The sequence below is a fragment of the Etheostoma cragini genome, chromosome 7 (assembly GCF_013103735.1).
Source record: "Etheostoma cragini isolate CJK2018 chromosome 7, CSU_Ecrag_1.0, whole genome shotgun sequence".
Taxonomy (NCBI): domain Eukaryota; kingdom Metazoa; phylum Chordata; class Actinopteri; order Perciformes; family Percidae; genus Etheostoma; species Etheostoma cragini.
The window spans coordinates 7,932,072-7,995,231 of NC_048413.1; the positions used below are offsets into that span (position 1 = coordinate 7,932,072).

General features: G+C 40.2%; 7 protein-coding genes across 12 annotated transcripts in view; 3 read left to right on the plus strand and 4 right to left on the minus strand.

The window, feature by feature from the left end:
• The window catches only part of LOC117948148 (chemokine-like protein TAFA-1), a 31,700-nt gene extending 31,241 nt beyond the window's left edge, over positions 1-459 (plus strand). The window contains exon 7 of the mRNA XM_034877654.1: positions 450-459. The gene's annotated coding sequence lies outside the window, so the exon portion shown is untranslated. The remainder of the gene's footprint in view (positions 1-449) is intronic.
• A 4,633-nt stretch (positions 460-5,092) lies between these two features.
• On the minus strand, positions 5,093-11,492 carry LOC117947057 (chemokine-like protein TAFA-4). Its single transcript, XM_034875626.1, has 5 exons — positions 10,957-11,492; positions 9,849-9,968; positions 8,366-8,521; positions 8,014-8,138; positions 5,093-6,623 (listed from the first exon to the last, which is right to left on the minus strand). The coding sequence occupies exons 1-5, from the start codon at positions 10,979-10,981 to the stop codon at positions 6,612-6,614; spliced, it is 438 nt and encodes a 145-aa protein (XP_034731517.1). The 5' UTR covers positions 10,982-11,492; the 3' UTR covers positions 5,093-6,611.
• Positions 11,493-12,185: 693 nt separating this feature from the next.
• Positions 12,186-20,765, minus strand: LOC117947055 (NEDD8-activating enzyme E1 catalytic subunit-like). Of its 2 annotated transcripts, none has more exons than XM_034875623.1 (18): positions 20,506-20,765; positions 20,365-20,403; positions 19,570-19,693; positions 19,322-19,402; positions 19,114-19,196; positions 16,610-16,690; positions 16,459-16,502; positions 16,303-16,367; positions 16,042-16,197; positions 15,352-15,454; positions 15,124-15,234; positions 14,949-15,002; positions 14,459-14,495; positions 14,285-14,366; positions 14,053-14,153; positions 13,897-13,960; positions 12,689-12,743; positions 12,186-12,569 (listed from the first exon to the last, which is right to left on the minus strand). In XM_034875623.1, the coding sequence occupies exons 1-18, from the start codon at positions 20,523-20,525 to the stop codon at positions 12,481-12,483; spliced, it is 1,389 nt and encodes a 462-aa protein (XP_034731514.1). In that variant the 5' UTR covers positions 20,526-20,765; the 3' UTR covers positions 12,186-12,480. The 2 variants fall into 2 exon arrangements, with proteins under 2 accessions (XP_034731514.1, XP_034731515.1); XM_034875624.1 differs by having other exon boundaries at positions 20,341-20,403; positions 20,506-20,615.
• A 112-nt stretch (positions 20,766-20,877) lies between these two features.
• On the plus strand, positions 20,878-24,558 carry LOC117947056 (PRA1 family protein 3-like). The gene is made up of 3 exons (XM_034875625.1): positions 20,878-21,141; positions 21,696-21,913; positions 23,231-24,558. The coding sequence occupies exons 1-3, from the start codon at positions 20,960-20,962 to the stop codon at positions 23,404-23,406; spliced, it is 576 nt and encodes a 191-aa protein (XP_034731516.1). The 5' UTR covers positions 20,878-20,959; the 3' UTR covers positions 23,407-24,558.
• A 506-nt stretch (positions 24,559-25,064) lies between these two features.
• lmod3 (leiomodin 3 (fetal)) lies at positions 25,065-27,897 on the minus strand. The gene is made up of 3 exons (XM_034875622.1): positions 27,330-27,897; positions 25,612-27,216; positions 25,065-25,349 (listed from the first exon to the last, which is right to left on the minus strand). Exons 1-3 carry the CDS (start codon positions 27,618-27,620, stop codon positions 25,302-25,304), a joined length of 1,944 nt encoding a protein of 647 aa, XP_034731513.1. The 5' UTR covers positions 27,621-27,897; the 3' UTR covers positions 25,065-25,301.
• A 555-nt stretch (positions 27,898-28,452) lies between these two features.
• Positions 28,453-50,851, minus strand: frmd4bb (FERM domain containing 4Bb). 3 transcript variants are annotated; one of them, XM_034875618.1, is made up of 24 exons: positions 50,637-50,850; positions 43,362-43,427; positions 42,498-42,592; positions 42,275-42,367; positions 41,846-41,930; positions 41,482-41,538; positions 41,363-41,385; positions 40,177-40,260; positions 39,565-39,630; positions 39,188-39,245; positions 39,017-39,103; positions 37,365-37,441; positions 37,010-37,148; positions 36,778-36,919; positions 36,409-36,542; positions 36,102-36,218; positions 35,058-35,286; positions 34,924-34,977; positions 34,678-34,828; positions 34,294-34,461; positions 33,298-34,082; positions 31,662-31,800; positions 31,130-31,249; positions 28,453-29,361 (listed from the first exon to the last, which is right to left on the minus strand). In XM_034875618.1, exons 2-23 carry the CDS (start codon positions 43,425-43,427, stop codon positions 31,132-31,134), a joined length of 2,967 nt encoding a protein of 988 aa, XP_034731509.1. In that variant the 5' UTR covers positions 50,637-50,850; the 3' UTR covers positions 28,453-29,361; positions 31,130-31,131. The 3 variants fall into 3 exon arrangements, with proteins under 3 accessions (XP_034731509.1, XP_034731512.1, XP_034731511.1); XM_034875621.1 differs by lacking the exon at positions 34,294-34,461 and having other exon boundaries at positions 50,637-50,851; XM_034875620.1 differs by lacking the exon at positions 31,130-31,249.
• A 4,743-nt stretch (positions 50,852-55,594) lies between these two features.
• LOC117947844 (microphthalmia-associated transcription factor-like) overlaps positions 55,595-63,160 on the plus strand; it is a 32,847-nt gene continuing 25,281 nt past the window's right edge. For 2 of the 3 annotated variants that reach the window (XM_034877164.1, XM_034877165.1), the window contains exon 1: positions 56,434-56,724. In XM_034877164.1, the coding sequence (XP_034733055.1) occupies positions 56,621-56,724 (104 nt within the window). In that variant the 5' untranslated portion in view covers positions 56,434-56,620. Of the gene's footprint in view, positions 55,644-56,433; positions 56,725-63,160 lie in introns of those variants that run through there. The other variant, XM_034877167.1, reaches the window with a different exon arrangement.

The following is a 63,160-nucleotide window of genomic DNA, read 5'->3' on the forward strand; positions in this document are numbered from 1 at the left end:
TAAATGGAGTGGAGGTGGACATTTTAAAGGCAGACTAACAGGTCTTTGAGGGTCAGAATTGTAGCTGATAGACAGGTGGTCATATACTTGTTTGCAGCTGTATCTTACAAATAAATAGTTAAAAAAATTAAACATTGTGATTTCTGGATTTGTTTTTAGATTATGTCTCTCACAGTGGACATGATAACAATTTCAGACCCCTCCATGATTTCTAAGTGAGAGAACTTGCAAATAAAAGGATAGACAGCAAGTTTTTCACATCACAATAAACTAAGACAACTGGTGTAATGGTTAAATATACATTTGAGAGACTCTAGAAGAAAATCTTTTAGTCCGTACCGCTACAGCTGTGCCAGCATTGTAAACCTGATTTACATGTTACACACTGATAGTTTCTTTTTTTGCTATTTTAGGAGGTGTCGCTTTTACAAATTCCCGTTCACTTTAAGACACTGTACAATATAGATGAAAATCCCCACAAACAGTACATTGCACACACTAATACTGAAACTGTTATATCATGTGAATATGAATAGAAATGTAATACTATTTATACTGAAAGAGTATGGAAAGGGTACTAGAATATCTTACTCGAGTAAACGTGTGAAAAAAAAGGTATGCAAGTGAGTTCAAATGTATTTAAGGCAAACCAAACACATTTTATGATAGAGAAGCACACACACATACACACACACACACACACACACAAACTGTTAAATTAAAGAACTTCTTTAGGCTCCAAGATAATATCGCATTTAATGCAAATAGATTTAAGGACATTTTGCTGCCTGTGCATGCAGCTGATTATCTATTCTAATTAAGACAATGGTCTTTGTCAGTACAGCCTAGCTAGACAACTCAGACAATTGAAAACTGACAGACAATTCATTAAAAGCCCAATGGACACCACGGTGAGTGCAACAAGTCTTACTGAGCCTCACAAGTTAAATAACCTGACGCTCCTTACAGAAACAACAGCAGAATAAAACATCACCAAGGCAGACAAAACACAGAGATGTGTCATCAATATATACTGCAGCCCACAGTTTTCACACACACACAAACACACACACACACACACTCAGCTTTTCATCTCTTCAGTGCTTGGGCAGGCCACCACCTGCAAGGCTGTGATGGCAAGCACACAAGCATGAAGTTCTGATGCAAAACAAGGACTGTTTGAAATGCTAATCATGGAAACACAGTTACCAGGCAAAGCTCTAATCTGTATAATGAGTAACAGTGAATGAGTGTGTTATTGTATTCACCTGTCTGAACAGCGTTTTGTGTGCAAACCCCAACATGTCTTCCACAAAGTGCTCCAGCCAGGTTCAACTTCTCTGCTCGTTCATCCTCAAAGCATCATATAACCAGTCCCCAAAAACCACTGTGTCCCCGTGTAAGCAGTCCGCTCAGACTCTGTCCCCCTGCACACCTTAAAGTTTCAAACATTTGGCGCCGCGTGGGTAAATGCTAAAATGTCCACAACCTGTTGGTGAAGCAAAATCATGGGTGTGTTTGATTTGCATCAATTATCATGCTGGCTGGGCGGTGCATGGAATGACTTCTTAAGTAAGTTAGACAAAACCTTTTTAGCAACAACAAGATGCAATATTGTCAACCATAACTTACAAGGTACAATACTTGAATTAGAAGTACTGAACAAAGACTCAACAAAGTACAAGTAGGCCTACACATGTTTTTTACACTGAGAGTAGATATAATTTGTTACTTCCACCACTGATGAATGTAGCTAATAGTGTTGTGAAGGCCAAGTCCTAAAACAGTAAAGGGTACATTCATCTGAATATTTCTTTATAATCACATGTAATTTTAATGATGCTTCCTTGTCCTAACATTTTGCCATTTTTACACACATAGGCTATTTTCTTTCTTGCTGAGAGCATGATAAGAAGAACGAAACCATATGGAAGGAGGAAGCTACAGTTAGTTGATGGCTACGTTAGCTTAGCGTAAAAACTGGAAACAGGCAGAAACAGCCAGCCTGGCTCTGTCAATCTGCCCATCAGCATCCCTAAAGCTCACTTACTAATATGTTATATGTTAATTGTTAAATTCCCTTAATCCCCTGTTCTGATCCACATTTGCAAAAACCTTGTTCTTCACAAGCCTATAATAAGCCACAAGTTTAATTTACACAGGAACCAGAGAAACCTTTTCATCACTTGGGTGAGGAAAGTAATTACACTTTTGTCACCCTATTTCAGAAATAAAAAAAACGTTTACACAATGCATGTATAAAATCAACATATATAAAATGATTCTAAATGCAGTTTTACCAATGTCTCTCTCCTCCCTGCAGGGTTGCATAACACTGTCTGTTTTATTAGTGGAACATGCAACCATGAGGTATGAATGCACATGAATCCATCCCACGCAGCTGCTGACATTAATATTGTCCAAATCATGTTTGTTCATTAATGTGTAATTGTTCAGCTCTCGGTTTTAATTGAGCACAAAATGTATACCCTGTTCCAGATAGTATGTATGCATAATGACAAACCAAATAGATTAAACCTCTCAGCCATGACCGGTCTACTTCCAGTCTATTGCTCTGAGTCGCCTATAGTTGCCTGCAGTAAAAGCAGGCAAATTACACACACACACACACACACACACACACACACACACACACACACACACACACACAGAGAAAGACCAGGAGAATTGTGTTTACATTTTTATTACAAGTGTCAACTCCATTTGAGGAAAAAGTTGTTAAAAGGGAAAAGAACAGCGTTTCCATTATGTTTTTCATGTGCCCCAGGACAGTTTATTTTCTATTAGTGAACGTGAACTACTGTCCCCAACAGACAGTCACAAGAGAAGGAAGGTTCTCTGCCACATATCACCTGCAAACTGATATTTTTATAAAAAGCTGGATGTTATTTGTGACTCGGGTTTGAAGTAGCAGACTCAAATCCATAGAATTGTTCAGACCTTTGCAAATAGCATCTCTAAATTGAGGTTATTCTGTCTCATTTTGTGGATGAAATGGAATAAGTTGATATTAACTGTATTTTCTTTTCTTCTGTTGTTGCCTCATCTGTAAAGCATTTTTCCTGTGTGCAGCGTGCTGGTCCACACTAAGAGTATCCCATGTAATTCCTGCCTTTATTACCTTATTTTGGCTTTAATTTAGAATTTTGGAAATGCTTATTGTTTTTAAAGCCATGTATTATGACAGGTTCTTAGAGGGTATTGACTCAATTTCTCCAGATTAACAGAGATACAGCTTTCTGACTGGCTTTAAGGTTGTTTTAAAGATAAAAAGTAAGCACGTAGCATTTATCTAAGACACATCTGAAAGTCACCTAATGAATGTCACACCAGCGCCTTTGAAAGGGAATCAGAAAGAGAAAGATGTGGATGCTGCTGGTATTTTAGGAATATGGGCACAAATTTAAGGATGCGTACTGTCATTGTTGACATAAACCCCAGTGGGGTTTAAAGATTTTTACCTTATTTCCAACTTTGATTCCGAAAAGGATTGTTGATCTTGTTGAGAGTTTGAAAAACAAAATATATCTATTCTTTAAAAAGAAATATAGCCATAAAGGTTACAGACAATATACAAAGATCCCAGTACAATTTATACGGTGTACAACACACAGGAATGAAAAATGAAAATCTTTGAAAAAAATTTGTTTGTGAAAAAGTAAAACACTGAAAAGAGTGTGTGTATGGTGATAAAGTCACACGTCAACTTATTCAGTTCAATCCCCAGTGGGTTCGTCTTTTCTTCAGCTTCTGAACCGGTGAGGAAATGTAGCTCCATGAGTTCCTGATCTTTCCAAAGCTTTCTTGTCCAGATCTGCTTAGATTTTAGAACAGTCAGGGAATCTTGGGACATTTAACTTCAATGAGCTTTGCATTTCTGTAAAATATAACTACATAAATACAAGGTGGGGAATGGTTTTAATGAACAGAAATAAGGGATAGGACTACTGTTAGACTTCTACAAAATCCCAACCAACTTGCAGTAATAATAGAATACAATTCTAATTCCTCTGTGTAAACTTCGTTTTCAAGCCTGAAAAATTAAAGCATTCGCCAAAAAGCAACAAAAAATTGACCAAGCTCAATCTATTTCACATAGAGGAATACTGTGTATTATGTTTATATTCATTGGTTTATTCTCAGAGTTGCTGTTTTGCCTGCATTTAATTGAAGCTTCAGTTGCCAAAACGGAACAAAATCAAAAGTGACAAATTATTAAAACAACAAACGATTATTCTTATCATCAATTTACCTGTCGTGATTCTTTGTGATCAATCGTTCAGACTTATTATTGTCAGAAAAGGAAATTGCCTGTCACGATTTCCTAAAGCCCGGGCTGATGTCTTGACTGTGCCTACTTTGCCTGGTTTACGTTCCAAAAGTTCCAAAGAAATTGATTCGATGTTAAATTAACAATCAATTGAGACAAAGAAAAGCAGCAAAGCATGACTGAGATGCTGCAACCATGATGACCAAATTAATATTAGTCAGTATTATTTCACAATATCTGGACCAGATAAATTACTCAACAAATAACTCCCCCTATGTGTTGAGCAATTTATCTGGTACAGATGTTCTGAAATAACACTCATTAATTGCAATTTAAAGCACAGGTCATTGTAGCACTTCTAAAGAAAGGGTGCAATACAATACACCAGCTATATCTTGAGCCAGAGAGGTGTTCATTGAAATATATGGTCATTGTTATGCCATACAGTCATTTATGGCATGGATGGAGAGGTGTGTATTATGTTGTAAGGATTATTGCGTAACCCTATTTTGTAGTCAGCTCTCAAATCAAATACACCCAAGGTCTTTTGTAAACAATATGTTGAACCACCATTGTACTGCTTTATGTGGCTGATCTTGTCAGACCGAGATCATAATACTGTTGTCAGCTGCATCGCAATCTTCTAATGGGTTTGTAAGAGTAGATGCAGTATGACACACTGATATGTTGGAGATATTGCTGTTGTTTATAATGCCCATGAACAGAATCCAAATGTGTTATATGATAAGCATCCAGTGAATCTACAAACTCATTGCCATTCGGTACCAAAGGCATATTAGTGTATCCCCGACAAGTGGATATCATCATTGATTTAGAGGAGGGGGTTTTCCAGAATATTTGACGCATTCAATATCATTACTCTAATTATAGGAATCACAAAATGATGAGGTTTTGAATATTCTGCAGCACTTCTAACATGAACTAATAAACAGAAGTTGACTGATTACATAGCAAGGCCATGCATAAAGTGCATTGGACTTCATGACAGCTCATTGAAGAATCGTGTCAGTACCATGACAACCATTCAGCGTGATTGCATTAAGTAAATGTTGAGCAAAGTGCTCAGAAACATTTGCCTTGAATAGACAGACAAATGGCTCGGACAGGATGATTTTCAGTCGCTCTATTAATAGTTTTATAAAATCTCTCTTTATTGGAAAGGTAAAATGCAAAAAGTGTGTGACTGAACTCAACAGATAAAAGATGGGTAATCAGGGTGGGTTCACGAGGAATATTATTCATGTGAAGAGGACAACTGATATAATGCAATAACGGTACATATTCTTTTCTGGTGGGAGCTACAAATTGCTTCAAGGCAAAGACTCTCCAATGTTGTGCCATCATTACTATTATCGGAGTTCCCTCCACAGGAGTATTCAGTTTAGAGAAACAAACAAAAGCATAATATAAATACTCTCAGCAGTGAAGAAGCTTCTCTTCTCTTCTCTTCTCTTCTCTCTCTCTCTCTCTCTCTCTCTCTCTCTCCCCTTTCTGCCCATGATTAGCATTTCAAACAGTCCTTGTTTTGCATCAGAACTTCATGCTTGTGTGCTTGCCATCACAGCCTTGCAGGTGGTGGCCTGTCCAAGCACTGAAGAGATGAAAAGCAGCGTGTGTGTGTGTGTGTGTGTGTGTGTGTGTGTGTGTGTGTGTGTGTGTGTGTGTGTGTGCGTGCATGCAGCCGTGTTTGGGAGGGTGCCTCTTTGTTGTTAAGAGTTATCCGAAGGGATCGGTCCTCTTTACAAAGCTCGGAGGAAGTCTACAGGACAGCATTGCTTACAAATGCTACACAACCATGAATTTCTCAGTATTTGTGGTCCTCTGCTTTGATCGGCGGAGAGAGTCCTAAGCAACTGACTGGATTCACATTCTGCTGCCTGAAAATCCACAAAATCTCTTTTTAAGTGTCTGCCAGCAGGTCCCGTCCAATCTTTGATTTGATTGAGTGCATCACATTGTGCCCAGCATATCAAGCACGGACATAGTGATACAGTCTTTTGCGGTTGCTGCCTGTTCGGACTGTGTAAGGGTGCTGCTTCCTTTTATCTTAGGTGAGTTACTATTAATTGTCCACGCCATGGGATAAACCTTAACCAAAATTGTGTTCAAGCAAAAGGTGAATTAAAATAATGTGTTCCTGCAGTTCAAAGCTTAGCCGGGAGATATCTAATTAAATCTATATTGTTCTTTGTTCTATCTGATGGGGCGTTCACTGTCTTCAGTCAGAGTCCTGTGTTACTTAAGGTGACTGCACCAGGCCGGAACAGGCTTGAACTGATTATATGGAGCTCCAGTCTTGCTACCGCGCCACCTAAAAACATTGAAAGAACAAAATGTCACATAACTCTGGTTTTGTTCATTTCCATCACACTTATTTCAATATATTGTAAACAAGATAAAGCTAATTGATGTGATGTTATTTTATTGTATCAAGTGTACAGGGGTGTGGTGCGGCCAGAGCAACCCGGAAAGATGCTCCACCACTTTATTTCTCAGGTGAGAAAATAGAAGATTATTCTCAGTTCTTATAATCTAAATAAAATTCATTTTTTTTAAGCGCTTCAAGATCCAATAATCACTAAAGGGTATGTCATGCATGAGAGACAATAAAAAACAAATCATGTAGTGAAAGTCAATATTCAGATTTAAGGTGTGTTGATTGATTCTTGACAACAACTCATGCATTGAGTGACATGGAAGAAAAAATTCCACCTTAAAGGTTGCCAAATGTTACAAGCGGAGATGACAAGGCAGCGAAACATCCTTACATTTTATAGTTATGGTTGACTTTGCATAAAAAGTACTTTTTCTCTTGGTATTTTAAGTATATTTTGATGCTCATATATTTGCTTGTATGCTTTATATTTGCTAGTATGCTAGTATATTTTGATGCACTATTACTTAGGTGAAGTTTTGATTGGGGTACTTTTACTAGTTCTTTTTTACATTGTGGTTTTATTACTTTTACTTATGTAACAACTATGACTACTTCTACTACTGCTCTCTTCTCTAGTCAAGTTGTTTTTTTAGCTCTATTTCCCAGATCTCAATTTTGGGTGTGTTACAATCCGTACAACACAGAACACCCTCTGTTCTTTTTGACCCTCTTCTGTTTTATTCTACAGTTTAATAGTATAATCTGATGGACCACATGACTACTGGGTATCTTTTCATCACTTGCTGCATGCTGCCAGTGCTTACATGCCCCTGTGCCACTTTAAAATGTTTCCCCTGGGAATCGTACACACAGAACAGTTCAACAAAAAAATTGAACACATTGGGGTTTCCTTTGGACGTCAGATTTAATTACATGGGTTTTACTGTTCAGTATTAGTTTTCATCTTATTTTATGTTTGTCCTCTTGGCCCCATCATTCACCAGATTATGGAATTAGGTTTTCTGAGCCAACTGTGCCTGGCAGAGAGCAAGAGGGTTGATATAGCCAATGGGAGTAGTGATTAGGCCTGATTGTGGAATCTCTCAGCATCAGAAGAGAGCTTACTAAAATAAATCTTTACGATGAGTATTCACAAGTCTGTCGGACCCTGTTAGCATAAGAGTAATGCCATAAAAAAGATAAGAAGATTTAACGTACGACAGCATTTAATCGTCTATAAATATCATGCCTACTAAAGCCATTTTGTGTAATGTCTACAGTACAGTATTGGTGCCACTGTGACTCAAACTAATGCAGGCCTTACCTTTGTGGTCTTTACTTTATTTCCAGAGATGCATGACCAACCAGTGAGGTCAGGGAGAACTCGGCACTCTTCCCCCTCCAGACACGGCTCCATTTTACACCACCACTTGTGACGAACAATAGAGGCTGGAGAAAAACACCCCACATCCGAAGGTTACTTGTTAGACAGAAGGACGTCATGAAAGGTTGTTCGGAAAAAATCAGATGCCACATTCTGTGGTCCTTGACTGCCTCGGTATCAGTGGATTCTGGTGAAACTGACTAACCTGACTCCACTTTTATAAATAATATAGTCATGTCATGTCAGAGTATCTCTGGTTAAGAGAGGTAGAAGAGGGTCCCAGTAATAATACCTTCCACACAAGAGGGCAGAGCCCTTGTTGTCCCCGCCACCTGTCCTGGGAAGCAGGAGCACTTGACAGTTTGAGAGCGTTCCTCAATCTTGTTCTTGTTGCAGCAACGATGAGCAGCAACCACTTCACAAGTCCCTGTCCTCTCCTGCGATGACCCTGAGGAAGAGAATGTAGAGGAAAAATTACCATTTTTATATACTTTGTTTTGCATGTAAGTAGAGGCAGTTTGAATGACTTCAGCATTTACAGATGCTAGTATTATGATCAAATCGCAATGCTTTGTTGGCTGTATTAGATGTTAGGTTTAAATAAATGTTGTAGTAATATTTGCAACATTTATTCAGATGACCAAATGAGCACCACATACAATTTAATACCTCATTTTGATGTTTCTAAAGCTACAGCACCACCAAGTGGAGAAAGCGCATCAGCAGTCCTGCCACAGTCAAGTGAAAACCCATTAAAATGTCCAAACATATTAGCAGCAATCTATACTTTAGAAGCACACAGATACCTAATTTTCCGGTTGCGTGGATTCAGAGAAATGAGCTGCATAAACAGCATGAGGAGAAATATCTGACCCACAACTGCTTTTGCATCATTCCACCAAAAAACAAATAAAAGGAACTGAACGTTGCTTTTGGTGATTATCACACGGCTGATGATTCATGCTTATACACTTAAACTGAGTTTTTCAGTTGAAGGGGTGCAACAAGGCAGAAGTAAAAACATGGAGAGAAAAAGCTCATGCATGCATATGGCTAATTTAGAACTGAGGTGTCTGTGCAGCTGCTGCATGACCAACGGCACCTGAACTGGAAGGTTAATTTACAATCAAAGCAGGGTGTAAAAGCAGACTACAATCAAAGCAGAGATCAAAAAATGAAACGTGTAGGCTATTTATACAAATTGAAGACTAATCTCAGGTTTCGTTTTAGGAGTAATCCATCAGTGGCACGGGTAGAAAGTAGGTACTCAAGTGTTGAAGTACAATTTAGAGATGGAAACATTGTGAATATAAATGCATTGATTCATATTTATAATAACACTCTTATGTAATATATATTAAGGTATCCATCACAGGGGACTTTTTTTTTTTTTTTTCAACCACTACTTTTACTTTTTCAATTTCCATGATGCTACTTGGGTACTTTTTAAATGAATGGCTTCGACTCATAATAGAGTACTTTTACATTATTCTATTGGTGCTTTTATTTAAATAGAGGATATTAATACTTCTTCTCTCATCTCTCAGGTGATATAAAGGTCAAATGGCGACTCATATTCCCTTTTGCACCATATGTGGATTTCCTACCAGGTTCTAAGTAAACATAAAAAAAACTATATTTAGATGACAGTTAGAAGCAAAGTGAGTTTCATGTTCATGGTGCTTGAACTGAACTCCAGGCGAACGGACTGGTGACCAGGAGCCATAATGAGTTCCTCGGGGGGGGTGACTGGTCTGGTTGGGTCTGAAGCCTACCTGTCTGTCCTCGGGAGCTTTGGTTGCCAGTGGACACAAGCTGGCTGCAGAAGCCTAGTATACAAAGAAGCAGGAGGCTCCAGTGTAATGGTCGGGCCAACATGTTCAGCATCATCTTGCCTGCAGAGACACAGAGATGATGCAACCTTAGGAATTATACAGGCCAGTACTTCTCCCTTAAGTGTATGACCATAAACTTCATTGTTTTGAGTTCTGATATCTCCTGACTCCTGATTTGAGGTTCATAAAATCATTGCATCAATTTGCTCAATACTGACTCTCACATCTCTGAGCTAAGCCAAGAAAAATCCAAGAAACGCCAATAAAAAGGCCGATCAGACGGCCGACTTTGGAGCCAGATCTGAGTGGGTCCCTGCACTCATTTCTGACTCACATTATCCCTTCAGCTGTAAACATCACTGCAGTTAAAGCTAAATTCTCCCTCCAAAAAAAGTCGTTTTCCACATGAGTCACAAAAAAAACTGGGACGTGAACTTTTATGTCAAATCATACAGCAGTATTTAATACAGGACAAAGATGACATCAAATGAAAAATCACTGCTTACTGTTTGCTTGAGGCGTTTTCATTCACCACTTACCCCTCATACATAAAGTATAGGACTGCAACTAATGATTCTTTTAATTATTGATTAAACATTTAGTCTATAAAACATGTTCTTTTACAATTTCGCAGAGCCCCAGCTTCAAATCTGCTTGTTTCCACACCAACACTTGATGTTCCAGTGAAGATGTTCAATTTAAAGCTCATGATAAAAAGAAAATTAAGAGATACAGAGAGAGAGAGAGAGAAGGGAGAAAATACTTAAATCTGGCAGCAAGTTTGCCATTTTTGCATGAAGAATTACAATTAATCATCAATGTTTGTAATGTATTCATTATCATGAATCTAATGTTGAATAATGTAGTTTACAGAATATATATATAAATATATATATATCAATATTATCATCATAAAAGTGAGTCTGACTGCCTTTCACCATTACAGAATAAACTTAATAGCCTAGATGTAAATAAAAGACATGTTGAATATTGCCAGACTTTGAACTGATTGCAATGGCAACTTGAAATAGGAACCACTTTAGCCTACCTCTGCTCAGGTTATTAACATGCATGGTAAGCCGCTGCAGAAGCCTCCAGTGTCTTGGTGAACATCATGCATACTGATGATTGTTTCAGCCAGGATGCAAAAGTTTGCAGTTGATATGATCCACCAGTTTCAGAAGTGTTCTGCCTCAATTCAGAGCAGCATAGTGAGAGAGAGAGAGAGAGAGAGAGAGAGAGAGAGAGAGAGAGAGAGAGAGAAAAAGAGAGAGAGAGAGAGAGAGAGAGAGAGACGCCTGTCTGCTGCTAAATAACTCCCAGCTGAGAGAGCAATCAGCTCGGTGAAAACCTGCACTTTCACACTTGAGCTCCTCTACCTGGGACTACCTTTTTATGGAGAATGGGATGCGAGAGAATCGTTGGTCTGTCTGTGAACACAGCAGGGTCCCTCTGACGAGCAAAGCCTGCCAGCTTTGGATCCCGTCAGGAAAATTAAAACTTAATCAAGACAGAAACCATCTGTCCCCCGAACAATATGTGGCCACTTTCATTAGCGCCCTATAAGAAGCTTAAAGTGAGTATCGACATCCTGTCACACAGACAGACAGAGGATATATAAACCGCATCTGAAGGCCAAGTCCGCTTCTCACAAGAGTTCCTCTTTTCTAGCCTTTTTATTCACGCTTTAGGCCTCAACCTAAAAGTACTATAAGTCCCCATAATAAATATTTATTGCTCAGTGATTTGATATTAAAGAAATAGACATTTTAGGAAATTTGCTCACTAACCCTAGTAGATAACATTAATACCCCTTCTTTAATCTGTCCCATAAAACATTTAAATAAAACATCCATGTCATTTTAATCTTTATTTTATTTTTATATTCAGAAATTATCAACAGATATAAACAATTACAAGCAATACACTGAGAATGTATCCCAGAGCCAAAAAAATCAGAGGAAAGCTGGGAGGAAGGGAGACAAAAACAACACATGCAGAATCACACAAACGCACACAGAGACACAAGACAAGGGACCAATCACATGGACAGGTTGAGGTACAGAATGTAGAACAAGGCTACAGCCCTGACCCACGTCACTTTAATCTTAATAACAGACTTACAACCAAGTCGACTATGTCTTAAATAACATGTATGTGTTGCGGGTGTAACCCAGTTGCTGTGAACACACTTACAGTTCTTAAAAAGATAAAACGGTAAAGCTGCCCAGCGTCATCTAAGCGAAGAAAGATGAAAGAACATCTGATGAAAGAAGCTTCCTCTACAACCATGATAATACAACTTTATTAGGGCATATAGTGCACATCATTATTCTCCTTTGATTTACAGGGAAATAGCTACAATATAGTCAAAACAGGACAAATACATCAAGAAGTAAGCAACGTTCCTTATAGAAAAAAACAATCCTAAATGAGAAATGAGTCCATCGTCATGTGACAACCGAAAAATCCCACAAGTGAGACCTCACTCGTAATATTTACATTATCAAATGTGCTACTGCGTTTGAGATGCAGTCGATCTGTCGCCAGTGCAGAGTGCTGTAAGAATCGTTCAGGTGGTGAAATTGAGCTTGAAGAGAACCGTCTGAGGCGTGGTGACGTCAGCCACAGCCAGCTCCTGCCCATCTGACAAGCCCAGCTCTGCGTCACACATAAAAACATATGCGTATGCTATATAAAAAAAACGTAATGCTATGTGATCACGGAAGTCTGCAGCTACTTTACTTTGGAGGGATGATTGGATTACCGCTTTGTCTTACCTTTTAATGTTTTACAGAGGTTTGGCCTGGTTCGTTCCTCGATGGACTTTACCGACTGGAACAAAAATGTAATCGGACTTTATCATTAAATGTAGGAAGTGTTTTGAGAAAAAAGCAGAGGGGGGGGGGGTTATCATGCACAACATAACTAAACATGCAAGAATTAAATGCCACTTGCAATACCATGATATAGTGGCACTCGACCAGGCATGCCAAAACACTTAGTTATGAACTACAATATTTAATGGATATGGACTCAACATGAAATAGCACAAAGTGTTGTCAACATAAAACACAGCGCCGGCGAGCAGAGTTCACTTTAACTTTGCAGCGAAGACAAAAGACCTTGACCCAGAATATGCTTGTTCCTCGGACGTGTTTAAATTCCAAACTACGATCTTTGTCCTAAACTTAACTAAAAGGTTTTGGTTCCCAAACTTAAGTGTCATTGCCGCATGATGCAAACTTTTCCTGGCGATGCCTGTACCCGCCTCACAGTCACCTACTGGCAGCTCAACCGCTGGTGGCCGGCGTCCCGGAGCTCTGTATCGGCTAACCACTTTAGCCTACAACCAGCAACTGCCGCTTGGATTTTATTGTTCTACCACACTATAGACTGTTCACGTTACAACGCTTTACTTTGTTTGGAAAACTTCTATTTTACACACACACACACAGACACACAAGTTTGGGGTCACTTGTGTGGTCAGAGATTTCCATTGTATTCCATTATGGACAGAATGCCAGTTGCATTGCTTTTTTAATCAGGGCAGCAGTTTTCAGATTACATTGTGTGATTACATAATTGCAAAATGGTTCTCTAATGTTTTCTCAGTTAGTTTTTTAAAATGATATCAGATTAGTAAACACCATGTGCCTTTGGAACACTGGATAAATGGTTGCTGATAATGGGCAATGTAGATATTGCATTAAAGATCAACCCCCCCCACTCAGATCTGCTGGTATTCTGTCTATAATGAAGTGAGATGGAAATTTGTAAATGACCCCAAACTTTGATCCGTAGTGTATATAGATATGTTCTATTGGTGTAGTAGCATTGATCACTGAGGGGGGTTCAAAATAATTTAGCAGAGGTAGGGATATGTAGACCAGAAAGGGGGAAATCCACACACCCCTCCCCGCAAATTGCACCCTTAATGTAGGTAACCAAAACCATCCACATACTCAAATGGAATACTGTATTTTACCTGCAAATACAGTGTCTTATTCTTCCCTTCCAGAGTTGTGGTGATAGCCGGGGATTTCATTTGTCTGGAAAACATTTAGACACCATTTTGACCTAATCCTTGTTATTTTTTTTCAAAAAGAAGAATCACAAAATGGATTTTTTACTGAATACTTACAGTGAGGCATTCTCTGTAAGGTACTCCAAAACCTCCTGTAATTTGGCAGAAGGAGAGAACTGAAGATCCTGAGGCACCAGGCTGCATGCTGAACAATTTTCCTGCCGATCAAAGATGATGCAGAGTCAACTGGTTATCCTCTGTGAGGAGAAATGCATATTTACGCTGCCGACAAGACGGTTCGTGGTGGTTACAGTTACTAACAATCACCTCACCGTGGGGCACAACAAACCTTTCGTTCAGCTTCAAAGGTGTAGGTGTACAGTCCATCCACGTCGTTGAAGACCATGTAATTGTTTAAAGGAATATACGCGCTGCAAAAGAAAATCTGATGTTAAGTAATATTCACGTGACAAATCAGCAGATAATTGGTGTGGGAGATTAAGAACTGTTTGCTGCTCCTGACCTTGTAGCAATCTTAAAAACCTCGGTGGCACAGGCAGCTATGGACAACAGAGACAAAATGAATCTAGTTAAATCCCAATTTAACCCCCCGCGTCAACCTTTGGATCTCTCCACATGCCGGTAGTAGGGCAGTGTTTTTTATTGCCTTTCCAAAGCCAAAATAGCCAACTCGACACATCTCTCCTTTACACGTGTGTGTATTTCAGGCCTCTTTGTGTTTGTGTGAGTGTGTATTGTTATACATAGGTGTATAATAACAAATCACTTTGGCATTAATAATGTATGTCTTCTTCTGGGAAAAAGCTTTTATTCAGCTTTTATGTCTTGGTGAAATCGTAGAGCTTGACAGAAGTAACAGTAACTACAGGGGGCTCAGCCCAACGTCTTTTTCTTTTGACATCTGAGATATAACAAAAACTTTTTGTAACATCGTCTCTCTGTCTAAGCCTCATCTCTCTGTCTACTGCCTCAAAAACATCCAAGAGTCATACCAGCAATAACAGCATTAGTTGATGCCACAGCAGGAATGATCCTCTTCACAACGCCTGTGGCACAAAACCAGGTTTTTATTATATAAAGGATAATGTGATAGAATAATAGTGAGAAAGTTATCAGAAACAACACGTGCTACAATAATGATAAATAGATGATTGTCTTTGACTTCACCTTGAGTGAGTCTGTATGTCACTCCTGTAATGTTAAACTCTGCAGCTCTTTCTTTGGCTCTGTCAAACACCCACTGGATGTGCTCTGGGTTGTCTCCATCTAAGCTGGTATCTAGTTGAAAAAAAGATACTCTAGTTAGCCTTTATTGTATTGATGTACATCGACAGAAGGCCAAGTTATGTGATTAGATGCGGGGGGGTAAAAAATATGTGAATATTTTTAGTTTACCTCCAAACGGCTTTTCTTTGGGCCACTGTAAGATTCTGGCATATTCAATGCAATGTTCTGGGAGCCTAGGCATTGACGCAATGGTGCACATGGGGAAATTAATCTGTGGACAGGAAAATTAAGGTCAAGCATAAATGCAATTAAAGGAGCACTAGACACCGTTTTTTCAGTTTTACACCGTGAAATCAAACAGTTATAATATCAAAACTATAAAACAATTGATTAAAGCTGTCCTTGAAAAAGATGAATCATCACATTCTAACTTAATAGATCTTTTTTGTGTGTTTTGGTCAAATCTGTTATGCAAAATCGCCACTGCTGTGCTGGTTTTACGCTTCACCTGCCCGTCTGCCTGTGAGACGTTTTTCTCAAATTTTCTGGCAGTTATTTTTCTGTTGGGCCTGGGAGCAGCTACTGCTTATGTTTATGACCCAAATAATATTAATAATAATTTTTCTTCTTCAAGCAAACAGCTGTTGAGGCAGATGGAAATGTGAAACATCACCTCCTGTGCACCACAGATGTTTTCTCCAACACAAAAGACAAGCTGAACAACAGATGCGAAAGCTTTTATAAAACAGGTTGAGTAATTATTCTGTCATATCATTCGCCCATTAAGAAGGAAAGAACAGTTCATTCTACTGGATTTACAGGAATCTTTGAAGTGATTAGATCAGAGAGAAAAGTGACCTGTGGCGGGTACAGCTCCAATGTGCAGTCGATGCATGCAGTCATGCCGGGCAGAATGACACGAGCGTTTCCTTTTAAGCCCTCCGTTCCTCCATCGATGAGAGGGATGATGGTGCTGGGGTCCAGGACTCCGTCTTCGTAGCTCAGGAGGGATATCTAGAGAAGGCCACACCCATTATAACTCACCACAAACTACACACTTTGCTCCTTATATGCAAAGGTTTATCGTGCGAACACAACGTTCAGCTCCCTCTCCCGTACCAGCATCCCGTTCATCCAGCGTCGGGCAACGATGGAGTCCAGTCCACAGACGATGATGTGGAACTCTGCAACGAGACAAGCGTTTTTCACCTCTGAGGTGCTTACTTGGTAAGCTCTGCTAAAGCATACTGTAGATTTTGTAAGATAAACACTCACGCCTGTAGAAAGAGTCATCAAAGTCTTGGATCTTCTTAAAGTGACTGCATGTTATTAATAAGGAATCAAAATCACGGGCAAGATATTTTACACACTGTCAACTAAACCAGAGTTGTTTCTCAACTGGAACATCTGTTGCTGCACAGGATACGAGACCACTTTACATCCAGGGACACGAGTGTTGATGAAGTCGGCAGCAACTTCTGCCTTTGGTCGTCCAACATCTTTGGATCTAAATAGATGCATATAACAAATAGGGCTGAATTATTTGTCGCAATTTTATTGAAATTTTAATATGAACTAGTGCAATATCCAAATCGCGGAGGGGCGCAGTGGCAAAATATGTGTTCAACCATTCAGAATGTAGTATTGTGGGGTGCCCGGCCTACAGTTCCTATTCTACAGAATAAAGAAAAACATGTTTGTTTGGTACAGATCCTTGCAAAAAAAAAAAATCTTAAAAATCACACTATAACAAGTTTTTTTAAGATTTAGTATTAGTCAATAAAAATGTGAAAAGTGATACAAACATGATCATTCCCTTCAATATCGTTAATCATATTGCAATCGCAATATCAGTCAAAATTGCATATTAGATGCTTTTCTCATATCGTGCAGCCCTAACTGCAGTAAATAGTCATAGGACATATGGGATGCCGAATGTAATCGTTTTTTTAAATCACACTGGAAATGTCACGGTACTACAGAGAAGTAACTCACTGAGAAGTAACTCAATAGCAGGTAGAGATGGCATGGTATCTAAAGTTTCTTATAACTGAGGGCTATCAAACATAAGTGATGCACAGATTAAACACCAGATTTTGTTGTAAGATCAAAATATTTAAATTCAAGTGTACTGCTAACTTTGAAAAGAAACCGGTTAAAATCAAGCCTTTGTGGGCGCCTGGATAGCTCAGCTGGTAGAGCGGGCGCACATACAGTGCATATACAAAGTCCCCTGTTAAAATGTCAGGTTTTTGTGATGACAAAGATAAATCAAGTCAGAACTTTTTCCACCTTTAATGTGACCTATAACGTAAACAATTCAATTGAAAAACAAACTGAAATCTTTGAGGGGGGGGGAAATAAAAAGTGAAAAAATAATATAGCCTGGTTGCATAAGTGTGCACACATTTAAACTAATACTTTGTTGAAGCACCTTTTGATTTTATGACAGCACTCAGTCTTTTGGGGTGGGAGTCTAATAGCATGGCACATCCTGACGTGAAGATATTTGCCCACTCCTTATTGCAAAAGTGCGCCAAATCTGTGATATTGGGAGGACATCTCCTGGGAACAGCCCTCTTAAGATCACCCCAAAGATGTTCAATTTGATTCAGGTCTGTTCTCTGGCTGGGCCATTCAAAAATGGTAATCTTCTTTTGGTGAAATCAAAAGAACAGCCCCAAATCATGATGCTGCATCCACCATGCTTCACTGTGGGAGGGTGTTCTTTGGGTGATGTGCAGTGTTGTTTTTGCGCTAAACATATCTTTTGGACTTACGGCCAAAAGGTTCAAACTTGGTTTCATCAGACCATAACGCATTTTCCCACATGCTTTTGGAAGACTTTGTTTTTGCAAGCTTCAGCCGGGCTTGGATGTTTTTCTTTGTAAGAAAAAGCTTCCGTCTTGCCCCCTTACCCCAAAGCCCATTCACATGAAGGATACGGGAGATTGTTGTCACATGTCGCACACAGCCAGTACTTTCCAGAAAAGCTCCTTTAACGTTACTCTAGGCTTCTTGGAAGCCTCCCTGAGCTGTTTTCATCTCGTCCTTTCATCAATTTTGGAGGGACATCCAGTTCTGGAGGTAATGTCTCTGTTGTGCCATATTTTCTCCACTTGATGACAACTGTCTTCACTCTGTTCCATGGTATATTTAATGCACTGGAAATTCTTTTGTACCCTTCTCCTGACTGATATCTTTCATCAACGAGATCCTCTGATGGACTGGAAGCTCTCTGCGGACCGTGGCTTTTGCTCTGTGATGCAGCTAAGAAAATGTCAGGAATATCCTACTGGAGCTGAACTTTATTTCTGATTAATCAGAGTCACTTTAAATGATGGCAGGTGTGTAATGACTTCTATTTAACATGGGTTTGAATGTGATTGGTTCATTCTGAACACAGCCACATCCCAAGTTATAAGAGGACACTTATGCAACCAGGTAACCAGGTAAGGTTTTTACTTTTCAACCTTGAAGATTTCAGTTTGTTTTTTAAGTGAATTGTTCACATTATAGGTCACAATAAAAGTGGAAAAGGTTCTGACATGATTTATCTTTATCACAAAAACCTGGCATTTTTACTGGGGTGTGTAGACTTTTTATATCTGTATGTAGAGGTTAACTCCTAAACACAGTGGGTCCAGGTTGGACTCCAACCTGCGGCCCTTTGCTGCATGTCATTCCCCCCCTCTCTCGAAAAAAGGCCAGAAAATGCCAAAAAATTATCTTTAAAAAAATGACTAATAATAAGCAAGCCTTTGTACGAATCCTGACTATTACACCATACTATATTCTGCATTTTTGTAAATAGTTAGAGGAAATAAAAATGTAAGTGAGTATCAATGTTTTTTCCCACATAATGTATCAAATATTAGACTACTGTTAAAACTATGTGTCATGATAATGAAGATCAAAGGTGATGCCTACCGGAAAAGGAATTGCCTGTTGAGGTTGGACACATCAATCGTGTCCATGTCAACCACATGAATAAGGCGAAATCCAGACAGGGCCTTAAACAAAACAAGACTAAGTAAGAACTTCTCTAAAGATGCAAGCGGTGAGGATAGTGTGTGTGTTTGCTCAGCTTACACTTCAGCGGTACATACAATTAACATGGATTAAAGCTAATTCCTACCAGGTTTTTGAGGAGCTCACATCCAAGTCCTCCGGCACCAATGACCAGAATCTTGCATGTCTCCAACAAGAACTGTAGAGACTGGGATAAAAGAAAAAAAAACATAATTTAAAGAATAAGAATGTACTGTGATTTGAAATATCACTACCACTCAACAGTGTGATGCTACAAGCTTTATCGCACTATAACGATTTGGTTAACGGATTAAAAGAATGCTCTCTGTTTACATGGAAGTTTTTCTATGTCACCTCAGTGCTTGGCTCAAAGTCAGGATGGGTGAACGGGCCGGGTCTCTCCAAAAACTTCCTCACATGATTCCACCGGCCGTCCCAGTCGCAACCCCCGTCCCTGTGTCCACCATCTACAGCCATTCTGGACACACCACACAATATACTGAACTGACAGTGCAAGTAACAGAACTTAAATGAGCCCATTTCTCCCTACTCATCCCTTTAATAATGCAATTAGAATCCAAGGACGCAATATATTTTACTATTTCATACAAGTATACAATACCACATCAGACATCAACTGTAAATATGAATTGTCACTGTCAGTTGAACTTTCTGTCCTTCTCTTTTCACCACTGTTGTTTTCACACACCGTTTACCAAGTCTAAGGTTACTACTTTTAATTGTGTGCATTGCATTGAGGGATACAAGTACACATCCCACTCGGATGTCAAGTATTTATAAGAATGCATTTCTGAGTTGTTTGAGTGTACACACTAAATACTCAAAACCTGCCTAGGATTCGTCATAACGTCAGTATGAAATGGTACGCAGCTACTGTTGGTATGTGCTTGTCGTTTGGGATTTGTCGTAAAAGGAGGATGCTGAATTGGTGCAGCAAGGGACTCTGCGATATATTTGATACTGTGAATGGATACATTGTGTTAGCGAATTGTACAGACAGCTAACAAAGTTAATAATGTCCCCTTCTAACATTTCTATTTTCATGTCTCCTGGCCAGGCAGTCGCTGCTCACAGTGCAACGCGAACCTGCTGCCAGTCAGAGACCTTTATTTTGCATTCGTCACTAACTTCTCAGTCAGGTCCTCTATTCGCCTTCTTTTCTTCTCCCTGGAAGAAGAGAGGAAAACGAGTTTAAGCAAGACGGGTTAACGACAAAAAAGCGGGAGTTTATCTACCATAAAATCCTCTTTTTCGTTCATTGAAACTTACGGCTCCTCGGCATCCGCCATACTTTCACGGTCCCATGTCCCCGATTGTGTCTGCTGTGTTCTCGAGTGTCAAAGCTGCACACAGCAGCAGAAACTGCCTTAACGTGTGTCTGAATAAAAAATCTTTTATTGCCTACGTTGTTTGAACAAATGCCATGGAAAAATTGTTTTTATTAGATGTTGTTTCATATTAGGTTACTGTAATGCATTTTGGATTCATTGTATTCTTCCCTTGAGTCTTGGTGCTGCTGCGCAATCTAGAACGCAAGTCTAACACTCTCAACACTTCTTCGACAACCTGACTCTCGCGAGATCTTGAGCGAGAGTACGGTACGTAGTTTGAGTCCCCCTCCTCCACGCTCAGACGGTGATCAGCTGGCCTGTCAAATATTACGCAGCGCGTGCACGGGATTTGTTTGTGTTGTGTGTCGTTTCACTAGCCACACGTTGAAGACATGGCAGCCAAGATGGAGCTTGCGCCTCTCAGACCTTGGGATGATTTCTTCCCCGGAATGGACCGGTTCGCCAAACCTGAGTTTGGAGATTTAACGAAGTGGAACAACAGAGTGATCAGTAATTTACTGTACTACCAGACGAATTACTTCGCCGTGGCGCTGGTGGTTTTCCTCATTGTAGGGTGAGTCCTGGCAGGAACGGAGCAAGCTAGCACCTCTGGTGTTGTGTTTATTCAGCCTGCATACCGAACTATCCACACCCATCATGGCCACACAGGCTATTTCTGTACTTATTGTTGAGCACTTACAGTTCTTTGTAGCCTGTTAGATATGTACCTTTCTTGGCCGACAGCAGTTAATTAAGCTACAGCAGCAACTAAGAGTGTGTGTTTCATATTATCAACGGAAACAGTCAACAGATCCTTACTAAAAATGATGTTCCCAGGGTTGTTTCTGAGTACATTGACTGAGCTACATTGGATCTGGAGATCCTACACACACTTATCACTGCTGCTAGTTGGTCGTGATTATACATATCAAGTTGGTTTGGTAGTTTTCTTTGAATAGAGCATGCTATAGCCATGAGCACAGGCCTTACTGCAGTTATCAGGATGTTAGCTGTTGTTGTAGTTCATGTTGTTGTTGTTGTTTGTACCACCAGGTTGTGCTATTCAAAGTAACCTGCCTACACCCACTGGAGCATATACAAATGTTACTTTCATGTTCCGACATTCAGGTTCGTGAACCCATTTGGCATGTTTCTGGGAGGAGCTGTGGTGACTCTGGTCTTCGTGGGTTCAGTGTGGGCAGGAGAGAACCAGGCCATAGTTAAGAACTTTAAAAGGAAGAATCCCACTCTGTTTGTCATCGTGGTCATGGTCACCAGCTACTTTCTCCTGACGCTGTGTGGTGGCGTGATGGTCTTCATCTTCGGAATCACCTTCCCTTTGCTGTGTAAGTCACAAGGTCTTCAATGACTTTCAGAAAGTGAATGGATAATTTAGTTATATAACTGCATTCAGACTGTGTCCAAAATCTCCCCCTACATGCCAAATAGTGCACTATAGTAACCTTCACGATCTGTATTCTAATATGAGATGAATGCACTGTACGGTCCCCTAAAACAATTCCCACTGTGGAATGAAAAAAACATAGAGTCCATGGCATGTGGAACCTGGAGTTTGTTCAGTTGTCATGGAGAGGGTTTTTAATTGTTTAATTGTTACGACATTAATATATGGTTTGTTGGCCACATGAGAACATCAAACAGCTGTTTCAATTATCAATACAGGTATCCACATCCTCCCTCTTGTAATTCAAGGGCATGGCCTTTGAACAGTTGAAGTTGTATGAGCAATCACCCAAGCATCCCTTTCTCTCTTTCTATCTTATGCAATGCTGTGATTTTTTTTTTTTTTTTGGACACAACAATACAAAATATCTGCTTGTTTTGAGGCATCAAATGAGAAGCCTTGTTAACACCAGTTATTTTACTTGCATTTAGCTTCACGCTTACGTTTCAGATATGCAACAAAGATACTTATTCTCTTAAGAAACAACATTTCACTTTTAACATTTCGAGATTGGCCTTGTCTAATTAGAGTCTTAAGTTACTGCAGCACTCGTTGAGCAATGTTATATGTTAACTGTAAACGGAGATGGTGAGTCACACAGGGATGCAAAAACGGAGGTTTTTCTGCGGGTGAACACGTTTTTTCCAAGCGCTCTCCTTCTGACTCACTGTAGGGATTGAACAGCATGTTCAGTATCCCTGACATGCATTCAGTCATGACACAGATTGCAAAATGAAGTCGGCATTACAGACTGAGCTGTAAACTGTAGTTCAGAGGTATAGTTTGGGATTTGCTACAGCTCTCTAAATAAACGTTGAGTCAGGCAGTCAGCAAAGTGGTTTTAGATAATTGATGGGTTGGATCGTTAGAGCAAATGTAGCAGCTCTAACATAATGGCGGATAGATGAGGCCGTTTGATTGCTTCCCAGGAGGCCCGCCCACTCCCGCCTTTGTTGACGGGTTGCTATGGGTTGTTGATTTGGACAGAACTACATTTACTGACTGATGTCATGCATTCAGTATGTGCCTGCCATGGGAATAAAAGATACGCCGGTTCCTACACCTGCTGTAAAGTCTGAGTTGCAACAGTATCACATTTAGTTTTCTTATTTCCCAAGATTTATTCCAGAGAAAATCCTCTATTAAGACACTGAAATGTATGTTTTTATTAAATAATAATACCTTGTTTTTCCTGTAGTAATTCTGATTCATGCCTCCCTGAGACTGCGCAACATGAAGAACAGACTGGAGAACAAGATTGAGGGAGTTGGGCTAAAGAAAACCCCCATGGGCATCATCATGGACCTCCTGGATCAGCAGGAGGAGAAAATGAACAAGATTCAGGATTTCATTGAAAGCAAACTGAAGGAATAATGCTCTAGTTAAACGTGTCATAATTTCCGCAGTATAGTCCCATTTGTTGAGTTTTTATCACCTCTATACATGTAAAGTTACTAATGTTTGCATTCCCATTCTTTTCCTGATTTTGTTTTACTTTTATTCTTCCTATACTTTTGTTTGACTAAACTCACAGATGGATAGAAACATTTTAGAGCACGATTTGCACAATCAGAGCATGGATTGGATGTTGCGAGGCACCAAAGGTTACCAAAGGGCATCGAAAAGGTTCCAAAAACAAATCCCTTCTCTTGTCGACAACACACTTTATTCCACATGACTGAGTATTTGTTTTAGCAAATGAAGCAGAATGTCTGAACACAATATCGTATTCTGTTAATAGATTAACTGTCAACTGTGTTTGTTCTAAAGAAGAAATCCGATCCTTTCAGTTTGCTACCTCAAAACAAGCATGTTTAAATTACCCAACACCCAGTGAACTGCAATAACTCCCATCTTGTCCCTCCAAGAACTGTATCAATACTGATCTGAGACCAGTTTGCTTCTTGTGTAGACATGGTTATATGGCCTGTCTAATAATCCTGGAGTTGAAATATTCCTACTTTAAAAGAGATGTGCACACAGTTCCTGACCATACAGGCTGGCCTGAGTGTATCTATTCTGATCACAGCTATGCAATGTTGAAAAATGAATGGCAAGTGCTGCTTTATTGTTTGAATATTATGTCATGATATGTACATGTTTGTTGTTATTTTTGATGTGTCTTTATTTTTTTTGATATAGCATGCAGAAATGTATAAAATGGCTATAGGATACAAAGTACATAGTTTTGGGAATGAGACAAAATAAGTGATTAAATTAATTAACTTCCCATGCTATTTTCCCCATTATCTATTGGGATCCAATCCTGTTCCCTGGTCTGTAACGTTAGGAGTTCTTTTTCAATGCTGTTACTCCTGATAGTAAGAGCAGTTGTTTCCTGTTTGCTTTTCCACATGTGCACAGTAACTGCAGTTTGTGCATGCTGCCTTCACAAATGGCAGTTCAGAAAGACTATGGTATATGGATGTTATCTTATATATCCTCTATGTTTTTACGTGACTTTTTCATTTTTGCAAAGTAATGATGAAATCACAGAACTGGAAGTAAAACATGGCTGTTCTCTAATAAATAAAGATAACCAGATTTACGTTGCAGTCTTTTTCATAATGAGTCTCTTTATGAGTAAACAGACATATTCATTTATCACAATATGAAGTTCTTAGTTGGGTTAAATCTTTCTGTGAAACAAAGCAGTGAATTGTTGCCTAATCATGAAATATCTAAAAAAAAAACACTACTGAATTGCGAACTAATGAATATGACATACAAGTGTGTAAATACTTTTGTTCGATTCAGTTTGATTAATTTTCCGCATGGAATCAGATTTTCCGGATTCTGACTCATCTCTCTTTGAGTAATGTGTTTCTTTTAACAATAAGAAGAAACATAACAGGGAGTGACTGCAGTGATTCACTGGGGATCCTTTTAGTTTGGCACCGAATGCTATTCCATTTAAATGAAAAACCCTCCCCAGGCTAAAAGTGGAAGACTTCTTTATGGCAAATGCAAATCTATCATTTAATCTAACACAACTGTTAAGAAATAAATGAGCAATGGCAAAAGCAAATAATGATAAGGTTATCTATTTTGATTTAAATAGGGTACAGTGTAAATAAATAGGGTGTTGTTAATTTGTATACCTTTATTGTTACGACTTCCTAAAGACAGCATTTAGTGTGATACAGCACAAGACTGAAACACCCAGCCAGTATGTTCTATGTGTCTTATTTTGCATCAGTGCATTTGAGAATACATGAAAAATAATGAAAACTATATGGTGAAGAAAACAAATGGCTGTAGTTGCTGCCTCAGAGGAGACTCGTTTCACTTGATTCCAGAACTGTAGGGAGCGGCACCTGCGAGCAACAACAAAGGTAAGAATAAAAGGATGACTTGGATTACTATACTACCAACTAGAACACCTTGCAAGCTGTTAAACAAGTTAGATTATGGGCTACATTCACATGTGAAAAATGATCTTCTGTTTAGAGAGCTTGAACACCATCAACAGTAACCCTTTTAACTTGTTAGAAAACTTAACTTGTCAAATGTTCTAAGTACTCTCAAACCCAGGATCCCATCTTGATGGATCTCACAGTAATAAGCTTGGATACTCACAGCTTTGAGATAGGCCACGTTGCTCTTTTTGATTGCATCTAGAAGCTGGTCTCGGGGTGTGACATCAACCTTAGGTGGCAGTCGTCTGCGAGGGATGGGCTTCAAAGTCTTTATTATGTCAGTCAGGTTTTCTCTTTCATCTGCCATCTCTTCACTGCCTGCATCCTTCACTTTGGGAGTCTTCCTCAGTTTAAAACTTGCATTCTCTGGTCTCCTGTTATCCCTCGGGTCCAGGTCCAGAAAAGGGTCACGTTTTTTGGGAGTCTTCTTCAACTGGACGTCTCTCAGTGGGTTTGCTGGTTCGCCACTGGGTTGTTTGGGAGTGCTTTTGTGTTTGAGCTGCTTCTGAGGCTCCGGCTGTCCCGTCTGGAGGTGGGTTTGAGGTACAGTCCTCAGTTCAAATGAGGGTGGGACAAGCCCATGTTCTTGCAGGACTTCTAGAGGCGGTATGTAGCCGAGCATCTCAAGTAAACCAGGCGGTAGGTTCAGGCTGTTCTCATACATCTGCATCAGCTCCCTCTGCTCCTTCACTTGCTGCTGCTTTTGCTCCTCCTTCCTCAGCTGCCTCTGGCGGTCCAGATTCCTGGTTAGAAGGTTGGTCACCACCATCCTGGGCCCCGGCTGCTCAAAGTGGTAGCCCATCTTCAGAAGGGTGTGGTTGGCCTTGAGCAGGCGTGAGATCTCCATCTCTGCGTGGTGACCCAACATGTGCCTCTGGTTGTGAAAACGCAGCTCTGTGAGAGTCTCGTTGAATTGGAGGCAGCGGATGATGGCGACGATGCCCTTCCCCGTTACAAAGTTGGACTCGATGTTCAAAGTGGTGATGCCGCGATTCTCCCGTAGCATGTTGGCCAGGTTGAAAGCTATGTTTTCATCAACACCAGTGTTGGCAATGCTGAAGGTTTTTACATGTTTGTTCTTCTTCAAAGCGTTGACATAATCCAAGAGCATCTCTTTGGGAATGTTTTCGATGTTGTTGAGGTTTACCTCTGTGATAGACGGGTTGTTGTTGCGGATTTTGTCGAGTGTCGAGTCCAAGTTTGTCTCATTTCCTGAGGGTCTTGATGTCATTTTTATATTGCTAAATGCCAGCTTTGGAAGTTGTAATTTGTTAATTTTTCTCTCTTCTTTCGGCGGGGGCTTATCATTGGTTTCACTGACTTCGGGCTCCTCTGGAGCCTCTTTGGGAAGCGAGGAGTCTGTAATTGTAATTTCCTCTTTGTCTTCAACTTGTGATGTGCTGTGTTTTGGGGTTACGCTCTCACTCCTCTCCTTTGTGTCTGGAAAAGGCGGATTGTCATCTGCATTGTTTTTTGACACTTTTTCGCTGTTGGTGTCTAGATGGTCTGCATGTTTGTCTATATTTTCATGTTTGCCATTGTTAACAGGTGACTTCCCCTCTTCCTCATCTTCCTTATCCACCCCTTTGCCTTTTTCATCATTGTCATCCCTCTCATCAAGCTCTTCATTAATTTCCTCAATGATCTCTACAATTTCCTCTCCACATGTATCATCTACAGCTTCTTCCTCAATGACCTCCTCTATTACTTCATATTCCACAGCTTCTTCCTCGTCTTTCTTTTCAGTTTCCTCCCTCAAAGTTTTCTGATGAAAACAACATCAGACAAGGTTTATTCCAAACACTTTTTTTTATTCTACCTGTAACAATTAAAACTAAATTGATCTGTACCTAAACGTTTAAGGGTTTGACTTCTTACCTCACTGGGCAGCAGAGTAGCAGGCACTCTTTCTTCCTCAAGCATACGGTTGGACTCCTTCTCCCAGTAGAGATAACCAACCAGGGATCTGTGGTCGAACGTCCCTGTCGGAGGCTTCTCCGTCTGGTCCTTTTGTCTCTGCCCCACCGGTACCCTCTCATCTGGGGCAATAATAACATCCATCTCACTCTGGAGCTCCTTAAGCTCCTCGGGTGAAAGCATTGCAAGGAGCTCATCCTCGTCTATATCCTCTTCATTAAGATCCCCACAGTCTTTCTCACTGCTCGACATATTTGCGTAAACTTCTTTCTTCCGATGAAATCAAAAGGAAGTCCAACTTCTGTCCAATCTATGACCCAGGAAAGAACAAACTGAGAAGCCTCTGACTTTGACTTCAGCCAGGAACCGTTTGCTCCTACCGCATGTGGAGTCTAAAATTAAATCCTGTGAACTGCATGGAAGATATTTAAGGTACAAGCAGGGAGCCATGAAAATTCTTCTTTCAGACCCTGATCCCAGCTGGCCTGGCCATCAGGATCTTTTGGGATGACAGTTGCTTCAGGCAAAGGAACGTGTAGGATTGACAGCAGCAGGTGGATCACATTCACTGGGCTGGTAGTGGCTTGTCTTCTACACACAGAGCTCCTCCCAGCCGCCCGGAGCTCATAACCTCTTAAAGTGCTGCACAACAAACACAGGAGATTGATCCAGAAGAGGTAACTAAGAATTCATTTCTAAATAGGAGACTGGATAGTAAAGACAGTTCTTCTGTCTCAGTTTTGTTTAGATCCTCACTCATAGCGCAGTTTTAACCACACAGCAGGAATTTCTTGGCTTAAAATCCAGATTTTGAAAAATGTGTTTACCTTTGGACAGAGCTAGACTAGTTGTTCCCCCTCCTTTTCACAGTTTTTATGCTAAGCTAAGCTACCTGGCTCCTGGCTGGGGATCCAAATTTGGAGGGACATATAAAAGGGAGTGTAGTCAACCTTCTCATCTAGGCTCAGCAAGAAAGCAAATACCAAAAAGTTGAACTATTCCTTCCTCACATACTCAATAACAGAACCCGAAGCGGTTGTTTACCAGCCACACAAGCCTCTCAAAGAAAGTGACAACAGCCATCTATGTGTCACACATGTATTTATTCACATCCTGGTTACCAGTGGAAAATATTTTATGACAACATCTAACAACATATAACGTCACATGACTGTACAGATGTGTGAGAAAACAAACAATGATACTCGAATATGTTTTTTTTTTTTTTACGGCAGTGGTCTTCTGTTAATATAAAAGGAAGTTATCAAAAAAAAGGATATTCTTACCATGCAACTTAAAACACATTACACCACCAACAAATACAAATGATTCTATAAACAATATTGACAGAACACATTTTGAATAAAAGTTTAACGAATGGAAGAAATGGATAGTCATCAAATACACAGTCTTCTCTAATGATTGATCAATTCAGTTCTTGTACTTTCACATTGTGAACATGTTTGAGCTTTGTTTTCAATTTGGATGTTATATATTTACTGGGATGAAAGTGGTGAAAGTGTTTTTTTATTATCTAACCTACTGTTTTGTATAAGGCAGTAGTTCCTGCTAAAATACACAGAGTTGGATTTCAGTAAAAACATCTCCTTTTTCCTCATTATTAATCTTTAAAACACAAAAGGGTTTGAATCCAGTGTGGATGTGCAACATCTTAAAGTTCCTTGACACATTCTCATCTGCCTGTACAATTCTTCCAATCCAAGGCACATGGGAAAGTCATTCAAGAGTGTCATCACTGTATTCAGAGGTTACTTTAACATGAGGACAGCGTACACATAGACTTTGCCAAAAAAACAAAAACAATTAACAGACAGAACATCTCCCAAGACAGGGTTATGGCCGCCATAAATGTATAGCCTTTGTGTGTTTTAACTTCACCCCGTCATGTGCTGCTTGCCATGGCTTTGTTTGTGCCAAAGTTGGGTTTGGTCCTTTTCAGCGGATGCTCATGTAGCTTCCATCCAGGTAAAATCTGTGCAGACAGTGAGAGAAGAATACGTCAAATTCATTGTAGTTCAACTGTTTAAGAACAAGGATGAAACAACTGAACTTGAAAAAACTGAGAAATGGAAATGGAATTGCAATACACCAAAAAGTCGACATTACTTTGTGAAGGCATGCAACATGATTTTGGCCTCATGGAGTAAATGGAAACATTTATTAGCCTACTTTTTAGCTGCTAGCTGTGGTATTGCAAGGCTAGTTGCTCGGCCAACCACTATGATCCAAACTGAACTGTCTCAGTCATAGGATGGACTGCCATGAAAATGAATTTAAACATTAATTTTCCCTGGCAGATGAAAATCCCCTACTTTGGTGATCCCCTGACCTTTCCACTAAATCTCAATATGTAATACTCTATTTTATGCTGCGGATTTGGTGCGCCAACAAATAGGCCTTGTTGCGGCATCAGAACGGTGTATGTGGGATCAACTCAGCATAAACTACAGTGCTTCTGTTCATGGACAACAATTGAGCTCTATGGCACAGAGGAATAAGATATTTGATTGTTGATCAATTCATTGTTGGTTGACATTTTTAGTTAAGAGAAATGTCTTGACAACTATAGATGCATTGCCAAGAATTTGGACATTCGTGCTGTTCCCTATTGGTTGAATTGTTATAACTTTAATTAACCCCTACTTTTTATCTGGGTCCAAAATCAAGTCATTTGTCCAATATTTAGAAATAACTACATTTCCATAATGCTGTATTTTTTTTAAATATATTTTATATTATTTTTTATTTGATATAATTATTTTATAATATATTTTTTTTAAATGGTGACCAGGGTAAACATCAAACAAACAACTGCTAAACATCAAATCATTTCAGATCGATACCGGTCAGTTTAAAAGACTTTCATCAGTTGCTTGGGTAACTCAGTTGGTAGAGCAGGCGCACATACACAGAGTTTTACTCCTCAACGCAGTGGCCGCGGGTTCATCTCCGACATGCGGCCCCTTGTTGCATGTCATTACCCCTTTCTATTCAATTCAATTTTATGTATAGTATCAATTCATAACAAGAGTTATCTCGAGATACTTTACAGATAGAGTAGGTCTAGACCACACTCCAGAATTTACAAGGACCCAACATCTAGTAGTTTCCTACAGAGCAAGCAACAGTGCGACAGTGGCGAGGAAAAACGTCCTTTTAGGCAGAAACCTCGGTCAGACCCAGGCTCTTGTTAGTGACGACCGGTTGGGGTCTGTGAATTTCTTCCATATGTCCTGTGGAAATAAGGCCTACAAATACCCCCCAAAATTAAGTGTGTTCCTCCGTTTTTGAAAGGCGTTGAGCCAATAAAGTGAAAAACTTTCCATAAAGTTGCTATCCGAATGTAGAGCAAGCAAATCAATTCTCCAAAGTCCCCGCGACGCTACCAAAATGCATTGCATAGCTGGTCCCATAAAAAAAAAAAAATGAATGGGAAGCGTGGAAATGACGCTGACAAAGGACACCTACCATTAGTCTTTTTACTTTCTGAATGTGTGATAAACAATTTTAAGGTATGTCCTATCAGGTGCAAGATTATCAAGATAATGGGTGGAATATTTTTGTTCAAATACAAAATTGATGCTATGTGCATGAAGAAAACAGCTGACCACAATATGCAAATGTGGATGATTTCCTTAAATACAGAAGTACAGAAGTGACACACAGATGAAAATGGGATGTCAAAATGGGGATGACAACTGGCAACACGACACAAAGCAGCCCGCTGTGTTTGGTCTCACCCTTAAGTGCTAGAGTGGTTGCCTGATGGTGTATCTGTACTAGTGGCCTCAGAGCCAACCACCTCAACTGACTCAGATTTTTTAGGCATTGTGTCGGACACTCTGTTTTCTGGAGGAAATCTGCACACATGAGCAATAATCATAAGTCAAGAAAGGAAGGAGGAAAGGTAGAAAGAAAAAGAGGAGGTCCTCGTGGTTAGCGAAATAGCTACAGGTCAGACAAGCAAACCTCAATCTTACAAATGCAGAGGAATACAAAGTGATGTTTTATCCAGACAGACAGGCCGAGCTGCACACAAAACAAAGGCCTTAGACCGCAACATGCAATACAGGAAACAGGAGTGGCATTGACCTCCCACTTAGCATTGACACGGGACATTAGCAGGCTAATTAGTTATATAATTGTATCCTCAAACAGACTTTCTCTAAAATTCTACTAATAATTAAACTAAAAGAACATCCCTGTCTGTGATTGGCTCACTTTCTTTGCATCCACAGCTCACCGCAGAGATTAAGTGAACTGGACACTCACCTGCTGTGTGAGGGACTGCGGTTGTAAGGAGAAGCAGGCACCCCAGGGTGTGGGTACTGAGGTGTGTCGGGTGAATCGTACTCGGTCAGGCCCACTGCCAGCTGGTTGCGCCAGTTACCTGTGCTTTCCACCGAGGACACTGCAAACAAGACAAAAGCAAAAACACTCAGCTGACGTTGGAGTGCAACTCAATAGTAATTGTTGTTATTCGAAACACTCTTAAGTCCGGCTAAACGTCACCAATGCAAAACTAACAATTACCCTTCACACGATGTGGCAGTTATTACAGTGCCATTACTGCAACTTTACATTGGAATTTCACTTGCCAAACTCTTTTTTTTTTTCTTTTTTTCTACATTTATTTTAAATGCATTTAAATAAACCTTTTAATACATGTTTTAATAAATTAGAAGTACCAGTTGGGTATCTCATATCTCACTATTACATTCACTAAGAAAGACTTTAGAGCTGTAGCACGTATTTGTGTCTCCCCCATGAAGAATTGTGTGTAGTAACAACAAAATTCATGCGTTAGGAATTCTGTCTTTGTTGATTAAAATGAGATAGGAGATATGTAATTTCCAGCTAACTGGTTTAGGAAATAGTGTCACAGTTTGGGAAACAGATTAAAAGGCTGAGCAGTAGACACTTTTTTTTTAAATGCAGAGGGTTAGAGGAGTCTTTAAAAATTCTGGAAATACCTTTAGATCAGCAGTAGGTCAACCACCAAGCATGTATCTTTTAGAAAACCAAGATGTGTTGCTGCATGACTGACTGAGGGCCTGTGTGACTGACTGTGACTATGTGAATCTAACAGTTATACATCAGAGGAACAAAGTGGTGCTAACTTTCTCCCAGACTTCTATTCTTGGGAGCCTGGAAAAGCTTTGGACACAGCAAGTAAAACCCTCCACTGAAACCCACATCCATAAACATCTTCATCATCTTACAGAGATTAGCAGCTCTTTAAGGCATGGTACAGGAATCCAGAGTGAGGGAGAATTTGATATGCTAAAAAAATAGAGATTTCTATTATGTGCTTAATAGTCTTGGATCGGAATGCCAGACTTTCCTCCACCACGGCGCTGTGGAGGAGGGTCTGACTAGTCTACACAGCTTTCCGGGATGGGAGAAAAAAAATGCTCTGGTTTATTGGCGTTTCTTTAAACCAATCACAATTGTCTTGGGCGGAACTAGGTGCAGATGGAGCAAAGGTGCGGGTGCAAAAATAGCTTCGGGAAGGAACTTGTTTTGGTGGAACGATTAGTTTAAAAGTTGTTTTAGTCGTGCAACAGAAAACTCAGATTGGGTGAGGAGCAGGTAACCATAGTCCTCATAAATCGACTGGAGTTTAAAATTCCAACACAAGGTAAGGTAACAGACATCTGGCCAAAAAGACGGACATCCGGTGGAATTTCCGGGAACACCTGACCAATCCCGGAAGTGGAACATCGTGGATATTAAGTATACATATACTGTATATACTGTAGATATATATGTACATCAGATACATGGGTAAATGTATCTGTCCTTTTTTAGAAGAAGCCCAAAAGAGGTTTATATTTTCTTGGGAGATTTTTCATACACCAACACATTTGACTTGATCTTTTCAAACTGGTGAAGGATGTCATCTCACCTGATGAAAAGGAAGTGGTTCTGCTGGAGTGGCTGAAGGCCGCTGGCATGGTCTGGTAGCCCAGGCTGAGCTGAGAGCCGCTGTCGAAGTCATATCCAGCCAGCATCCCCCTTCCTCCCTCCCTGGGGCCCCTGCTACGGTGGTACCAGCCTTTTAGATGCTCCGCCACCAGGGCCTTCTGCATATTCTTGGCCAACAGCTCATTCCTGGGCCCCTCTCTGTTCCGCGGCGGCCTCACTGTTGCGTAGGGATTCTGGGAAAGACTATCTGCCCGGTCACTGCTGTAATTCCTGAATCTGTCATGTCCATGATACCCATTTATTTGGTAGGAAGGGTTGACGTTGTAGTGGCCTTCTACTTCATTCTCATACACGTAGGCACCGTTGGAGTAAGGCTCCATGTCCGGGCAAGGGTAGCCGTCGACGTAGTAGGCACTGGGTGCATAGTGTGGTGAGGTCTCACATGAATAACTACAACCAGAATGGTGCTGGACCAGGTTGGGCATACTCCCAGTATTTCCATACACTTCCACCTTCCTGTGGAGACGATGCATGGTTGAGGTTCGGGAGTCCAGTGTACTGTAGTGGGAGTTGGCCGCCCCGCAGTAGTCCAGACTGGACTGGCTGGTGTAGGACAAGCAATCCTCTAACACCTCTGAGCTGTTGCTGCGGTGGGCTGGTGACAACATAAAGACAGGCTTCTCGGCGTCTGTGTCTTTTCTTAGCTGGGGCTGCGACTCCAGACTCCCGCTGCGGTGCCTGAAGCTATGAGGAGACCCCTCCGACCTGCAACAAGAACACAACTTTTAAACTGTCTCCTAAAAGAACAAAATCAATCATGGGATAATATTTCTGGATTCATTTGTTAAAATAAATGTTAGGGATTTGTGTGGGAGCTTTGGTTAAAGGTTAGGTGGTTGGAGAGAAGTGAGGATTAGGTTGAAGTGGATGTTGAGGAGAAGGAAAGGTATTGGGTTGGTAGTGCAGCGGATCACACCTGAGCTGGCTGCTGCTGTAGGCATTGCGGGTCATAACCGGGGTGGGAGGCATGCTGTATGGATCTCTAGGAGGTCTGGGAAGGGTTTTATAAGGACTACTGTGGGTGGAGGACACCTCTCTTGCATTCTGGTAGTAGTGGGAAGCATCCTGGCCTTCAAAAGCTAATCTAAAAGGGTGTGGAGAGGAGGGGCAAAAAAAGAAAAAGGAAAAAGGGGATGAGATGAGATATGAGGAAAGGAATGAGGACTCAGCAAATATCATGGCCTCTGCCAAAACATGAAATAATTGCTTCATTCAACAACAACATCTTTTCAATACAATCAAACGTTGCAAAACAAGTTCTACTTCACAGTAGACAGAGGCAGGAAATCGGTTTCCTCACCGGCTGTGGTTCTTGTTTTGGTGATTTTCCCTCGGAGATCCCTTTCGTCTTTCCACATCGTATTCTGCTCCCAGCGATCTCATCGGACTGAGCTGAGGGGAACCTTGGACCGACCGTGACCGTGGCCTCTGACTGACACCGTCTGAGTCATCTGAATACAGAGAAGAAGAAAAACACAGTAACTGGCACTCATTCATTCAAGAGAAGTCATAATGATAATTGTAACAGCAGATCAGTCTCACTTACCATCATCCAGTGGGAGACTGGACAGCGAGCTGCAGTCTGATCGGATGAGTTCATCTGGAGAAAGAGAAAATAACATGTTTACTGTCAATATAATTAAATGATAATCCAGTAACACTGGTTAACCCGCACCTTACCTGCAATGATCACCGAGGCCCGCTGTGTGGGCGTTTTCCCCTTCTTGATTCTATACTGGTTCATCTCATCCTCTATCTGCTGGAGTTTTTGCATGGCATCCAAACAGTTTCTCCTCCTTTTCTTCTTCACGGTTTTGCACAGTTCTGACTCATTTGCGAGCTTCTTAGCCGCCTCCACAATCTTTCGCTGCAGGGCAAATCTGCTCTCCAGGTTCCTCAGGAAGGGATCCTGCAGCAAAGCCCAAGCAGCACATTGCCAGAGACAAGTGTACAGTAAGTAACAAGAACTCTGCTGCACACACTGTAGCTTAATCTTAAATTAACTACTGTTGTCACTTGTTTTGCGTATTCATTTAAAAATGTGTTAAAGAAATAATCTGATTAGAGCTTCATGTCAAATTGACATTGATGGTATTTTTAAATACACTAGATACAATACTGTCATGTCTTTGTTTAGTTAGTTAGTAGCTGAGTACACTTACTGTTAAGGACAAGGCTGGTGATGTTCTAAATTTGTATTAACGTCAAGAAATTCCATCAAAAGACCAAAAGCAACAGTGTCACTTAATACCTTCTGACTTCCCTACACTGTGGCACATGCTAGTTGGTTGCTTCTGAAGTGCTAAATCTTTAACAATGGATATAAAAAAAATGTATAGTTTTATTTTTCGAAAAGGCTCCAGAATTTCCTGCTCTGTAGTCTTTGGCTATTGTTACTCAAACAAGAGTAACTACTACAATTGTTGGAGACTACTTTAAGCTGCAGATTTGGTGCGCTAACAAATAGGCCTTGTTAGAGCGGTGTATGTGGACTCAACTTAACATAAACTACAGTGCTTCTGTTCATGGACAACAATTGAGCTCTATGGCATAGAGGAATAAGATATTTGTTTGTTGATCAATTCATTGTTGGTTGTGATCAATTTGTGGCATTTGTTGACAACCATATAAACGTTAAATATCACCAAATGCATCCTTTAGACCCCCAAAATGTAATATATAAACTTTAACATATATGATACAGACAAACTTAATATTACAGACCTCATTGTAGGGGAAAAGGTCATCTAACTTGAAAGCAGTGCCAACTCGCCGTCTTACATGCGGCGGCCTTTCACCTGAAGAGAGGGGATATTCTTTCGGCAGCTTGCCAGTTAGCTCCTGAAAAACACAAAACGGTAAGTCCCATCTAAATACTTTAAGCTAACTTAAAGCCCTTTAAAGGAAATGCAACAGGAGAAAACCATTGATCTTAATAATAGGAGATCAGCTGACTGGATAAGAGACATATGTGTGCTTTGCAAAATGTAACACCAGTGGAGAAAAAAGTGTAAACAAAATGATTTCTCACCGCCTCTCTCAGGCAAATCTTCTTCAGTTCTTTTGTTTTCTTGGCCAAAATATCTTGGATGTCCTGCTCTTTTTTCCTCAGCTCAGAGAGTTTCTCTTTCTTCTGCTCTTCACTCATTTCAGAGTCTGCTGAACCTGTGCAAACAATATTCTTACTCTTCTTGCATACCCCTAGAAATGACATCTATGTGATCCTGTGAGCTGACTTTTTATCATGTCACCTTTACTTTTTTAATTCACAAACAGCTCAGTGTTCATCCTTTATGGCTTAGTCAGATATATAAAGGTGCATTAATCTGAAATAATGATAATTATAAAAACATGAACTTAACAGACACTTGCTTTATGAACTGGAATATTTGTAACTAACCTGTAGACACCAGGCTGCCATTGCTGGCAGTTATGAAGTTATTCTTCAGGCCTGTGTCTCCCAGTCTGTGTATTTTTGCACCTCCGTGCTCTGTGAGATCCATGGCAATTTCCTCCACACTTCTTGCTATTCCTAATTTAGTCTAAAAGAATTCCAAAAAGCAATTACAATGCATGTCCGTGGATGGTATTAAAATAAAGTATTAAAAGCAACGTAGGAGACTGACACTTACTTTGGTTTGCTTTCTGTCTAGGTAGAACTGGTGCTGGCTAATAGCCATGACCCAGATGGTTTTGATCAGAGAATGGCTGGCATACCATGTGTGGATGAGTAGGGCCGTCTGCCCAAAGGTCCGCTTGGTTACTGCTCTCCTGTTGCAAGAAACACACAAGACATTAAAAGCGGGGGTTGAGATAGAGATTTTTAGCATACAGGTAATTCAAACAAAAGCAACCGTGATGTGAATCTTAAGATAAATGCTCAAAAGAGAGAGAGAGAAACTTATAGGCTAAGCAACTGCAAGCACGATAAAAAATGAAAATGACAAAATAATTGGGAAATGAAGAAGAATTTCTCCTGCTGCTCACCTGTGTGGATCATTAACTTCAACAGCAAATTTCTTCTCTCGAAAGTACAAGTTTTCCAGTTGCTTCCACTGATAAAGCTGGGGATAGAAATTTGAAATATTCGATTAGAGAAATTGATATTATGCTCTGTAATTCACAACCTGAAATGCAGAGAGATGAGCAGCAGTATATGATCAGAATAATGGCGTTAACGTGTCCATTTGTGTATTCAACCATGGTAACTACTAATGTTTTAATCCCAAAATACTGCCATGACCATCACAACTGACATCACATAAACTATTAGAAAAAAAGGTTAGTGGCGCAGGTGTTTTGGCTTGCATGTTTCAGTCACAGTCATTAGAAAACAAAAAGCCTGACTGTCATTATAGTCTGGGCCCCTTGGCATGCCAAGTCTGCAATAATGCAGGTGTTAGAAAGCGAAGAATGCCACAAGGGGACATTACACATAGACTTATTGCAGAACGTAACACTTTCCATGGCTCATCACGTCCATCCCTGTATCACCCAGGTGTTCACTGACAACAGCCAGATATGAACAATCTATTTGGACCAGTGACTCAGTGTGTGTCTGGACACGATCCGAATCACTGTAGACACAGACAGCGCACAAATGATACTACATGTGGTTGATTTGGGGAGCATTATGTATCACAATGCTGCCACGTGGTACTCAGTAACAAGGAGCGGCAAAAATCCAGCTTTACTGTTACAAATACATGTATATCAGTTTAAGAATTGATTGAGAATGTTTCTGTTTTTAAATGAACATACAAATTAGTACATGTTATTTATGAACAAAAGCTTCGTCCTGCAGTATAACTTGGAGGTGAAGTATCCAATCTTACCAGTATGATAGGTGTCCACAGGTCCTGTTTCTTAAGGTATTAAATCCTCCCTGACTTTGCTTTCAACACAAACCCATACTTGTGTTCCTCCTCCTGTCAGCTCCAGATTTGTCTCCTCAGGTGTCCTCAGAACCTGCATTTTAACGCCCTAAATCCAGCCCCTTTCCCTTTGACATCACCAGCTCCCTCCTTCTTCTCCTCTCCAAAACAAACACCGCTGCCTGCACACGGTTGGCTGCTTGCACAACATTTTGGAACGCAGCAGGCAAAGATGGATTGCATCATGAGAAGCGATTACCAGGTTTGAACAGGCCGACAGTGTCAGTCAATTAATGTGAATTGAACTTTCCTCCTCCTCTACATCAGCACTGCGTTGCATGTCTGCACCCTGCAGATACCGGAGTCACAGACTGGACAACATAGCTGATGGATCACTCACATGGGTGGTTCTTCTATCAACTCACACCCTACATACAACACTCATGAAACAGGAAAAGCAGGTTCATATTGTATTTATGATTCTCACAAACTTTATACAGAACTAACCTCATTAAGGCAAACTGCCAGAGATCTCTAGACTGAGATGTTGCCCCAATATTTCAAGTCTGGCCTCGTCTGCTGCAGCAGCTGCAGCCCAGCCTTTGTTGGAGTGAAATCAATGCTGTATGAATGAGGCTGGTGAATCACTACGCTATGTGCAACAGCAGCAGTCCTTACTCCTGTGCATTCATGTCCACAGTCGAATTAGTGGAGCAGAGAAATAGCAGCAGCCATTTTAGAGAAAGAGCAGCAGGAAATGTTTACCTTTCGAGGTTTTAATTTGTCCTGCAGGTCATACTGGCCGATGCCCTTATAGCTGATTCCAAGCCACCACGGGATCCCTTGTTTATCCTGTGTGGTAGAACACAGCTTGATGGTTGACACAGTTCAGGTGCTACAGCTCTCATTCCCAATTAATCACTGCAGAAGACCTACCTTTACTTCATAATAATGCACGCCGTACGTGGGCAAGGATTCCACTAACGTCAAATACCTAGAACAAAAACAATTTGTTTTAATCAGCAGCTGCTTTTTTTAACATCTGCATGTGGTTTACCTTGGAAATGTAAAAAGATATAAATGGAAATTTTGATCTCTAGTGAATCATTGTGATTCACTGGACTGCAACTGAAGAGGAGCTATTGATTTCTTTCAGATGATGAGAAAAGGAGTGCCGGAGAGAGAGACGGACAGAAGGCCGAGCCAATAGAGGTGAGAGGAAGATTAATGGACTTAAAGCTTAATAGCGTTCATCTTCTAATTACTAGTGTTGAACCATTTGCAGCCAATCCACATTTGTCTTCGGTACTTACTGCACAATGGCCTGTCCTCGGGAGACTCCTTTCAGCGGTTTGTAATGTTCGATTACTCGATCCTCACTGCAATGTCACGTAAAGAAGACACCGTTTTACGCTTTAAACAAGCCATTCTTTTGTGTGTACTGACTTAATGTAATAAAAAGGTTATCATAAATGTAACTGAATACATCAAGAAATTATACTTAGTTAAATAATTAAAAACAATAGCTTTAGACTTTTACTAAGCACCAATCAGTTTGATACTAAAACTAAAAGCCTGTTATTTGAAGTTTGTCCTTCACTGCCCATCCATTGACTAATTCAATTCAAACCTAATTTATTTTACTCTTCTACAGTGTTTGTATTTTTTCTTTTTCTTATTTTTTGGTCTTGGCACACACTGTGTAGAGGCTAGCTAGCCTAACTGAAAACGCTGGTAGCTAAACGTGGAGAGCACTGGCCTTTTCAGCTACCTAACTGAAGATAACTACCTGCATACAACTATACCAGCCCCTGCATGTAACAATAATCATCCATATTCTTGGTAAAGCCAAGTCGACAGGCCTGCATGATTCATTCATTCATTAGTGAACAAGAAATAAAACAAGCTTTTCTTTGTAAGCGTACCAGTATGCAAGGGATGGGTGTTCCTTGAGTACTTTGGTGGGCAGAGCTGGTAGTTTCTTCAACTCCCCTCTAGTGTTTTCATCACTGAAACAGACAAGACAAACTGTTGTAGTAATAGTGTTGGAAAGGACAATATCTTGACTGCCCTTCTTTTTATACATTTTTTATCAGTTAAGTACTACCAGTGGTGGAATGTAACCAAATACAGTTACTCAAGACCTTATTGTCTGAAAGTAGAATTTTGAGGTACTCAAGCATTTTAACATTCTGCAACTTTAGACTTCTGCTCTTATACATATCAGAAGCAAATTGTGAACTTTTGCCTTCAGTGCATTTATCTGACAGCTGGAGTTCCTTTAAATAATATTAAGGGTGCTAAAAATAACTGCCCAACAGTAAATGAAATCTCAAACAGTTGCACCAACACTAAAGGGACCTTTCTGCGTAAGAATTCCTTGCATGTGCATTTTGTAGCTAGTACAGTAGTTATTTTTACACTGTGGTACATTGCAACTATTATTTAAGAACATTATCTGAAAACTTCTTCCACAACAGTCAATTGCATTTTTTTTACATTTTATTTTCTACATTGACAGGAACACAATTCTGGTGAAGAACTGAATCCTTTATTTTCTTTGGCCTACCAGTACTCAACTGTAAATATACTGAGTCTAAAAAAAACTTTTGGGATTGGCCTATAAACAACTGGGTTTTAAATTGTAGATTTTAAACTCCCAGAGTGGCTTTAAATTCCCCCCAAATCCCGGAAGAAATCCAGAGACATGATGTTATTGTCCTGAGTTGTAGTTACAGCCCCAACAACTACCGTAATAAAGAATTTACTCATATGAACAAAGATGTCTGTATTCCTGAACCATCTTATTTCATCAGCTGGTCCACACCAGGTGTTGACCTGCAAAGACCTGCAGTACTCCCTCTGAACACTACACATATGAGCCAGAAAGGCAATTCGGTTAAACACAGATAAAAGTTGCTCTCTGCAATCTATACTTGGCTTCTATCAGTACTATGAGATTAATTAGCTGCCTGGTGCAAGCTTCTCAACAGTCTGTGGTAAACCTCACATAGCACTGCCATTGATTTTTGTTGTGACATAAAAGCTTCCTATTAACTTGTCCTGCTGCTGTTAAATACTTCTTACCCAGCTGATAATATATGCACTTACCTTGTGTAGTCTCCCTTTGCCTCCTAGGGGGAAAAAACAAGCATCTTATCAGATTACATGCATTAAAAGGCATTTTAGATTCAGCAATTCATGTCTATGAGGCTATTGAAAGCACTAACCTGCAAAGCATTGGCAGCTAATTTGAAGACGTTCTCACTTTCCACTTCTATAATCCCCTGAGAGACACAATAGATCCATGAGGAAGACATTGAGCGGGATGCAGACAATGTGTTCCATGTGTAGAACACTTTCTAGATCTAAACATAGAATCTTCTCTGTGTTGCCATACAATGACCTCTGTGAATGAAGTCTTTTACAATTTTCTTAGACTGTCTACTTTACATTCCCGCCAGCAGAGTGACTGAACCCTGAAGGCATTGTCTGCCGAGCTGCAAGGGTCCAGAGACAGTGAATCATCAGGGAGCCGCTGAAAACAACTAACCACATTTTTTGTTACTTCAAAAACAAGACAAAAACACTTACATTGTAGACAGCAGATTTTGCATTCAGGAAGAATAACTCCACCGTTATGATATCCTTAAGCTGTGTTATGTTTTCTACATAAAACCTGAAGGATGAAGAATAAAAGCAGATGCACACACAACAATGTAAGGGTTAATCAGATACCTTGTCAATGTGTTATTGCTGCTTATTAGAGGAAATCCTAGAGTTGCACTTTTCTCTTCCTAGTGAATGCTTGCATAAGCAGTATGAGGTATGGCTGAGAGTGACAGTTTATGTGCAAAAGCCTGAAAACCACCCCAAAGACCAAAGCTTTCAGCCAACAAGCCATCCGTTACAGGACCCTGGACCTTTTGTTAACATATATAGTATATAGATCTACTCCATGTCAACAAAGTAGTGCTCCCTGCTGGAGATCTTGTGATTTGCATGACAAAAATGAATTATTACCTGACCAGGAAGTGGAGGGCAATGGGCCCGGGCTTCTTCGAAAAGTCGTGCTCAAGAACCCTGCGGTCCATCTGCAACCACTTACGTTGACCACTGCAAAAGAACATAGACTGAAGTATCAGAAAGCTGTTTTTTACACACACACACAGACACACACACACACACACACACACACACATAATGCAGACCATTGCACAAAAAATAATCCTAACTATTTACATACTTGTCATCATAAAATGCGAGTCCAAAGAATTCCTTCTCTTTGAGGTTGAAGTGGGAGGAAACCAAGTCGAGGAGTTCATACGACAGCAGCTTGGGCTGTGGAAGAAGATTTAGATTTAGTTGGAAACCTACTGTAATTCAAAACATGAGGTAAACATCCAGAGTAAGATATTTTGTAAATTTGTCACAAATACTTAAGGAAATTATTTTCTCCCTCAAAAGAAAAGTAAGACTCAAATCAACAAGAGAGCACTGTAGCACTGGAGTGAAGATTTAGTGTTGTGCTCAAGGACACTTCAACAGTCAAAAGTCATGCCGCTGATTAGTGGGAATGTGAAGGTGAAAACCTTCCGACCCTTTAAAAAAAAATGTAATACCCACTTAAAACATGCCACAGACATACTGCATATTATTTAGGTTTTTAAACCAGCAATAACAGATTTTTTAGGGTCACTTGGGGGCAGAGGAAACAAGATGTGAACTTCTTATGTAAAAAGTAAAATATTCACTCTCCTTTCATCTCTAGTTTGGTTGCCACCAACTCTTGAAGGAAATATCTGGCTCTTTAGCTTCTAAATGTTTAGCTCTAATCTGCCTGCCATTAGTTGATGAGCAGGGAGTGTTTTTTTTAGAGTTTTGCCGAAAATAACAACAAAAAAACAACGCAATGAGAGTGAACAATAACAGCACAGAGAGAGCCACAAAAACAAAACAATGAGCTGAAAGAGGGAACTGCAGAGGTGATAATTCTTCATGGGTACATGGATAATTACCAGCAACCCCTTTCACATTGCACAGAACCAGTTACTCCATTGTTATAATAAAAATATGAATTAGAGCTGCTTTAGGTCAGCAGCATTCATACCTGAACCAGCAGCTCGAGCTTCCTGTCATCCAGCAGCTGCACTTGGCACAGTCTGCCCTCGGTCATCTGCAGGGAAAAGAAAGAGGAAGTTCAAAGCTTGTGACCACTTGTGACACAGATTGAAAGCTATTGCAATTCATCATCACAAGACACAATGACATCATGTGTTGGTAACGTTATTACAAATATAGCTGTAAGCACATAAGGACTAAGTCTTGTGTCTAAAGAGTGTTAAATAATGTCACTATGTCTAAACTGAGCAAAAGCCTTGGTGGTAAATACGAGGGGGGGGTCACTGACATCGTTAATGACAATAAAACTATTGTCTCAAGGATTTGTTTCCATAGTAACCCAAAAAAGGATTGTTCCATTTTGAACCACTCACATTTCACTTTTACTCTTTCAGTGTATCTGCCTTTCTAACATTCAAGTTAAGAATGATAAGGTGCAAAGTAATAAGTACATTTACTCATGTAATGTTCTATTATTACTACAACTTCTACTCTACTATACTTCAGTGGGAAAAAGTTTACTTTTTACCGTTTGCTAAACTAGATTTATTTGATAGCTGTAGTTTCTTTGCATATTAACATTTTACATACAAAACATATGATTGGTATATGAAATGTGCATTTCTACAAATTAAACCATCTAACAATATTCAAATCTAATCAGACATGAATGCAGCCAATAAAGTTTAATAACATAATATGCAATAATGTAATATAATAACACCAATTTAAAAAATGTAATGAGAACTTTTACTTTGATACTACATTTTGTCAGTAACACAAATGTACTTTTACTTATAGATCTCATGAGATGGTGCTCTTTCGATGCTTTTATATAGACTTTAGTGGTCCCCAAATACCACTGGAGGGGGGGGGGGTATGGCTGGGGGTGTGGCCTTGACCAACTGCCACTTTGCTCGTTTGAAAGCCATGATGTCTTTCTCTCATGGGCTGGCCAAATTCTCTTGACTAGCAGGGCAGAGAAAGGGGAGGTAATCTGGCCCCTTATGACCTCATAAGGAGCAAGATACCAGGAAGAAATTTTAATGCCATTGGATGTTTAAGTAAGACTTTCAAAAGAGGACTTTTACCTTTACTGAAGTATTTTATTTTTGTTCAATTACTACTTATACTTAAATTTTGAATACTTCTTCCTCCACACATATTTATAATTGTAAACTTTTCACCTAGTTCAATAAATATATCAAGGTCCAACCAACATGCAACCGGTTATAGCAGTAAACCCCCAATGAGAGTCTGACTAGTCTCACTTTGCCAGACTTTCCCCCACAGCTCTGCGGGAGAGGGTCTGGCTAGTCCACACAGCATTCTGGGATGGGAGAAAAACGTGCTCTGGTTTATTGGCATTTCTTTAAACCAGTCCCAAGCGCCATACAGAGTAACAGTGCCTCCGCAAAAAAGCCTCAGGAAGAACATATGTTCAAAAGCTGTTTTAGTCATGCAACAGAAAACTCAGATTGGACAGATAGTATAGCTAGGTTAACCATAGTCCTAACAAATTGACCAGAGTTTAGAACGACAAACACAATGAAAGCCCAAACCAACGGATATGCGGCCTAAATGAGTGAAATCAGGCATGAACTTTTGTCAGCAACGGTGCAATCCCGGAAGTGGAACATCGAAGATATAGACTAGATTCTGACTAAACCCTGCATCCATTAATCCAGTTCTTTGATCCACTTGCCCAGAACATAGGAAGCAAATGTTTTGTTTGTGCAAGATTATTCTTGACCATGATGCCCTTAAAACAACGCTTCTCATCACAGAATCTGCTTTATCTACGAAGAGACACTGAAAGCGCTGTACGCTCGATAAATCAAGTAGACGCTGAAAATGACAGATTGGGGTTGACCAGTTACACAACAAAACCTACTCACAAACTGAAAAAATATATACTTCAGATCAATTCAACACCCTACTCATCTGACAGAATGAGGCTGATGACAACTTCTCGGAGAGAAGCGAGCAGCTGCTGTACCTGGTAGACCTCTCCGGGGAGTGGGCAGGTGTGGATGCATCCCTGACCCAACATCATCCTTCTCCCGTTGGATCCAGACCATGAAATTTTAAGTTCTGACTGAGCAGGAACAGAGGATCAGAATTAACCGGCAACTTGTTCCACCCAGTTTCTTGACTAAGCAGCCAGGCCTTGGCTGTGTGCAGTGGCGGCTTACACGGTGTAGCCTTAACAGCTGATTGAATGAGGGCAAGCGGGGTCAGACTCCTGACCACACTTTAGGATTTACTGCGTCTTAATACAAACAATACAGGTCAGACAGGAACCATAAGAGGCCGAAATAAGGTGGTTAAGCATGTCTATACTTTCTGCTGAATTTACACAGACATTTTATTTAACTTATTGTGTGCTGTTCTGTGGCTGATTTGATCTGATTATCTGGTGTCTCTTACTTCCTTTTCCTGAATGATTTCATAAAAGAGGCCCTAGAGTGATTAAAACAACTCAAAAGGCTTCACTTTACACACTCTCTGTCATTTATTAATTTCTCAAGTGATTGCACTAACAAATGATTAAACAAATTGCTCTGTTTCCTGAAGGGGATGGGACACACCCGGTCACTTCTTTAAATCACACCATCTGTAATGTTTTAACGAGCACTTTGTCAATTACAGCCTCTGAATAATGTGTCTTTTTGCCACAGCTATAAATTCCCTGTCATGATTTAAATTAAAAGTGCATTTTCAATACATTGGATTCATTTGGAGTATGTGGCTGCGTGTGACAATCCCCAGGAGTATTATTTCATTGATTTGAGACTGATTTAGTTATGAATGCATCAGGATTTGGTCACACAATTTGTCTTGGTAATAAGCATGACATGACTCCAGCCTGGCATGTACAGTAAAGGGACTGGCCACTAGATGGTGCAGGGATTATTATTTCCTATGTGGAGAAGAGGGTGGAGAAAATGGCCACTTAAACAAGCATGCAGCACTGAGGAATTTACATAAGTAGTTATGAGCTCAACTGACAACAGTCATTTTCAGCTGGGAGGACTTGGTAGTAGGAGGAGGCACATTTTTAGCAATCTACTGTACACTATTAATCATTTGAGAGCTATAATCACTACAAGAACTGCTATTTATATTTGACAGAGCAGCCCAACAACCCTGACTAACCCAGCAGTTTTGCTGTCACAACACACACAAGTCTCCAGTACAAGCTGGGATTTAAAAGTGTTGGGTGATAATCAAGAATAAACAAAAATCAGGGATGCACACACTAGCAACTAAGGCTGCAAAGTATGGTTATTTGTATCCCTGATTAAACGTCCAAAGAAAAATGCTAGTCACCAAATGCTGGAAACCCCACTTCAAAATAGCTTGCACATGCAGTCCAAAACTTAGATATTAGTTTCACATTTAAGACAATAAAAAGTAGTGAAACCTCACTTTGGAGAAGCTGGAACCAGCAAATATTTAGTGTTTTAATTGTCAAAATAGTAACTTTTTGTTGATCAATTGATCATCTAATCACTGCAGCTCTATTAACAACTTCTAAAAATGTAAATATATTCATTTGTCATCTCATGATGTCTGAGTGTGCGTAACAGCACAGCAGACAACACAGCTTGGTCAACCCAACCTATTCAACCACAATAAAAGGCCATCCTTGGACCCTGTGGGGTTAAGACAAGCACTGAACTTTCATGTAAAAAAAACAAAAAACAGAAGAAAGAGATGAAAGAACTGGTCGGCCTTTTTGTTTGTCTCTCCAGAGATGATTCAGGGTGCGGATTTGGCTCTACTCTGGAGCCTGAGGTTGGCACATAGACAGCTTGTTATAGCATGCTAAAGTGAAACATCCCAACGGAGACATGGAGACGGTGCACATGTGACTGCCTTCACAAACACACAAGAATAACCATGTTCTGTACGCTGAGACACAAGCTGGTGAGATGCAGAGCTCTAAATTCTTCTGATGGGGAGCAGACCAAAGCATGGACAAGTAACACAGGTGATTCTCGTCTTAACCAACAACTATCAAGCTTGAAAGTCGCACAGTTAGGTAACACCAGCACGTCTCTGTTGTCTGGGTGAACTGGCTGTCAGCGTTGGATACGTCACACTGGTTAAATGTCATGTCCGGCCTTATCTCAGTTTCCCGTTTTCATGCATTATTGATGAAGGCTGGTATCACACACAAGTCACTGTCTGCTCTTCATGCTTACATTTATGCTACATGTTTACACATTTGAATACATCCACTGCAATCAGTTATAGTTGTTACAATCCCAAACAGTTTTGGTTTGGATTTCTTGAAAACAATACACTGATAAAAGTATTAACTGGATTACCCATTAAGACAAAGACAAAATGCAAAAGGAACCCAACCTGGGAATTTAAGTGGCTTGACTCCCTAACATCAAGTGACCCAATACACTGTACAGGTTCTGTGTTTTGTGTTTACATGAGATTTTTTTTAGTTCCTCCATACTTTTATGATAATGTGGCTGACCTCTGACCCTGACTGGTAACAAGACAAAGACCTATGATTGACGATGACTTCATTACACGGATTCCAAAAGGTTGTAAGTGATAAGTGTTATCATTTTTTTTTTTTTTTGTCTTAAGTTATGACAAGGATGTCTTAGCTCTCCTAAATAAACCCCACAGACAGGATGCTAAATTAGTAGGTGTTTTGGCAGTGCAAAAATAAGAAATAAAAATACCAAAGCCAAAACTGCTCAGAACACTGAGTACACAGCGAGAAGCCCTGCTTTCTGAGGCTGTGGGCTGAAGGATTCAGCACAAGATTATCTGAAACCGCATCTGATATCTCATCATGACTCATGTTGTCAGTGGTCGAAAGGTATCTGTCTAGCATCATCTCTCAAAGAGAACCAGTCTGGCTCTTTGTGATATCCGGAAAATTCATGAACACAATGAGGCACAGGATACTATGGAGAAATTAGAACCTGGAAGAAATATTAATTTGTTTTTATAGCCCAGCATAGCTTTAAAGCACAGGGCAGGCTTCATCACGGAAGAGTGATTCAGATGAATGACATCTTTATGCAGTGCAAGTTCTTATTCTTACCCCGAAAAGGACGTCTACAAAAGCAGAAGGACATTGTGATATATTTTGTCATGGCTGCCCTACAACTGCCAAGTAGCAGCATGGACTACAATATTGTATTAGCAGTGACAGTTGAGGTCGAATCTGTTTCCATTAGTCACTGTAGGGTTGTAATGCTAGTGAAATTAGCACCTTATTAAGTTAGCATTGGGGATATTTTCATTTGAATTCAAACGTAAGTTTCCATCCACATGTGTTTTTTCCCCAACAGCAAGATGGTGATTTATGTCACAGAATTTCCGCTGCTAACGTAAGAACTAACCTTGAGCGATTATAACTGTGTGTTCAAACTAAGAAAATCTCCATAATGGATAAAGAAAAGAAAAAGGTGTTTTGCATTTTTTTCATGCTGTTAAAGTTGGAAATATGACACTGCTCTGTGAAATCCCAACAAACCTGTTAAAAACAGACGGTTTGATTGGAAGTCCATGGGTGTGGTTGACAGTCTTGATTTGTGGATGACAAACGTGTTTCAACTGAAATGGTCTGGTCTGATGAAGACCCTTTGAGTCAAAACGCATTGGTTATCCATTTATTAATACAGGATTATAATATGATTATGTTTATTATACTATCAGAGGGCCTCTGGTGGTTTTTAACACTGCCAACCAATACCGTAAACCTCCACTAAAAGTAATCTGGACATTGCTTTATCCCTCAAAGTCCCCAAGTTTCTTGACTTTTTTCCAGAGCTCAGACATGTAGCACTGAGGCTCGAATGTGAATGGGTGGGAAAATATGAAACCTGGAACAAATTTCAAGACATGGATGACGTACAAGAGCGTCTGCAGCCCAGTGACAATCATCATTATCATTGTCAGAACAATATTCACAGCGATGTCAATCAAGTTATATGTATGGTCTTTACCGTCACTAAAAGAAAATGTCAAGGATCAGCTGATATGTTGAGAATGGATTCAGCAGTAAGACTGCGTTCTAACTATGTTCTCCTCCCCTGCCAACCTGTTTCACTTCAGTGATGCTGCTCGGCTTTCACATTATTATATGTATCAATTTCACTCCCTCTGTGTAAAGTGTATAAATACAAGATTACTTGCCTGTCCAAAAATAGATCTCTCTCTCTCTCTGTCTTCAGCACACATCTCAGAAAGTCTCAGGAAGCTTTGATGCTTCTCAGCAGCATCAAACACACTGCCTCTTAAGGCTCTCAAACTGACAAACAAGTGAGGATGTTTCAAAAAAATATGTATTTTATGGTGTGCTGAGTTCTGTTTCATATATTGAACGAGTTTAACGGTCACATTACTTAAGTGACCCTGTCAAAAAATTGATTAGAAATTCCCAACCAAAAAGTTGACATCCTCTCCAACAAACAGGAGGAGCGACAAAGTTTCCCGCTGGTCATGTGTGTCATGTAGACACGGCCATCACAACAGTTCCTGTTTACAATGCCTGATGCTTTAAATACACAAAGACATTCGTCTCTTCCTTCATCTCAGAGATAACAGCATGTCAGTGTTCACCTAAATGGAAACGAACAATAATAAGTCTCCCCAGAGTCACAAATCACATAACCTTCTAAACAAAATTATAATTATGCACAAAGTAATTCACCAAAAAAAGCACAGAAATTAGGTAATGCTTGGCATTCCCTGTGCAGCAAAAGGTTAAATGGTGATTCACCTAGCATTTTGTTTAATATTCACCAAGTCACACTACCTACAGTAAATCAATGTAGGCTAATACACAGCCTGCTTCTCCATCAGTCCATACATATAGCTCATAGGCTAATTTCTTTTACTAATAATACCATCTCATATCCACTAAAAACAGCAGTATTGTCCCCAGCATCCTATAATGAGACTAGCCCACCTCAGGGCCAGTTTCCACTGTGCAGGGAGAACAATGAATGCCCTGCTGTGGGCTACTGTAGTACTGTGTGTAGGGTGGTTCCCACCTGAGCCCCATGACTAAGACATATGTGTCAAATAAAACCTCACTCCTTCTAGTTTTAGTAAGTAAGGAAACACGGGCGCTAAAGAGAGCCAAACCCATGCTGTTGTAATTTCCATTGATGCTCTCTGTCCCCGGCTCACATGCGCCCATGCCTCGGTCTACTTTGTCTTCCCACAGCTCTCTGGGGCGGGTTGAATCTGCTCCATCACATCATATATATCGCCTTACCTTTGCACTCCCTTTATCCGGTTTACGTATCGATAAGGCGTAGCTTCCCCGGCATATTGATCACCTCCAGTTCAGCGTTCTCCCCAGCTGCTTTTACCAGGGAGGCGAGCCGCTGTGTAGCCGCGGTCCACGTTCATCCTCCGGTACTACTGTAGCGCGCACACTCGCCTCGTATTGAGCCACACTTACCACGCCTTCACCCGCCGGCTATTATGTGAATAAGCCCCGCATCTCCTCCCTCCTTCCCTCGCTCCCTCCCTCCTTCCCTGTGCCTCTCATCCAGCAGCTGCCGGCCGGCCTGATTCACACTGAATCCTCATAATAATTAGGTGTGATGGACTGAAGGCTGTGTGTGCCGGCTATACAGTATAGCCTACATATTATTTATTGTAAAGTGTTTTCTCTGAAATATGACAGGACTCAACGCAAAATATGTGTTCCATGTTTATTCTGTCCTTGTCACGCTGGATTTTGTGTTATCTCCTAACATCTTACATTGTCCATATGAGGCACATTGTTGTACTCAATATTTAATTTCTGGAGTCCTTATTGGCTCATATAACACTGGTTTATTGAGATGCTCATTAGTTGTTTCCATGACAAAAACTCTTCCTGGGTTACATATTAAACCTGTAACTAGGCTATAGCCTAATAAACAAAGTATTACAATGTTATGCTACAACCCAGCTGATAAAATGAACTCAACCAAACAGTATGATAGTAAACAAGGTAAAATCCCATAAACCTCTGAGTACATGTGCACCTGCTCCACCGAGCCAACCCGGCCACTGCAATTATATTTAAAAAATCAATTACAGGGTACAGGAGTGCAGATTTACTATTGGGTCACAAGGAATAATGGAGCAACAGTGGTAATAAGGAAATTAATTTAATCTCTTTAAAAAAAAAAAAAAACTGATAAAATGAATCTAAAATAGTCTGTCGAGCTAACTCTGCTGTTGTCTAGTGAGCACTGTCCCTGTCAAATAAAGTAATCAAATGGCTTTGGGAAATTGTATGGTAAATTCTACTTTTAGAGGTTAAGTTTATGTATTTAAATGCATGAATACTGGAATGTAAATGTCATCATTGTTAAAGTGAAATATCTTTTAAAGTTTAAAGTTAAAGTGTATTAGCTGCACACAAAAAAGAAAGTGCCACACCCAGCTGGTCTCCTCTTCATGACACAGCTATTTGTACCCTATGTACTGGGTACTTTAAAACACAGTTTTATGTCCCCCTTAAGGCAAATGTGTCACTTTTGTGCCATGTTTTTCATTGCATTATTCTTTGGTTGATATACCAACATGTGACCACTCAGTCCCATTAGGTAGCTCCAGAAGATAATACACCTTAGTACGTTTACTGCATATCTGTTTTTTACTTTTTTTTTTTAATATATATTTTGACGTTTGTTTTGGGTAATATAACAAAAAGGATTCCTACATGTTTACATATGTTTTAGCCTGCTTGGATGCACTGTAGTTGCACAAAGGTTTGTTTCCCTTAGTTCCACTGACCCTGGGCAGTAAAACAGGATCTACGTGATAAAAAAACATGCTGAGGAGGATTTTACACTTGCCACAACGGACAAAATACAGGAAATGCGATAACCACTGACAGTTCAAACATCATTTTCTCACAATATGTTTGACCATCAACACCAGTTGCAATAAATTGCTATTGATATTGATACTGAACACTGACATTGAGTGACAAATGAAACGATTTGATGAATGGCCCAGACTTTGTTTTCAGCATAGTTAATGGCCAATAACCACCACCACATCTAAAAAGGACTTTACATCTTTAACATAAGTTGACATACATTGAAATGTGGGTCAAAGTCAACATTAAGCACTATTTACAGCAGGAAGTGTACAGGAGCCCATTCTGAGCGTTGGTTGTTATTATGCTACTAAGTCAATTATTAAGTTTATGTCACCATTCACTTCAGTCAACATCATTGACACGTGCAATTCAAAAGACACAACACAGTTGAACCAGACTATGGGTGTGTGTTCCAAATGTGGTGTTCACTCTCAGGAGTGACAGTGCCACTGAAATATTAATTAGTGTCTTTACTCTGCTGGTCATTTGTAAAAGAAGCCAACACAGCTGCCTGGTTAAATACATGGTCCTAATACACAACATGTTATTCTGTTACACAAAGACCTGTTGAGATAGAAAATCATCAAAACACTGACAAAAAACAACTGACACATTTGGAAACTGTATTGCTGTATGTCCTTACAGTCTTGAACAGAGCGAGCCCCCCTTGTACATTTCTGACATGACTAAGTATCTCATTAAGATCCCCCCCCAACCATCTGTCCAGTGAGTCTCCTCCCTACTGGAAAATCGTCCCATTATCCGCGTTACTCTCATTAGGAATGTAACCAATCTTCATTCAAAATTGTTTATGCACAATAACTAAATTGTAAAATCTTCATAACGGCATGCGAGATTACTATGCAATTGGATATGTGTATGCATTTGTATGCAATATTGTTTTGTGTGCAATTGATTTCAGCCTCTATTTAAACAAAGTCAAATGTTGCTTGGCAGATTCACGCATTCACACCAGCAACAACAACAGAAACTAAAGGAGCTGAACAAAAACAACTACAAACAACCATCTGTGGTAACATGAATACTTTCGGAAAGAGTGCTGCCAATGTAGATTCTAAAAACTCATGCAATTGATGGAAAAACAAAGTTCTGGAAACTTGGCAAAGCAAACATGGGTGTGAAATATTCAATTCCATCCTATGTAATTTATAGTGTCAAATCACAAAAGAAGTTATCTCAGAACAATTTACAGATGGAGTAGGTCTAGACCACACTACGAAAAAAAAAACAATTCCCCCAAGAGCTTGCATTTGGTGCAACACAACGAATCAACACTTTGAAATGGCAACAAAGAGCCTTCATTGGGCAATGAGGCCCACCAGAATTATATGTGTCTGGAAAAGTTGCTTTAACAACAGAAATTTGTAAGAAGTACAAAAGATTTTCAGGTTTAACTTTCCTTGATAACAGTACACAAACATTTTAATTTTAGCTTGCACAAGTCATTTTTATTATGCATTATATTTCAACTTTCCCAAGAAAACCAAACCTAAGAAGTAAGTGCCACACTGCAGTATTCGTATCGTGTCTGTATGGAGCAATTCATTTTATGTAATGGTAAGTGAACTTATCATCTATTTACTGGCCATTGAGTCTGCTCCTTGCACATTTTACAGTGTTCCTTCCAGGACAAACTGATCAGTAGATGGAGGCAGTCAACATGAAGCTTTACTAACTCCAGGAACTCCTGGACACTTTGGGCTCATATTTCAGGATCTTGATCTGATTGCAACATACAGGAAGTGCTCTTTGGCAAACGACTGCAAGTCGCTGATGACTGATTGACGGCTGTCTCCCACAATAAGCACAACGGTAAAGAGTGTCTGCTGACACTTTTCTCTGCTATTATCGGCCACACATGTCAGGTCACACTCTGTTTGAACGCTGTGGAGATGGGTCTGCTCTGTTTAATTATTAGCCAACAGTGTTTGCACTGGCTGCCACTGCTTATTAAATCTGCTTATTAAACACTGTGCAAATGATGATGCATTGGTCTCTGTAATCACGTCCATGTGTTCAGTTATCTCTTGGCACAAGGCCAGTCTGTCGCTGGACATTCACGGTCCGTCTCCACCACTGCGTTTGTGTGCAGCCTTCATGCACTCCCTCTATCTATATATATGCAGTGGCAGAATGCTGCATGTGAAAGCAGAAAGGGAGGCAGTACATGATTGCACACACTGTAAGAGAACTAATCAGTTATCACATTGTGTAACCTGTTACATTTCTGTGGTTTGCCCTGATTGTACATCCTAATGAGAAGCCCTCTGTCCACAAGATGAAATGGTCTACAGGACAGGTTTGTTCATGCTGTAATTTAATCAAACTTAGGTCATCATAGCACCAATACAATACTTGGTTGACTTGACTACAGTACACAAGTAAAAAAAACAATTAAACCCAAAAGAATGCGTTGCTTTTCACCCTGTGTAAGTTTTTATATCATTGTTGCTGGGGTTCAACACAACCGGCTCAAAGTTTACCTTAAAACTGATTTAGTGTTTAGTTGTATAAAACATTGTGCACATGATATTCAAAACTACAAAGGATATTATTGACATCTGTAACAAGTGGGGCTGTGTAAGTTTAAAAAGAGCTAGAGTTGATCATAACAGGTTGCAACCATATTTTCTTTTGGGTATAACCCAAAGGTTACACAATAACACAACACAAGCACTGGATCAAAGGAGCCCATTGTGTTGGGATTGGAAGGAGAGACAGGATATTCTTAAAGGTTTTAACCAAATCATGCATCAAAGACAGAAGATTGTGAACTGAAATATCAAATATTCATACACAGTATCCACTTGAGGAATTACAAAAGGGTATTGTAGTTTTCAAACTGTGGGGGCCTCGCCCAGCTGGAGGCCCTGGGTAATCCGGGCCGCTATTCACCCCACAACAACACCCAGCATAGTATGTGTTGTCTAGTCTATTGTGTGTCTGGTGCTTTCTCTCCCCTTCGACTGACTGTGAAGCCCTGCAGGTCCTGCATCATGTCTCTCCTGTTCTGACTCTATCTCAGTCGTGTCTCTCTTTATTTTTTAACTTTGTGCTTTGTGCCAGCAGAAGCAAATTTGCATGATATATTTGCATTAGTGAAATGTAGACTCAAACCAGTTCAGCAGAGTAAGGCGAATGCAAATATTGAACTTGGATTTCCATATTGTGATAGAAAGTTCCTCCCCAGTGGGTTTACAAGGCTGGCGTCTCTAGACGTATACTGCCACCTTGTGGTAGATAGGAGTAGGCCGAGAGTACCAAACATGGTGAGCAGAGAGAGAAGGGTGAGGGGTCGATGAGAGAGCAGCAAAGTCAGGTCAGTCTGTCGGCACAGGAAACGGAGTGAGACATGAGGGTCGAAAAAGTCTCCAGGTTTGTTTTCATTTGGGTGCAATACCTGTATGATTGAACTGCTGAGAGGATGAGAGCCATGCAACATGTGACCAAGGCTATACATGATCAGCAATGCAAGGAGTGCATGATTTTTTGTTGTTACTTTGTGGACTTTTGTCTTTTTGAATCACAAAGTAGATGAAGTGGTGAAGCGACCTGCGGGATGATTGAGTAAAACAGCTATAGGCCTATATTCTAAAGAAAATCATTTTTTATGATTGAACTTGACACAACCAGTGGCATGGGACTCTCAGCGCGTAGCAGGTTTTTAAATATAGGCTACCGGGAGTTTGATCCCTTGAACATATCATGATGATTATAATAATAATAATAATAATAGACAATTTGATTTTGTCCTCTCGTGCAACAATAGCTGGGCTTGCCCTCCATTTGTGAAATATGCACATGGAGAATAATTTGATTCAGATTGTAGCCTACACGTTTTCAATCTAATAATATGTCAAAGATATAGGCAATATTTATTAATGTGCTAGTATAGGCTACAGTCAGGTGTTATGTAAGGTTAGTGGTCTATGTCTCTAAAAGGTTAAAAAAAAGCACAACACTGCTGCAGGTCGCAGATTATCGACCTTGGTGTAAATCGTAATCAGCGTTCGCCTTGATTAACAGTTATTGAAGGATATTAATAACACTCAAGTTTGACTGGGCGAGCAAAGAAGGGCTGTGTGAAATCCTCCTCAGATGTTGGAACCAATGAAAACCCTGCTGACATTGACAGCCGAGGTGCATCCTGGTATTCGTATTTCGTTGGTCGCGTGCAGCGCGTTAGCAGCGCTATGCTAGCTGCCGAGCGGGACTACAGAGCTCCGGGTCGCGGACAGAGGTGGCTTGCGTTGACAGCGGCTGGTACTGAGCGAAGTAAAGGCGGCACAGAACACCGTCCGTCCGGGCTTCTTTTAGGGGTTTAACGTTTCCAAAAGTTGATATCTGCAAGTATGCAGTCTGAGTCGGGAATAGTTCCCGACTTCGAGGTGGGAGAGGAGTTCAAAGAAGAACCTAAAACGTATTACGAATTGAAGAGTCAACCCTTGAAAAACAGGTCAGTTCTTTAGCTGTAGACAGTTATTTCCCATGCTGGAGCGGTTTTGGTGTTTAGGTGATAATTACGCTGAAGACTTTCGGAGTTGTTGTCCGGGGGTCCGAGCATGTTTCAGGGGGGTTCTCCACTCAGGATATTTGAGCTTGTCCCGGACGCTGAGCTCCGGACTGGATCCAACTTGCCTCCCATAACAGTCTCCTTATGGTTATCCTGCTGGCGTCAAGTTATGCAACACTTGGGTGTTGTCTTGTCAATATCAACTTCAAATATTAGCTCATAGAGGAGCAGACAGGTCACTTAGATGAGATGCTGCTCCGTCATTTTTTGATGGTTGATGTGCTGTTAAAGCCTATGGGTGGGTTGGGGTTAGGATTCTCCTTAAACATATTTTCTAGGCTGAATGTCTGCGTGACAATGTGCATGGAAAATGCAGTCTGCATGATAACAATAACTGGTTTGATTAGTCAATATTATATTGTGTTAGTCATTATTATATTGTCTTACTTTTTCAGTTGAGTATGTTGTGGTACATTGCCTAAATCCTGCTAAAGAAGTGTCTTGTGGTGGTGCTTGTTATACACTGCTAAATAACACTGCAGATAATATGACACTAGTTGAAAGTTGGTTCTAATAGTAGCATAAAAATACAAAATCGGCTTTTGAATCAAGTGTTGGCCTGTTTATTTAAATCCAGAGCTGACAAATTAATTTTGCATGTTGTTTTTGGAGAAAGTGGTCTGAATCTTGACAAAACAAATCATGTGGTATAGCTCCTATAGTGTCTCAGGACATGAACACAAACTTATCAGAAAGCTATTTTCAGGCCTCTCCAATCAGTGGTCATTGAGCTGAGTCAGGTGGATGTGGTCGGATTTGACCTTTCATCCTTTTTCTGGAAGTACTACAAAGTAAGGCGGATGTGTCTGTTCGATGTCATATTCAGAGACTATTTGTGCAGTCAAATAACAATGGGTCCAAGGATCTTAGGACTTGATCAAAGGAACAGTTTGACATCTTGAATAATACACTTATTTGCTTTCTTCCAGAGAGTTAGACCAAAAGTTTGACACTGAAGCTGGATTTAGAAGACAATTAGCATAGCTTAGCACAAAGATTGGAAACAGCTAGCCTGGCTATGTACAAAAGGTAACAATCCGCCTTCCAGCACCTCACAGTGATGACAAGTCTCTAAGAAAAATCTACCACTTGTCATTTTTACACTTCAGTTTTTGTACGGATTAAACAGACAAACTCTAATATTTTAATTAATTAGCTTTAGGAGGTGTCAGAAGGAGGCTAGCTGTTTCCCTCTGTTTCCAGTACTTCTACTAAGCTAAGCCAACCAGCTGTAGCTTCATCTTTAATGGACAGACATGAGTGGCATCAATCTTTTTATCCAACTCTCTGCAAGTAGTATTTCCAAAAATGTCAAACTGTTCCTTTAAGGAAAAGAGGATGAACTCATTCAGTGCTCTTCTCAGAGAGACCTGCCATGATGTCAGCATTTAATGGAAGCATTTTGACATCAGTTAAAAAAAAAAAGGTGTGCTTAATATAGATATATACCAGGATATTTTGAGTTATTGGCTACCAAAACCAAACAAAACCAGGTTTATTTTTAGTTATGACAAAAAACGTGACTCCCTTTTTTGTGTGATTCCTGAATACATTATGCAACACCTTTTTAGCTGTGATCCAACTGGGAAGTTGTGAAACTTACCACTTTGCCCCTATGATAATGACGATGATGACAATATGTCTATTAACGGAACTGGTGTCTCATTATCTGTATTTTGTGTCTACACTTCTCTGTTATGTTGTTCAGCAGTAGTAATACACGGCTTCATTGTCAGGGTGAGACATAGAGAGGACAGTACACCACTGTGTTTAGACAGAGCTCTTATTGCAGACGTTTGGTAGACTCCTGTTATTTCATTCCCCCCCTGGACGTTGGAGTTTATCTCCTTTTCTCTAAATTCAGCCAAAACACCAGTTCGGGGAGAAAAATAAACTGTCATCATGCACAGACCTAACCTTTAACCCAGTTCGGCATTTTTTAAACTAATTTCTTCATTAGTGAAATGTCATTATACTGTTACACATCCAAGGGCTGAATCTGAGCTGTGTTGTGTTGTTGCTGGTAGAGCCGCAGTGGCAGTCTCAGTATAAGTGAATAACCAAAGTTTATTAAATGTCATGCCATTTCCTTTGGAATATGTGAAGTTGTCTGAAAAGTTGTTTCGATTGAAGGTATCCTACTTCCTCTTCCCATCACATGAGGATGATCCAGCATAATAATAGTCACGGGGACTGCGTTAGGAGACTTGTTGCGCAAAATGGATATAATTAGTTTGATTGATTTTGTAGGTGTATGATGTCTTGTCATGGCTAATCTCACGGTTTCTAAATTTAAAATATGAAGTGTGACAACTTGTCGTTTTCGAATGGATACTCGTTTCCTTGCTATCTCCTTGTCAGCTTGACATAGACGGCTGCAGACGATGTGCCAGACGTTTTGTGCCAAACATAGACGTGAGACAGCTGGTGAAAGTAGTCTTCAATGCAGTGTAAATAAGCTGAATACATTTAGCTGTGTATGTGTTATATCTAAAACTCAAGGGGGGGGGGGGGGGGTATTGTTATTTAAAGGCTTACTTGGCATGCAACGTCAGATTGAACCTGAAAGACCTTCTAATGCATGGGGCAAATTGTGACATAAGTTGGATGTTCTTCAGAAGTTTCATATCAATCCAGATATGATCTCCGGTATTAAAAGGATGAGGAGTTTTTTGCATCAGCATAAAGAATAGATTGAATGCTGAATGTACACCTTCTACAATAACTTTTTTTTCATTTCATCCAAGCCAGACTTAAAGTTTAATATTGTTAAATGCTGTATTTATGCATGAGCTCTGCCTAAAAAAATATTCAGGGATTTCAGAGTATTTACATCAGGAGATATTTGAAAGATTAGACAAAGATCACTGATAATGTGATCAAACATTCAATGACAACTTTCAATACTTGACAGGAAGCTACAGATGCAAATGTGTCTGTATGTAGAAAGTACTGAGGTTAAATACTCTTATTTCAATATGGCTTGGCATCAGATTTATCAATTTAAAATACCGAACATATTGCAATATCAAATACATAGTTATTGTACCTTTGTACTAGGTTCCAGATTGGCTTTTAAACTTGAGTCAAGCTGAGTCAGAGTGTGAGGGTTATGCGACTTGGTGTTGGTAACAGCCTGTTCCCGTAGGGAATACCAGACATGATGCCTGAGGGTGAAGGGTTTCATCCACGTCGGGATCTAAGACGGACCGGCGAGATTAATGACACAGACAGGTGTTGTGGCTGCTGTAAAAGTTGTTTCGACCGACTTGTTCTGCAGTCGTGGACACTTGACTGTGTCTCAATCTCTTCTGTGGCTTTTTCAAGCACATGTCTGCCCTACACATGGCCAGGTAAGCTCAGTTGGTAGAGCGGGCGCACATATATTGAGGTTTACTGCTTGATGCAGGGGCCACAGGTTCCACTCCAACCTGCGGCCCTTTGCTGCATGTTATTCCCCCCTTTATTTCCCCTTTTCTTTTTTCATCTGTCCTGAGAAAATACAGGCCCCAAAAAAACATGCCGGCCTTACATTTGGAAATCTTCAAATACTTCCGATTTCTTTTTCTTTGCTTAATGAGGATTAATAATAGCAATATCTGATCTTTGTCAGCCTCTGTTGGTGACCAGTAGCGAGTGCAACAACACTATAAAACATCACTTCCTAGACAGTAACTATTATTTAAATCAGTGAGTCTGATCTGAATAATGCTTTCTCAAGAACCTCTCCGAACCTCAAAGACACGGTTTACTTTCACACATGGCGAGGAGAAGGAGCAAATTCTTTTGTTGAGACCACTCAGATTTTGTAATTTTTGCTCTTTAATTACTTAAATGTTCAGACCCTCCAGAATTTTGTGGCCTTTTTTGAGATTGTTGAGGCCCAAAATGCCTGATTTTGCAGGTGCTTTTGTAAAAAAAAAACTGTGATAAAAGTTGTGATGTTTTTCTGTTTGTTGCAATGAAGTTGTGAGAGACAGAGAAAGTTGCAAAAAAAATTGTGATAGATTTTTCTGAATAGTTCTTTAAAAATAAAAAGGAGACGTATTTTGGGGGTATCACTATTCAGGGCTGAGTTTTCCTAGTAGCCTTACTACGTACTTACTTACTCTACGTCTCATCTCTGGTTTTTCCTGCACCCACCGTGTGTGTGTGTGTGTGTGTGTGTGTGTGTGTGTGTGTGTGTGTGTGTCTGTGTGTGTGTGTGTGTGTGTGTGTGTGTGTGTGTGTGTGTGAGTCAAGCCGCAGCCCTGCCCGCTGCAGAGAGCTGACAGGCTCGGCCTTTCGCTGAAGGTTTGTTGGTAAATGTGAGATGTTCGAGTCACACACGTCTCTATTTGAATTAATTTGGCGACATTCATGTGACGTCAACCCAAATTCTCCCAAACTCAAAAAAGTTGTTATAAAACCAGCAAAGTCCAACTGAAATGTCCAAATCACAAATGGAGTATGTTCTCCCTTCAAAGTGCAAAAACATAAACCAGGTTCAGCAATGCAGTGCAAACTAACAATAGTATAATAGTACAATAGTTGGAACTGGGAATAAGTAGTCGGGCCTACAACTGATCTCATGTCCACATCCTTACATTTCACAGAATTATTTTCTTCTTCACGTGATTAGATACCAACTTAAAAAAGAGCTACAAGTATTTTCCATTCATCCTTCTAGGCAGCCAGGCTCTTTCAGAACTCTTTTGTTTACTTCCAAAAACATGTTCCTTCTCCTCACACCCAACTGTTGTCTTCCATTTGTTGCCCCGACCACACCCCATTAGACCTGTGATCCGTTAGCAGCAGATCACCTCACCAGGGCTGCGTTCAGCCCCAACAAAACGTAGCAACACGGTTATTTAATCTCACCCTGCCATTTCTTTACTTGTCTTGTAGTGCGATAGACTACAGACTACATTAAACAAATATTTAAAAAGCACTAAATATTACATTTAATATTTAGTCGGCCTCCACCTGCAGGTTGTCAGCTGTGTGTTTTAGAATGAAAGGGTGAAAACTAATTTGCTTAAAGCAACACTAGAGAACTTTTGTGCCTTAAAAATAAGTGTGGTGGCGCTTTAAATAGCTGCGGCCCTGGGGCTCTATCTAAACGGCCTTTTGTTGCATTGTACCTGTACGTGTAATGACAATGAAGTTGAATCTAATCTAATCTAATCTAATGTTCGGCCCTCCTGCATTCACTTTGTGGCCCTCTACCAGCTATAACCGCACTATGCAAGTTTGCCAGATTGGGTAGAAGATCTGTAGTTCCAATGAGACATAATGGGACAATTCAACTTCCAACCTGTAGAAGGAACGAAGCCGGAGAAGTTCCCTAGTGTTGCTCTGTTGCGGCTGCCTTAACTGCAAAGTTCTGCGGGACATCTTGGTATATGTACGTATATGGTCTCTTGGTGAAGGAGGAATAGTATGTAGAACAGAAAGAGGGAAATCCCAAGCATCCCTCTGGCATATCACACCCTGTGAAGGTAAATAAGCTTCACCTCACCCTTGAGATGATCAAAACTCATATATAACTCCATAAAACCCTTTCAGATGCACTTTGGTGAATTTCACATGCAGGTCTGGAAAAATCACACATTCTTTTCATGGCAATTGTGTGTGTTGCTGCGAGTCATGTTTTTGCAGCAATGAATGGGTTCCTTTACAATGTGAGAATGTGTTGTCTGACATCGTTGCATTCTGGGAAAATCCAGGACAAATTAGCCTCCAAGAGTTTCAGGATGATTTTTTTGTGTTTGTACAATGTCCATATATTTTCATGAACCTGAATATCTTACCCACTCACTCCACTTGCCACAGGAAAGGGAATGTCTGTAATTGGATGCTCTTAATTCTCCATGTTCTAGCACAGAGGGAGCTCGGAGTCGGAGCAGGCCGTCCTGTTGAAATGAGAGTTATGAAGGTCATAGAATATCATTACAGAAATAAGACCCGGCAAGTTCAAGTTACCATACTGGTCCTAGAACTGCCTGGAAAGAACCAGATTATCTAACTATAAATCGAGGAATCATTGTGAGTGTGTGTCTCTCACATGCGCAGTACAGCAGCGGGGGACGGGGAGTTGCTACATCCCTAGAAGGCGTATTGATTCCGGTTCACCAGCTAGTGGTGTCGTGCCAAACAGTGGTCATCTGCTGAAACGGATTGCTGTCAACCCTACATGCAAATGATGAAATTAATTGTACACAATGTTAGATGAACGCCCTGTATGTAAAGTTATGGGAACAGTAAACACTACAACGACACGGTGGCTTCATCTGTTGTTAAAACAGCCAAAAAGAGCACGAGCCCTGGAGGGAAGGCC

Excerpts from the sequence above, each read along its gene's own strand:
- LOC117947056 (XM_034875625.1), top strand. The coding sequence starts at position 20,960 with ATGGCAGCCAAGATGGAGCTTGCGCCTCTCAGACCTTGGGATGATTTC. Across the intron at positions 21,142-21,695 it reads GTGGTTTTCCTCATTGTAGG|GTTCGTGAACCCATTTGGCA; the intron begins GTGAGTCCTGGC and ends TCCGACATTCAG. Across the intron at positions 21,914-23,230 it reads AATCACCTTCCCTTTGCTGT|TAATTCTGATTCATGCCTCC; the intron begins GTAAGTCACAAG and ends TTTTTCCTGTAG.
- lmod3 (XM_034875622.1), bottom strand. The coding sequence starts at position 27,620 with ATGTCGAGCAGTGAGAAAGACTGTGGGGATCTTAATGAAGAGGATATA. Across the intron at positions 27,217-27,329 it reads CTACTCTGCTGCCCAGTGAG|AAAACTTTGAGGGAGGAAAC; the intron begins GTAAGAAGTCAA and ends TGTTTTCATCAG. Across the intron at positions 25,350-25,611 it reads ACGTGGCCTATCTCAAAGCT|GTGCCGCTCCCTACAGTTCT; the intron begins GTGAGTATCCAA and ends TGTTGCTCGCAG.
- LOC117947057 (XM_034875626.1), bottom strand. The coding sequence starts at position 10,981 with ATGCATGTTAATAACCTGAGCAGAG. Across the intron at positions 8,522-9,848 it reads AAGCTCCCGAGGACAGACAG|GGTCATCGCAGGAGAGGACA; the intron begins GTAGGCTTCAGA and ends TCTCTTCCTCAG. Across the intron at positions 8,139-8,365 it reads TCTGCCCTCTTGTGTGGAAG|CCTCTATTGTTCGTCACAAG; the intron begins GTATTATTACTG and ends GTTTTTCTCCAG.
- frmd4bb (XM_034875618.1), bottom strand. The coding sequence starts at position 43,427 with ATGACCGAGGGCAGACTGTGCCAAGTGCAGCTGCTGGATGACAGGAAG. Across the intron at positions 41,931-42,274 it reads GCCCTCCACTTCCTGGTCAG|GTTTTATGTAGAAAACATAA; the intron begins GTAATAATTCAT and ends TTCATCCTTCAG. Across the intron at positions 41,539-41,845 it reads CAAAATCTGCTGTCTACAAT|GGGATTATAGAAGTGGAAAG; the intron begins GTAAGTGTTTTT and ends TGTGTCTCTCAG.
- LOC117947055 (XM_034875623.1), bottom strand. The coding sequence starts at position 20,525 with ATGGCGGATGCCGAGGAGCC. Across the intron at positions 15,235-15,351 it reads CAAAGAAAAGCCGTTTGGAG|ATACCAGCTTAGATGGAGAC; the intron begins GTAAACTAAAAA and ends TTTTTCAACTAG. Across the intron at positions 14,154-14,284 it reads CCTTTGAAGCTGAACGAAAG|GAAAATTGTTCAGCATGCAG; the intron begins GTTTGTTGTGCC and ends TTTGATCGGCAG.